The sequence below is a fragment of the Sparus aurata genome, chromosome 15 (genome assembly GCF_900880675.1).
Source record: "Sparus aurata chromosome 15, fSpaAur1.1, whole genome shotgun sequence".
NCBI lineage: Eukaryota > Metazoa > Chordata > Actinopteri > Spariformes > Sparidae > Sparus > Sparus aurata.
The window spans coordinates 15,070,400-15,140,528 of record NC_044201.1 but is presented as its reverse complement, the minus strand read 5'-3'; the positions used below and the strand labels follow the sequence as shown (position 1 = coordinate 15,140,528).

General features: G+C 40.4%; 5 protein-coding genes across 25 annotated transcripts in view; 1 reads left to right on the top strand and 4 right to left on the bottom strand.

Annotated features, from left to right (window-relative positions):
* The window catches only part of herc4 (HECT and RLD domain containing E3 ubiquitin protein ligase 4), a 12,523-nt gene extending 1,647 nt beyond the window's left edge, over positions 1-10,876 (bottom strand). The window contains exons 1-21 of one of the 4 annotated variants that reach the window (XM_030441769.1): positions 10,686-10,876; positions 9,447-9,718; positions 9,191-9,350; positions 8,884-8,960; positions 8,561-8,782; positions 8,391-8,482; positions 7,604-7,734; positions 7,273-7,427; positions 6,199-6,275; positions 5,486-5,610; positions 5,273-5,332; positions 4,910-5,021; positions 4,496-4,685; positions 4,212-4,384; positions 3,995-4,114; positions 3,804-3,902; positions 2,893-3,060; positions 2,138-2,281; positions 1,741-1,907; positions 1,464-1,530; positions 364-446 (exon numbers count right to left, since the gene is read on the bottom strand). In XM_030441769.1, coding sequence (XP_030297629.1) covers positions 364-446; positions 1,464-1,530; positions 1,741-1,907; positions 2,138-2,281; positions 2,893-3,060; positions 3,804-3,902; positions 3,995-4,114; positions 4,212-4,384; positions 4,496-4,685; positions 4,910-5,021; positions 5,273-5,332; positions 5,486-5,610; positions 6,199-6,275; positions 7,273-7,427; positions 7,604-7,734; positions 8,391-8,482; positions 8,561-8,782; positions 8,884-8,960; positions 9,191-9,350; positions 9,447-9,672 — 2,648 coding nt within the window. In that variant the 5' untranslated portion in view covers positions 9,673-9,718; positions 10,686-10,876. Of the gene's footprint in view, positions 1-363; positions 447-1,463; positions 1,531-1,689; positions 1,908-2,137; positions 2,282-2,892; positions 3,061-3,803; positions 3,903-3,994; positions 4,115-4,211; positions 4,385-4,495; positions 4,686-4,909; positions 5,022-5,272; positions 5,333-5,485; positions 5,611-6,198; positions 6,276-7,272; positions 7,428-7,603; positions 7,735-8,390; positions 8,483-8,560; positions 8,783-8,883; positions 8,961-9,190; positions 9,351-9,446; positions 10,040-10,685 lie in introns of those variants that run through there. The other 3 variants (XM_030441770.1, XR_003986926.1, XR_003986927.1) reach the window with 3 other exon arrangements.
* Positions 10,877-14,987: 4,111 nt separating this feature from the next.
* On the bottom strand, positions 14,988-17,791 carry LOC115596572 (androgen-dependent TFPI-regulating protein). Its single transcript, XM_030441771.1, has 6 exons — positions 17,424-17,791; positions 17,211-17,336; positions 17,012-17,113; positions 15,824-15,939; positions 15,214-15,365; positions 14,988-15,105 (listed from the first exon to the last, which is right to left on the bottom strand). The coding sequence occupies exons 1-6, from the start codon at positions 17,574-17,576 to the stop codon at positions 15,068-15,070; spliced, it is 687 nt and encodes a 228-aa protein (XP_030297631.1). The 5' UTR covers positions 17,577-17,791; the 3' UTR covers positions 14,988-15,067.
* A 2,192-nt stretch (positions 17,792-19,983) lies between these two features.
* fam83ha (family with sequence similarity 83 member Ha) lies at positions 19,984-31,685 on the bottom strand. Of its 3 annotated transcripts, none has more exons than XM_030442298.1 (6): positions 31,511-31,685; positions 27,484-27,954; positions 27,233-27,397; positions 25,815-25,939; positions 21,277-25,159; positions 19,984-21,179 (listed from the first exon to the last, which is right to left on the bottom strand). In XM_030442298.1, exons 1-6 carry the CDS (start codon positions 31,559-31,561, stop codon positions 21,168-21,170), a joined length of 4,707 nt encoding a protein of 1,568 aa, XP_030298158.1. In that variant the 5' UTR covers positions 31,562-31,685; the 3' UTR covers positions 19,984-21,167. The 3 variants fall into 3 exon arrangements, with proteins under 3 accessions (XP_030298158.1, XP_030298160.1, XP_030298159.1); XM_030442300.1 differs by having other exon boundaries at positions 31,506-31,625; XM_030442299.1 differs by lacking the exon at positions 31,511-31,685 and adding an exon at positions 29,240-29,677.
* A 5,909-nt stretch (positions 31,686-37,594) lies between these two features.
* On the top strand, positions 37,595-43,997 carry mlh1 (mutL homolog 1, colon cancer, nonpolyposis type 2 (E. coli)). The gene is made up of 19 exons (XM_030440979.1): positions 37,595-37,869; positions 38,134-38,224; positions 38,813-38,911; positions 39,012-39,085; positions 39,208-39,280; positions 39,369-39,460; positions 39,576-39,618; positions 39,724-39,812; positions 39,926-40,038; positions 40,125-40,218; positions 40,307-40,460; positions 41,167-41,498; positions 42,433-42,569; positions 42,763-42,871; positions 42,958-43,021; positions 43,098-43,262; positions 43,385-43,477; positions 43,565-43,675; positions 43,760-43,997. Exons 1-19 carry the CDS (start codon positions 37,763-37,765, stop codon positions 43,913-43,915), a joined length of 2,196 nt encoding a protein of 731 aa, XP_030296839.1. The 5' UTR covers positions 37,595-37,762; the 3' UTR covers positions 43,916-43,997.
* A 568-nt stretch (positions 43,998-44,565) lies between these two features.
* Positions 44,566-68,086, bottom strand: lrrfip2 (leucine rich repeat (in FLII) interacting protein 2). Of its 16 annotated transcripts, XM_030441753.1 has the most exons (27): positions 67,872-68,086; positions 66,452-66,600; positions 60,104-60,190; positions 59,638-59,697; positions 58,903-58,962; positions 58,721-58,759; positions 58,452-58,514; positions 57,359-57,406; positions 57,174-57,236; positions 56,142-56,231; positions 55,538-55,594; positions 55,097-55,150; positions 54,902-54,958; positions 54,126-54,197; positions 53,707-53,820; positions 53,224-53,265; positions 52,287-52,418; positions 51,768-51,839; positions 50,758-50,928; positions 50,539-50,631; positions 50,061-50,153; positions 48,182-48,283; positions 46,821-46,953; positions 46,351-46,521; positions 46,171-46,250; positions 45,458-45,562; positions 44,566-45,377 (listed from the first exon to the last, which is right to left on the bottom strand). In XM_030441753.1, the coding sequence occupies exons 2-27, from the start codon at positions 66,539-66,541 to the stop codon at positions 45,267-45,269; spliced, it is 2,259 nt and encodes a 752-aa protein (XP_030297613.1). In that variant the 5' UTR covers positions 66,542-66,600; positions 67,872-68,086; the 3' UTR covers positions 44,566-45,266. The 16 variants fall into 16 exon arrangements, with proteins under 16 accessions (XP_030297613.1, XP_030297617.1, XP_030297614.1 ...); XM_030441757.1 differs by lacking the exon at positions 51,768-51,839 and having other exon boundaries at positions 44,883-45,377; positions 67,872-68,083; XM_030441754.1 differs by lacking the exon at positions 57,359-57,406 and having other exon boundaries at positions 44,883-45,377; positions 67,872-68,082.
* Positions 68,087-70,129: the final 2,043 nt, after the last annotated feature.

Genomic DNA, 70,129 nt, shown 5'->3' with positions numbered 1-70,129 from the left:
AAAAGGGAAATCATTAAAAGTAAATTTTTGATAAAATTTTTATCAACATGTTGATGTAAAATAAAGCAGGGGACTGATGCAGCAATATGACCAGATTTAAAGAGCAAGAGTTTTTTAAGCTTGAGTTTCATTGGTTAAAGATTTGGAACATTTAAGAAGAGAGACATAACTAAAAACAATCTTAAGGGAAAGTTTGACATTCTGGAAAACAGAGAGATTTCTGAAAAAGCTGAAATTTATACACTAAAGTCATTGAAAGGATTAAGCAAATGACAGAATGTTTTAGTAGCTCCAGTTACATATTTACCATATAAACATGCCAACATCTGCTATTTGTTGAAAGGAAGACCAAGAAAATGTTACCTGTTTGATTTATTGACATTGATGTCTTCGCCATTAGGTACTAGTTCCAAGACCTCTGTGGCACCGTAGTTTTCCTCCGTGATCTGAAAATATAGTGTTTAGATTTTGTAAGGGTGCTCCGATCAGGTCATTGATCATTGATCACTAATTGCTGAAAGCAGAAGTGGTCGATCACCAATCAAAAGGATGTTACTTTACTTTAGTGTTATCTTTACTTGTTATTAGTAGCATAATCAAAACTGTTATTGTATTTGTTTTGATCAACTCAAAGAAATAGGTTGAAAACAAAATGATCATCTATGAACTGTAAAAATCAGAATTGATATGGAATAAATGGGATACAGAATCTAGTAAAGCAGAATTTGGGGAAAATTCTGGGTCTCAGTCTTAGACCTGCTGTGTTTTTAGCTCTGCTGTGAGCTATTAGGTCAGTTAGCTCCCATAGCAAAACAGACCATAGGATTGTGTTGCTCACCAGCTGCTAACAGCTAACAAGCTCTCCTCCCACTAATTTCAATAAGGATCTGCAGTGCCCTCTTGGTTAAATCAGCACTACATATTTGTGAGGTTTTGCCAGCTAGCTGTTTGTGACTGAGGAAGAACATTGGACTTGGACCACAGGAATATTCAGAAACTTCATATTTTTGTTAGGTCTGATGCTGAGTAGTCAGCCGATGATAGCATCTAGAGCTGACACAGTGCTGTGGAGAGGGATAACTATAGTTGCGCTCTGCTGTAGTCAACTAAGTCAGTAGTAGCCTCTTGAGCTTGTCATTTACTAAGCAATAGGCTGTTCATCCCTTTCCATCCCCCACATTGTCTGTTGTGCCTGACAACATCTGAGGCGGTCGCTCTCAAGCTCTGCAATACACCGTGGAATTTCAGCAGCGCTTACAGAAACTGTCTCATGTGTTTCTCTGATTTGCTCCTCTGATTTAGCTTTACAGAGACCACTGATCCAACTACTTAGAGTGAATATCAGCTGACAACGGTTGGTGCATGATCAAGTGGAGCACCCTGAAGATTTTGCGAATATGTACCCCAACTATTTATTTCACACTTGATGCACCACAGAGAGTTTCATTTGACAATCATCTTACTGTGAAGTTCAAGCAGAAGGTTTCCTCAAGGTCATCTTCTGTGTAGTCCAGTAACATCTGCAGACTCCTAGTTTAAGAGGAGACAGAAACAGACACATTTTATGCTATTATTTTCTTATCAAGTTAAACACTTACATTATCTTTCAATTAGCACTTTGGTATTACAACTGCAGCAATTAAAGATTACATTTTGGATGCAGTTAAGAAAATACCATGGCAAACTGACATTCATAAACATGATAAATGGGAACCTCAGATGACTGTTCCTTGATCTGACCTTCCCACATCTGGCATTAGCTCTTTCAGGTCATCTAGTGTCGGTTTCCTCTTCAGAAGCTTCTTGTAAAGGGCCACAGGGAAGTGGAGCTCCACTATAGTGAGATTGTAGATGGCCAGACCACAGATGACCCCGATGAGGTTGAACAAGTCAATGTCCTCAAAGGTCTGCAAGTGACAGTCAAGGATTGTCATCAAACATTTTATAGAACGCAGGCCCAACATGTCAAATATTTTAATTTATGTGGAATCAAACAATAACAGATGGACATAAAGAATGTGTGCCTGTACTGCATGTGTCCCTTTAATAACTGGCCATAACATTTCTCCAGGTTCTGAACAGGATATATACACATTTATTTAATTAATTTATCAAATATTTAACTACAAACAAGTACCTTGTTTGAAAACCAGATGAGTCTGGACTCCTCGTAGTAACGGAACATCCCATACTTTGGATCCAGAAGCTCTTTCATGATCAGGAGGAAGAACTCCTTTCTCACACCTCCTGCATCGACGGCCTCTTCTCCCACGAAAATCACCTGCCACCAATGTGTCACACATTAGAATGACAGCAATGCCTTTTATGTCTAAATATAAATGGAAACACAGATTTGTAAATAAACTGCGTGACGAACACTTGAAGCTACACATTTGATAATTCCACTTATCTATGACAGATAATTCACTACTGAATTGATGGCATAAGCCCTTTAATTACTTTTACTTTTAATATAAACCTACATTTATAGATGTTAAGTCACTTTAGGCATTAGAAACAAGCAATGAACACAACATGGAAATACTATCTAATATCAAATATTATCACATATAATGTTGACAGGGCAAATGTCTATGAGAGTTCAATAATGACTCTTTTTAGCTGTTTTGGTTTCAACCAACTCCTAAAGGCAATATCTGTCACGTCAGCAGCTAAGTGCTCCGCTGTGTGTGTTCACCAGCAAGCTGTTCATTTTCTTTGTGCTGGATGGTGCTAGGCAAAGTCTTTTTGCTGGAAACATCTGCCTGCTGCAATGAGACTGCAGAACTGAGGGTAACTACAAGTTACAGGGAAATATGAGCAACATCTTTGATATGGACGTGTCCTGTGATTCATTATCAATATAAAAATACTAATTATAACAGCTTTTACCTTGAGCGGTTTCTTGTAGTCAACATTCTTAGACTTCCTGAGGACTTCCATGGTGTCTCCGACAATATTTTCCCTCCTAACGATGAGGATGAGGCACGGGTTGACCGATTCCACTGCTGGCATGAACATGGAGCTGAAGTTTTGCATCTGTGCCTGGTCCACTGCCATCTATAAATATAACAGGAGAATGATGAACCAGGCACACACGGAATCTGTGGCCTCAGACTTTTTGAGATTTTCCGCAGATTTTGAACAAGTAGAGCTGCTCAAAAAACAAACTGTCTTAAATGAATATTGTCTTTTACTTTCCAAGTAAACAGTCTGCTTTTTGATGGATTAAAGGGACAGCGATCAGGTAAAACTGAGGTGTCAAATTACAGTAGCGTTAGGCTGATGTGCTAGCTCGCTGTCCATCTCTCACCAGTCTGTCTGTCTTGTTAACCTAGCTTAGCATTGTGTTCATTGGTCTGTGTTTTATTTGCCTCTTCAAGCCCAGTATTCTGTGACTTAAAACTGGCAAACACTGTACCAGAACATACATTCATATGTACGTGCATGAAATTAAGCATTTTCCAGGAGTGATTTGGGCGGGGACCAGCCCAGACGATATACAGACACTATAGCACTCCTGGATGGCGGACATCATTTTAAAACAAGAATATGATAATCTAGTTTTTTAGTCATGGTTAAGATACAATTATGGGTTAATGCACAATGGAAAGTAAAAGATTGATCAACATCGCATATTTTCTACAGTTTCTTATTATGTTCACATTATTTATGATACAACCAAATGGATGCATTTCACTTTAAAATGCAAAATCTTCTTCTGGGTGAGCATGTCCCAGGACCCACGAGGAAGGTCCGAGGACCACCCACCAGTCTCACAGAACCCTGCAGGAAACACTGACCTGCATCTGTATGACTGCATCAGTCTGAAGGAGTGTTGTTTTCGCTTGTGCATCAAACACAAAGGGATACCTGCACAGAGTCACGACGCCATCATGACCCTGAGGATACAGAGGCATAAACAAATGGTTCATACCGAGGCCTAAACATAGACAATGTTACAACATGAAACTGACATCAACAGTACACTCACCATTGGGTACATCTGCCTCTGAATCCATGTGACGTAGTCATTTCTGATGTCTATCAACTCGTCCAACTCATGGATGTAGAATTTATCATACTGAATGATGTGTCCTGCTCTCTCACTTACCTGATACAACAGGAAAATGGATGTCATCAACAGTTCTTCATGGTACTGTATGATATACAGTACACAAATCCACATATTTAAAAAAAAAATGTCTCACTGTGTGCAGGATCTCCAGGAATCGGAGGGACGTGTCCAGGAAACAGGTGAAAATTCTCTGCTCTTCTGAGGGAATTCCCACTTTGTGCATCCGAAGCAGATACACCACCACTTCCTTGTACAACTCGACCAGCCGCTGGAAGACTCTGGGCTCAAACGTAGCCCACCAGTTTCCTGACGCAAATACAACATCAAACATTTTGTGAAAGCAGGGTTAGGGTCATTGTCAGAGATATTGTTGCATCATGTGTAGCCTGAGGCATAACGAAACATTCTTCATCCTACCTAGCACCTTCAGTGGAGCCTCTTTCAAGCTGATGACTGATTTGGCAAATGGGATAGCGATGGTGACATAATTATTTCGGTCACTGAGAAGAGGGCATTCTGGAAGAGTGAGGTAGAGTCTCAGGGCTTCAATGTCTGGTGGAGAGTTGCTTAGTCTGGGAAGTAGATGTTTCTCCAGACTGGCAGCAATCTGAGGCAGACAGAAGAAAGACACTGTGATTAAACAATGATAAAGCAGTGTAACGAGAACACACTCATGCTGCTGGCATGGTTTTAATAGGACTGGGTTAAAAAAAAAGGAAAAAAAAGAAAAGATTCATATTTCTTAACAACACACCCACAGGCACTGCACACACACACGTTGTGATTGTGATGCCATCACTGTTGACAAGAATGTGAGGAATATTGAGTAACCTGCTGAGTGATCTCAGGGTGATCTTGTTGGACCACTCTGTGAAACAGGAGGCGAGCCATGTTCATATCCACCCCTGAACATTTGCTGCTGGTACTGTAGTGATCTGGATGACTGTGTAAAAGAAATTGACAGTGATTTACAGTAAATACACTTGCACAATGTAACATTCCAAAAACTTAAACAATGAATTGCAAAGAAATCAAATTAGCAGACCCCAACCTGGGAGTAGTTTTGAAAACCTCCAAGTTGATAAATAAAGTTCTAAGAATTTGTTAATTTTTTTTTATATCAGTTGTAAATACAGTGTGAATGCGAGGGAACAAAATTAAAATAACAACGGACTTAATCTTGAATGTAATTACCTCGTTGACAGGAATGATCCATTGAGGCAGCTTGCTGAGGAGAACACGAGGTCAATCTCACTAAAGGAATCATAAAAGGCAAGTAATAAGTATGACTACATTTGACATCTTCAAAGAGCTTCAAATTATGACACCTTGTGATTACAATGAACCAAACTAGCAATAACACAATTAACATGTTGTCAGCCAAGGTTCTTGAAGAAAGGACCTTACTTGGAGATTTCTAGTGGGAGTCTTCCTGGCGAGTAACTCAACCATTGTTGTATGATGTTCTCACTTAAGGTGCAAATCTTTCTGTGGGAATTGTTTATCTTTATGTTGTGTATGTTCTGGAGTTTCTACAACAAAAAAGAATGAAAAGTTATGAGGAAGGATCCAGTGGAAAGCACAACTTGTGTAAACTAAAGACAAGTAGAGGACAAAGCAGAGAAATCAGTTTTAAATGTGCAAAGTGGTGTTCACTTTGATTAAGTAGCATCTTAAAAAATGTCAGGTCATATGTGTTCGAAACAAAAAAGAAGAAATCGTTGGATCGAGGCAATTAAATTACTAAGAAGTGGTGCGTTCCTGGCCCAAAGACAAACAGTGTTTTACAAGAGAGAGAACAAGCAAAACATTTTGCTTTAATGTAATGTAAAAAAGTTAGAAAACATTTATACACATGGCAACATCATTAAAAACAAAATGTGTTGACTGTGCAGGATCGGGTGAAGCAGTCTTCCCTCCCCTATGTGACACAGCTATGCCATCTTAAAATTTCCAATTATAACTGTTAAAAAAAAAGCGCCATACAGCTGTCTGTCAAAAATAAGGAGATAACAAATCATTTCATAACAAGTTGCGAGAAAAAGGGGCTTACAATTGATCAAAAACGCTTAAACATCTCTATGAAACCTCAGTGAATCCCTTTATTTATGGAAACTTACTTCGGCAGTGACATAGTGTGCAAAGCTCTGGTCTCCTCCAGCATGAATCCTCGTGACACAACAGCTCTGCTCCAAGTCTGCAGTGAAATGTAATGGCAGCAAGAAATACATGTATGGATAAATAAAGATGTTGGAATGACCTAAGTGTACATAGATGTATAACATGTCAGGGACAGTTCACCGCACAATCAAAAATACATGTTTTTGCTCTTACCTGTAGAGCTATAAATCCATCTAGATTGTTTTTGTGCGAGTTGCTCAGTTTTTGATATCGGTCGAAAAGATGTCTGTGTTCACTTCAATTTAAATGACTCAGCTCGGTGAACTGCCGCTCAGCTTGTGGTTCTCAAAACACCAATTGTAAAACTCAAGAGCAATGTGTCTTTCAGGAAATCATGACCCAGTTACTCAAAATACCAACAGACCTTGTTGTAAGCAGTTTAACGGAGGAACTACTTTTCTCCCGTCCTACTGTAAAGAAAGAAGTGAGCATCCACTCATGGACGAGAGGCAAGCTAACAAAGCTGATTAAGCTAGCCAACATTAAAGCTCAGCTGATGGCATTAATGTTTAAATCCTGTGCCTTAGTGCACACAAGCCTTGGCAGTTATAGTTCAGTAGAAAGAAAATACAAGAAACTGCTCACAGCAGGGTCTGTGGGTTATCTCAGTAAGTGGGTCATGATTTCTGGAAAGGGACATTGTCATCAAGTTCTTTTAAATGTATTTTTAAATAGCTTTGAGCAAGACAAGCCAAATACCATTTGTTCCATTATTTTCCAGAAAAGGCAGACATCTCTATGGCCGATATCTCCAAAACTCACGCAAAACAAGTACGTTGGATAAATAGCTCCACAGGTGAGAGGAAAAAATATATATTTCCACTGAGAATCAACATTCAACCCTGTAGCTTTTTGCAACTTTTCACATTCAACCAAACCAGGAATAAAACAATAAAATGTTTGTCTTCTATCCATCCAATGAAAAAAAGACCAACCTGCCCCAATGAGATACTCCGTTTCTGCAATAAGATCTTGATACGTTTTTTATTACATCCATTATCAACTTGTCTTACCTGAATCTGTTGGAGCAATTAAGGCTACGAAGTGGCCTTTGACCGGGGCAGGGCTTTTTCTGTTGCAAGTGGAGCGAGTACCAAGCTGCCCGTTACCACCAAGCCCAAAAGAGTACATCTTTCCAGAGGAGGGTGTGAAAGCCAACGTGTGCTGCCTTGTAATTGCAAAAATATTTTGTTTTATGACATCTTAATAATATTCAACTAAGCCTGTTTATCTTTTAGACTGCTCATTTAATATGACAGTGTGTGCATTGCTGCCAATACAGAAAAAATGTGATATGTCATCCATGTTTGAGATAAAACTTAAATATAGAAAAGTACATTTTACCTTCCACATGAAATCTGTGCAACTACATTTCCCATGAGCTCAAACACTTTCCTGGGGTTGATTTCATGGTTTGTAGAGTAATGTCCAAGTTGTCCGTATCCTCCTGCTCCAAATGTAAACACTCCTCCTTCCTGTAAAATCAGCAACACCTGTTGTTCTTATGTTTTCATGGACAAGAGCACTGGAAGGCCAGTTATCCACTTATTTATTAATAGGAAACAACCAGCCCTGTCACAGGTATATTTTCACCTGCAAGTCTGAAACTGGGGTCTATGTCTACAACATAAAACCACAACTGAAACCATTTTCAGCTATCTAATACTCCCAACCCACTACATTTATTTGATAACTTTAGTAAAAAGTTACTTTGTAGATTCAGATTATTCAGTGCTAATAGGCTATGACTTGTGATGTGAACACTGACACACTGTGCTGGGCATTATAATGCCATAGAAAGTTTAAGAATGCAACTTCTGATATAATCGTCATTAATTTGCCACAATCTTCACTCTCAAATCAGTGGTTTCAATATTTTAGTTAAACTGTGATTGTTTCAAAATGTTAAGCCCGGAAGAGTTAAATGTAAAAATCAACTTGAGTCTTTGTGACCCCAGATCTCAGCAATTAGGCTTGCCAATAAAAAAAAATATGAATGGTAGTTAATTGTGGTACAAAAAACAATTAATTCACCACCACTAATCACACCACTTTGGGAAACCACAGATTCAACTCAAGGTCTTACAAATTACACTGTAGATTTATCAAATTATGAAAAAGTATAACTTAACTTGGTTAGTGCTGCTGTGTGATCTTCTCCACAGGAGATGTATATCACTCTCTGCGATCTAAGGGACTTCAGCAGGGCTGGGAAACACCGATCTGCAAAAGACCTTCTCTCAATTAGTCAGAGTTAAGGGATTAAATGCTCACAAGTACTTCAGCGTTTTGACCACCCACCATTGGTGTCATTGAGACCCAGCTGACCAAACTTGTTGCGCCCCCAGCCAAACACAGCTCCTGAGAGGGTGAGGGCAAAGCTGTGGGCGCCACCTGCAGATATCTGGGCAAATGGAATGCCCTGCAGAGACTGAATGATTTGGGGTGTGGAAATACTTTGTCCGTTTATTCCCAGCCCAAGTTGTCCATATCGATTCTGGCCCCAGGAGAAGACTTGGCCTCCTAAGAAAGGAAATAGGCATCAGATGTAATGTCTTCATGTGAGGGAAACATAATAAGATGAATGAATAAATGTGGACTATGTGGGTACAAACTATCCTCACCTCTTGAAAGTGCATGGGAGTGCCAATACCCGCAGGCTACCTGAGCAATTTGTACATCTGACAAACTCTTGATGTTTCTGGCATTTTCACGGTGAGAAGGAAATTACAATTATTTTTGTTCAATTAAGTTTCAATCAACAATTTAATTCAGAATGTTTCTTTGATACTTAGACAATAAACATGCAGATCGTTAGATGTTTTAATTATGTGCATTTTTACATAAGAAAGCATGGGGAACATAATTTATTATGCAGAGCAAACAAGAGAGGTGCCACACAAATCAGTATCAAAACCCTGCTGTATTTACCTAGGCACACGAACACATTCTTCAAAGTTATTTAGGCCCAGTTGCCCATCTGAGCCCAGACCCCATGAGAAAATCTGCCCTTTGTCATTCAGGGCGAGCGTGTGGGACTGTCCACATGACACTGCCACTATGATCTGTGCATCCAGAGCCACAACCTGTTCTGATAGAAGACAAAGAGAATTGTTTGTGGAGATGACTGATTTTTTTATGTGTTATCATAAAACACAATAGACACACACACAAGAATATCACCAACCTGGTTTCTTTCTGGACTTCTCATGTCCCAGCTGCCCCAGGTCATTGCAACCACAGGTGTATACCGTCCCATCCTCCAGCAGGAAGGCTGTGTGTCTGTGGCCACACCCCACATCGCACACTTGCTTCCCGTGAAAGAATTCACATTTCCGAGGCTCAACCACGATCTCTTCATCAATCCCACCCAAACCTAGCTGTCCGTAGGAAGCATTTCCCCAGCACAGCATTGTAACTCACCCCCTTTGGCTATACACGCCAGCAGGATCTCCGTCTCTGTGAAAACGAAAGAGACACCTCGGTTAATCCAACCTCACGGAGCCCATAGTTTTGGTTGCTAGATAACACTTCAGCTGGCAACACCTAGCAAGGTAGCCAAATAACGTCATGGCTAAATAACATTACCAGCGCCACATAAGATAGACGCGTACGTGTGCTTAGCCCTAGTTATTATATTTATGATTTAATAATATATTTATAACCTAATAAAAAATACAACGAGCTCGTGGCTGGCAAGGTAGCATGTAAACAGATTAGCCAAGTGAGCTACAGTTAAATTAACGGTGTTAGATGAAATGCTTCGCGAGCTAAAATCAGCAAACGACTTCCGTTTAGGGCGTATGGAACTTCAAAGTAAAGCAAACGTCGTAATATGTTTAAATTAATGTATTGTATGGTCACCCACATTTGATTGACATGTACGAGCTCAAAAGAATGTCTGGTGTCATAAAGGTAACAACTGCGACATTTCTTCTAAGATTTATATGAATTATTGTAAACGGAAGTACATTGTTGATCTGACCGGAGGACGCCGGATAAAGATAGGTGGCTTGACTCTTGACGTTACTCTACCATGATGATTAAAAGCGAGGCAGAGCAGTCATGACTGACGCCACTTGGCCAAGTTAATTTGCCATTCCTCAGTAGTTAATGATTTTAGCAATGAAGGTTAAAGGAATAACGTAAGCGAAGGGAACATTTTTTAGAAATGCGTTCGACACGTGGCGACATTAATATAGCATGGCTTTGCTGAAACACCGCTGTTATGTTAGCAAGCTAACGTTAGTCACAACATAACACAGTCAGCTAACAGTCTGTGTACTAAGGTGACTGTATGGCTAACGTGAAGTGTGTCAACTTAAAGATCTGTTCTCTTTTTTATGTCACATTTTTCGTAAGCAATTACCAAGTTACAAACATGTCTAAGTCTGCTATAACGTTAAAGCCAAATAGCAGATCTTACCAAACCCGCCAGTTCTGACAGTGCTGCTGCCTTCCAGTGTTTTTGCTTGCTAGCTCTGCTGAGTGTCAAAAATGAACATGCCAGCACATTTCAGTATTTAATATCGACAGCCAGCTCCCAGCTAGTTGTAAGAAATCCTACCCAGTCGCAATACCTCTGTCAACAACTGCTGGAAAGCCGACAAGTCAGCCGTACTACACTCTGAATGTCCGGTTTTTCCTTTAGAAATAAAACATTTTTGTAATTGACTCTCAAACAAACAGCGCAACTGTGCAATTATACTTTACCTATACACCGAGAGTAATGTCTGAAACATGTGAACGCCTTATTTATACCGTCTCGTGTAACTGTAGCAAAGCTTAAGCGTGAAAGTGATGGCTTTTAATATTTGAACAAATTCTCATTTAACCGGAAGTAATGTCGCATTTCCGTTAACTTCATTGGTGGAGAAATGTCGCGATGCATCAGCAATGTTCTAGATGGAGCACACGCGCATGCGCTGTCATGCAACTGTTTATGTAGTACATGCATACTATACACACACACCTTATGTATAATCTGTCGAGTTCAAACACACACAAATATATATAAATGTATACCATAAACAAGACTAAGAATGGGCTATACAATATTCTCCTTCTACAATATGACAGGAGCACTATGCAGTGTAGAAAAAATTTAAACTCAGAATTGTAATATTTAATTAGAGTTAATTATACAAACTTAGATATCTATCATTCCATAACTGAATAAATAAGCTGTTCTCTTTCTAAGGAAAATAAGGTCCTCAAAACACTGTTTGAAGCTATGAAGGTGGCAGTGTCCACCATGTGTTAATATCAAACAAATTTAATTTTACAAAGTTAAACAGTATGAAATTGTGTTGTTCTTTGAGGTCAGTTTGTTTATTCAGTTTATTCACTCATAAAAAAAAAGCTTGTTGATTTATTTAGTTTGTTCAGGCATGAACAATCAGTCAATGAAGATCTTTTTGTTCTAAAATGTCGTCCCAGAAACAACATAGTCCACCTTTGATATGATCTAAATTATAATACTTGTTTTCAGTCTGTGAAAATGTTTACATTTTGAAATTGAAGGGAATACTAGAAGGAAGTTGGCTTTTAAAAAGAAATCTCTACGTTTCCACCTGACATGTGGTAAATAAAGTAAGGTGGTCTATGAAACATTTGGCTCCCTCTGGTGGAAGATATACACAAATAAAATTACTCACTCACCAATGCATTTATTTTTATGAAAAAAGATTAAGGGCATGGCATAGTAGTGTTTACTCACATTGCAGATGAACTGTTCTAACTTTGCTAACAAGCAATGTAAAGAATAATGTGTTTGTACCATAGGACAACAATAAAACAACCTTTTCTCCTCTCTAGTGGGGGTGGTTCATAAATCTAATGCTGTAGATAAGTGCTTGGTGGAAGAAGGTAGTCCTATCATGGTAGCAATATATGCAGTAATATGGACAAAAATGTCATTTACAAGTAAAAGTCATTGAAATCCTCCTGAAGTATACAATCAAAATGTTTCACCTAAATGCTGAAATGTGGCCCCTAAGAATGTCATTGAATATATAATTTGATTGTTTAACAAGGTATTAAAGTACAATATATTACCGATGCATTAACGTGAAAGCAGTATTTGAATACTCTAGTAGTTGAATTTCAATCCTTTGTATACTGTTGGGTAGATTTATATGTTTAAAGTCTGTTTAAAAGACTCATTGCATTTTGTGTGAAAAAAACAACTCAAATGTACCCCCCAACTGTGCTTAAGTACTGTACATGGGAAAATTTACTTAGTTACATTCAAGCCCTGGTGTTTCAAAACACGTGCCAATTAAATTGTTGGGCATACGCCACCATACGAAGTGCTTCAGCGCTGCCATTTTGATGAGTAAATAAGTAAAATAAAATCTATCATGACACAGATTTGGTTGAAGGACACAGCAGTAGGTTATGGCTTTAAATTAGGAATGGTTAAAGCAGAACCAGATGTTTGCCAACTCCATGAGTACACATTCAAAGTATGTTAGGTGTACATGTAATTCAAAGGACACTCTTCAAAGTGTTTCTTAACACTGCATTACAGTATGAAATCATACGTCACTGTCATAACTCTTCTCCTTCATTGCTATTAGCGGGTGACAGGGGCATGCGTCCTAAACTGGAAACTGTGTCGACACCAAAGGTAATGAAAGCCCTCGTTCCACCACAACAGCCCATTTTACGCACACGTTTACGTAACAACACATGATGTCTGACGATTAACATCTTTCAGGTGTAGTTTCTCCTGAAATGCAGTGAATCCTGTAGAGCTGGTTCTTCATGGGTGTTAATCCCTTGTGACTCTCACTGTGGACCGATGTCTCAGAGCGTGAGGATGTTATTTCACTGACAGTCGGTCACAAATCAGGGCGCATTCAGGACATAACCAAGAGAAATACTCATGTTGCAACTTCTGGGAGTAAGTAAAAACCTCTTTATACATTATTTATGTCTCTAACAGCTGAGAGTTGCATCAGTGTGAATTAATCAGAGTTTTTGTTGGGAGACTAATATTAACTGGCGTTTTCTTTTAACTTGCACAGATTGTTGTTGGCCTCCTCTTCATCATAATGTGCTTTTCAAAAGGACTCAAAGAGGTAAGCAAACATTTGCCCTGTTTTCTTTTGCATGATGAAATGTTTTTGGTTCTAGTATGTAATTAAGATGACCTGCAAGACACGAATCAACCCTTAAAAGACAGAAACCAACTGAAGCAGCTCTGCAACTGCTAGAGGAAGTGACCAGTGTACCATGAAGGAAATAAAGTGTGATTCTCTGTAACGATGGTTATCTTTGACAGGAATATAAACCTCAAAAATCCCAGCCTGAATCATCTTCTGCCAACAGCAAGAAGGTGAGTAATCATCCAAAGTTAAATGCTGTCGCTATTTATGATGATTGAGATTTAACTTTAACCTCTTCAGCAGAAGGATCTGAGTGAAGAAGATGTGCACTTATTGGCCAGGATCCTTTCAGTTGGATTGGTGGATGCAGATCCAAACTATCTCCACCACCTCAAAGGCTACAGAGACCTGCATGGTGGATGAGCTCCACTTTAAAGAAATCATCCCACAAATTGGAATTAATTGACAAAACATAGTTGTCCTGGATATATCGATGGATTTGTGATGAAATCAAATCAAGACTCTTCCGCATTGTGTTTTGGATTACCACAAGTCAAGTTGTTCTCCCAATCCCTCCAGATGTTCCATGATTAATGGGAAAATGTGCACTTTATTCAGGTCAAAGATGACACTGCTAATGAATTAGGGGCAATGGTGCTTTATTTGGATCATTTAACTGGTGCATCCTGACTGCTTCATTTATTGCTAGATTGTATCAGTTGATATCTGTGAAAAAGTGAAAAAAGAATCTCTGATATATGCCTATTACGTTCAACATCGACCTGTTTTTAATATGGGTGATGCATAAGATGAAAATATAGAGGATTAGTTGTTGTTGCTGTCATGCTAGCTTTATTAGGGATGCTTCGATGTCTGAATTACTTTACTGAAGTGTTGTGCAATGTTAAAGGGGCTCTGTGGAACATCCGTGTTGTGCAGGATGCCTTTGTTTATGTTGGCGAACTCCATTTCTGAACATCCTTTGTACTGTCATGGAAAATCCAACACAAGTCCTTCACAAAGAAATCCACAGTCCGACCGAGAGAGATGGGGAAGGTTTAATTTTTCACGTCACATTACAATCTGCTCACATATGGCCAATAAAAATGTGACTAGTACATGTAAACTGCTACAGACTGTGACACAGAGCCCCTTTAAACGCCCCTTGTTAAAATGTAAAGCCAGTCTTCCCCTAAAGGCCTACAACAGGAAGCCGTGCTACACAATTTAAATGTCGAAGCCAGTTTCGGTAGCTTCAGAGACCAGTTAGCCCCTTTAAAGTGAGACTGTAGCTTTTTCTTGACAGTGGATACTGAATTGGGATAATACTAAGTAGATTTTAGCTAAATGCTAAACAGTTTTAACTGCTAAAATGCTGAGCTAAAGTAACAGCAAATAAATGGAGAAGAATCACACAGTCATCGTGAAGTGAATCAGCAACATTTAGCCTGTCTAAAGTTTGCTAACTTTAGCCCACATTAGTCACCATGAGTACTGGTCATACCAGACAGACAAAGTTTGTAGCAGCAAGTGCTTGAGGGTGTTTAATCGAAGAATGGTGTGTGTTATCGCTTAGAAATACAATTTTTCACCTCCAGCAGAAAGCATGTGTTATCGCTTCTACCAAAAGTTACATACTCTTGCATTCAGGGATAGCTGTTTGAACATTTCTATGTGCCACAGACAACGAATTTGGCTACTTTGCTTTGGTTGTCATTCTGGGTCTGCCCTTACCTGCAGGAGACAAAAGAGAGAGAGAGAGACAGACAAAGAGAGAGATTAGTGACAAATAAACATGTAATCTTTTGTTTGTCTCCAGTGGTAAATGTGCTTGTCTCTTACTCCAGACATGGCTGTTGAGTTTGTCTCCGAGCAAGTAGAGCAATGTCAGCACTGACATGTTGAAAAAGAAGAAGCCCATGAGACCACTGGTGCTGAAGTGCCCAAGAAGGGGATACACCCAAATCCCAACAGACAAGTACACCCATATAATCCTGCAGAACATGTTTAGAGAGAACGAAAATAAACTTCAGTGTATCTGTCAGATCATCTTGCATCGTCTTATCTCAATGATCTAGTATGGCGTGTGCAAGTATTCACTGCAGCAGAGTAATAAATCTGCTCAACATATTTATGGTGTGTACCATCAGACACATGAGGATCTGTAGGTAGATACTCTATGTGAGCCAGAACTGTTGAAGGTACAAAGAAAGCTTTTCAGCCCTCAAGCTGTTTGCATTATGAACTGATAAATGCTGCAGCGCTGGACTAGTCTAGACTAGTTACATCAGGAACATGGACGCATTTATACACTTCTGTGCCTCTCGCCACATAACTCAAGAAGGGCTACATTGTTCTGAACTGCTTTGATATTTGTGCATCAACTATGTGCCTATTAAAGTTGGGAAATGCCTTGTAATGGTTCTACTGTGTGTGCTGACTCAACACTTACCCGCATAAGTAAGACAGACCCACAACTCCTAATGCTGCCAGCGCATGTTTAGTCTGAGGGTAGGTGTGAGGCTGCACCAGCAACTCTCCAAGTAAAACAGGAAGGACAAATGTGTGCTGTGGAGACAGTGTAGAATAACTTATCATGTGTGATGGTTTATTGCAGGAGAATCTGGATTATTTATATTTTGAGTCAAGCTTTATATCAAGTTCCTCATAATAAGCATTAGTTAATAGTTAGGCCCTTTTAAGTCATTATCAAGTGATAATATTATTGTTTATCATCTTCAATAATTTATAATACTAAGGATCTATGAACTCAAATATTGATAATGGATTTCACATCAATAGCTGAAAAGCAACTAATACTCTGAGTAGAGTTTGAGAAGTACATGTTTTGGTTGGCTAACACCAGCAGTTTTACATGTACTTGAGTAATATTCAAATAATGTATCTGTAATCATATTTGAGGACAGATATTCAGTACTCTTTCCACCAACGTTCCCTTATCATTGCTCTGTGGCAGAGTTGTGATGGAGGCCACAGCACTTGGATAGAAGCTGTTTCTCACTCTATTTGTCTTGGATGCATAATGAGTAAAAAAAAAAGAAAAAAAAGTCTGTATTAATCTCAATGAACCAACAAAAAAGCTCAAGGTTTAGCGATGACATTATAGATAAATTGGTTAAACTCAACAAATGTGTTTGTAATGCTGTTATAAACAATTATAACATATAATTAGATCTTAATTATATCTTAATGTGAATAAAGTTATGATATGTTACATTTCTGTTTCAAAATGTCTCAAAACAACTAGCTTCGACCTTTATTTTCTTGTTTGTTGAGTTGTGTGATTATATTATCACAAATGTTTCTAAATAGCCCTTTTTATTTGGTCGCCTGTCACAAGAGGGAAACTAAAATATCTATAGTTTCCTTGAGCAGTCAGAGAATGAGGAAGAAAGTCTGTAGACGACACCATGGGTCAGAATATCGGGGTGAGCCACCAGCTCTCTGTCTTTTGTTTTGCTTTGATTGAGAGACCAATTATTATTATTATTAACACCTATACAGTCTTATTAATGTTAATAAACATATGATATTGACTTATAAGGGCAATTCAACTCACGCTCATTAAAGGGTTATTCAATATTTAGGAAAGTAATAGCTGAAATGCTTATAAACAGACCATAGCATGGTTCATCCAGGGGGGGAAGAAGGTGTCAATGGTAGCTGGGTAGACTAGTTCTCTGTCATAGGCAAAGATCGTCCAGAAAAGTAGAACAACAAACTAGACAAAATGTATAGGACATAGATTAATGTGTAACACATTTCTTATTATATGATTTTAAAACAATGTCAGATTTAAAAAAAAAAGTGTTTCTCACCATGCCCACAGGGAAGGCAAAGACAGAGAAGAGAAGGTCTTTACATCTATTCAGAATGCTCTCAGACTTCTTCCAAGGCTGCAGATCATTCACTGTGGCCAGTCCAAAGAATGTCATTTGTAGTAGCTGAAATATTAAAGGCAACATTATTATTTCCTTTTTCATAGATACTATTGGATATTTTGCTAATATAATATTCGGAAATTGACTTACCAAATTCAAAAACGTGAGGTACTTCCAAGGTCCTCCGTAAATAAAGATTCCTGGTGGTAGCTCCTCTCCATCCTTAGCAGCCAGAGTCTTAACAGTGAAAGCGTACCAGCTGAATGCTGTGATGTGGTACACTCTTCTCAGGGTTGAAGTCATTGTACTGTAAATGTATAGTGATCCTCAACAAACAACAAAAAATTAAATAAAACTAGCAAAAATGTCAGTTCAGAGTGTGAGTTTTCCCTTTGGACTCTGATGTACTTTAGGCAGTGAGGGTGGGTTCCCGAAGGATTAGTGTAATTCAGCGGGAGCTTATCAAAATCAGTGAGCAGTGGATGTAAAGCGACATCCACAGACAAGAGGCCCACTGTTTCTTATAAAGCACTGGAGTCTTTCTTTCATAACTGACGTGCCTTAGCATGTGACAATTTATTCGCAGCGAGAGCTTAATCGGTTTCATAGCGTTTTGCAATAGAAGTTAAGAAAGAGTAAATCAGGTTATGTATGTCACGTGCAAAATAGTTGATTCTCTGTTGTCATGAAGTGTTGTGAAACCCTGAGTTTGTCAATAAACTACACACCTAATCCCAGCCAGCATCAGGTATGCTGTTACGTATTTGACCCTGACTTCTAGGAGGTCAGAGGAGGGTCAGAAATGTGCGTGGTCAAAATCTTTGAAATGATATGATGAGTCATAGTTTGTTCTCCAGTTTACAAAAATTTGATCAAAAGGTAGAAATACACCAGGGTGCCACATGTAGCCAAACAAGACTAGGAGGCTGAAGCAACCTAGCAGCCTTTTGAAACTGTAATGCTCATTTCACATCAGCTGTACGACGGATGAAAACAAAGATGGTACTGGTAGCAGGCTGAAAAGAATGGGGTTTTTCATTTTTTTGTGTGTGTTCTCGACAGCATGACCATGTTCAGGGATTTGCATGGTGGGAGTAACTGACACTGTTGACCTGAGGGTGGTGCTAGAGTTAACGTCATTGTGGTGAGACACTCATGACACTTTTGGGATGTCATGTGAAGGCTTGTGAATAACAGGGTTAGTACACCATCATTTTCTATGTTGTGTTTCAGTCAGTGTTTCAGAAATAACATGCTGTGCGTTATACAACTATTTGTTATTCCATTCGTCAATGCACTTTCTATTTTTTATATTTAAACAATACAGCAGCACCTTATCAAATGTTAAAAACAAAAACATATATTGAGACTGTTAAGTCATTAAATTAATTTCTAAAATTAACTATGGCCCTTTAAATTGCGAATGTAGTTTCATGTTTAAACGTCCAGTTCTTAAGGAAGTCTATCTATCTTGGGCAACATGTCATGGTGGTATCAGATTATGACTTTTTAGATAAAGATGCGTCAGTGATGACACCGCACAAAAAAGAGAAGACATTAAAGGTCCTTTTTGTGAGGAAATTGATTTTTAAATCTCATTCCCAACTCGTCAAATACTGACATTTTGAGATTGTAGGTCGGGTTGGACTATCCCAAAGTGTCTCTATTTGAGTAGTGAATGAGAAAAATCTACTTCCTCAAGAAACCTGACCTGTAATTTTGTCTCTTTTTGTTCTGTATCGTCGTCGATGTATCTGTTTGTACGATAACATAGAAAACGCAGTTGTCTGACAACAACAGTCAGTCATAATTTGATACCATCATGACATGTTGGCCAAGATGTTACGAAGATAGAGATAGAGATTCTACAAGATGTACTAACTGCAATCAACTACAAGTACAACACAGAATCTATGTATGTAAAATGGCTCATTATTATAGTAATACATAAACAACACCCAGTGTCATAGATCATCTCCTTAAAGGAACATGTAGAAATTGGCATTTTCTGAGATTTGGTAAGCCCCACAATTTCTGACCACTGTCATAAATACAAATCTCAGGTCTCTAACAATTTGTCAGACGTGATGTAGGTGCTACAACTAAAACTACAAACTAAACTTACAACATCATAACAATGTCATGTGCTGAAAACTTGTATGTTGACATGAACATGTATGCAACGCTGTGATCTGACCCTCTCACTGAAGTTACATAGTGCAGAAACAAGTGATAGGGAGCGGAGTGGCTGAGGCAGAGACACCAAATAATTTTACAGTTACACAATGTTGCTTCAAGCAGAAGAAGAGAACATTTTCACCCATTCACATTGGGAAACTTTAGGGAGGGTTGGACTTACAAAGAATAGGGCTTTTCAGAAACATTTTGAGCAAATTTTGAAAAAGCACATGTGTAAGTAATAAAATGAAAGATGGCTGAGTTTCTTTTAGCTTCTTCAGTTTCAGGTTCCAGGTATTTTGCATGTTGGCTCACTGTCACCCTTTCATGGTTGACTGTTTTAAAAGATTGATGTTGTCAGTGACACCTGTGATTTTTCCTGTTGTGACAAATCAAAAATGTGTAGTGAATGCCAAAACATGATCTATGTAAATTTACCACATTTGCGTAATGTAATTATCTGTGAATCAGTAAAAACCTTTTCTCAGAAACTTCCTTCTGCAGTGCCAGGCGCAAAAAAAAAAAAAAGACATAACATTTTAAAGAAGTTTTATTTAAAAATGCCAAGTGTTTGTTGTCCATTGTAAAACTTTGAGAGCACAGTTCCACATACTGTTTCCATTCAAAAATTCCATGTTTCTCTGTACGTGTATGACAATTTGTGATTTAAAAAGGCACATTTCAGAGACAATTATAGGGTTGGTTTCAGAAATTAAAGGTTTTGGTTCCAGCATATTTTCTCACATACCCCTGGTGGAATCTAGTCTTACAGGTAGCAACAGTGAAACATCTAAAAAGCAAACACCTCATGTTTGTTTCACAAATCTTCTAAATACAATAAAAATCATTTGGCTGGTGTGGGTTAAATGGGTGTATCGACCCTTTAAGGTAACAGCTTGAAAATCAGACCAACGACCCCTCTGGATAATGTTCAAATGAAAAAAAAAATCTGACATGCTATCTGGTGTAAAATGATTTACACATTAATATTTTTTCAAAAACATCATGTTTAAGCTGCAATGCTGTTTCAATCAAGGCTTGTTCAACATTTCCCAAGTTTGATTTAGATATCAAAGAATTAAAGTTAAAACTTATTTACAAAAGAACAATTACAATCCTGTGTGGATATGACCAATGTACCCACTTGTTTCACAAACAAATGTAAATATAAACATCTTTGTTTAACATGATCGTGAAATATTACAATATAAACTATAAACTACAGTATCTTACAGTTTTACAACCCACTTTAGATTATCTTATCTTTTACAGCTTAACATCACATTTTGACTTAAAACCAGCTAACATTAATGTAATGGCTGTCAGTGCTGTATTAAAGGCAAGGACAGACCTAATTGTAGAAACAACCTGTTGCACACATTGCACTCTACCCATCCAGTCAGTAAAAATATATTTGATCACACACATACAGTCTCAGTCCTTGTAGTTTTCACACAGTAAAAACCCCTTTGTTGGTCGTGGCACATTGAATTTGTACATCAGGGTTTGTATTCATTTGTATTTCAAGTTATTTTACCCTTTAAGATCCAATGCCACTGATACACGCATCCCCTTGTCTTCGCATGATGTGAAATCAAATTTCCCTTAAATGTATTTGGTGAGAAATTGTCTTCGTCGCCATTTCAGCTTTTCATCTGCTTCTCCGTACACATACTGTATTCACTGTTCATCCTCTCTTCTTTCTTTGGATCCCAATTAAGGTCCCATCTGTGAAAGTGACAAACACCAAATTATTTAGTACAGGGGAAACAAAAAGTACTTTTATACAGGTAATAGTAACAATGGTGTTGCAATGCATTCATACCTCAAATCGACTGTAAACTTTCCTCTCCTTCCTCATGCTCTGAATCCTCTCGAGCAGCTTGTCGCGCTCCTGATTTGACTTGACTTGTTGCCCTCTACTGATCGACCTCATCCCTCTTTCTTTCTCCCTTTTGGCATTTTTGTCAGCTTCGTCTTCCTTTTCGTCATCGGTGACAGGAGACTCTTTGGTTGCCTCGGACCTGCTTTGGCTATTAGCAGATATTTGCTCCAGGAGCAGCTTTGTGTCATCTCTGAGGTTGCTGCTCGAGAGCACGTTGGCTGTTGATGACTGGTAGCGAGACTGGCTTGATTTTGGCTGCTTGGACTGCGGTGACGGGGGCACGGCTTCATCTGATGTGATCTCTGGCACCTCAGAGCAGTTATTTTGCTTTACTTGGTCATTTGTTTTCTCATTGCTGTCCGAGTCCTGTGTAGGAGCTTTATCTACCTTATTGGTGGTCTCAGTATCGTGAGTTTTGTTCTCACCAGGTTCAGGCTTTTCAGGCTCTTGGCTTACTTCTTTCTCGCTGTCCTTGCTAATTTCGGCAGGCACAGGGGACTCTAAGGAGTGAGTTTCAGAAGTAACAGATTCAGGCATTTTACATGTCAATTTAGACTCTGTTGAGACTTCTGAGGTGGGCTCAGCCGGACTAGAAGTTGGAGTTTCGTTAGAGTCTGTTGTAACCTTCTCTGGAAGAGAGTTATCATGTGAGGGGCTATGCAATGCAGACAATATTTTTTCAGCCTCAGGGGACAAAACAGATCCAACAGACTCACTTTGAGGAGTAGAACATGACACTGTTTCAGCAGGACAAGGGGCGACAGGTCCAGTCAGGTTAAGTATGGAGGGAGGGGTCACTTGTATTGGTGCATCTTGAGGAGATGCAGTCTTTTCTGACTGTGATGCTTTCGGAGTTAAATCTGGAATCACAGGAGAGCCTGTCTCTGCTGGAGTCTGCTCAGGTGAAGGGTCTGCTGGGGAGGGAGTAGGTTTAATGCTCTCCTTTTGATCAGATCTGCTTTCCACATTAGGTAAACATGACTCAAGGGGTGTGCCATCAGCTTTGGCATCCTGTGATGCTCCAAGAACTGCAGATTCATCTCCAACAACTTGTGGAACAGAGTTGTTTTCCGATTCAGGAACATCTTTTTGGGAACAAGTATCTTTAGATTCTGTCTCTGCAGTAGGCTGTAATGAGGATACCTTTGGCTCTGGACTAGCAGCACATGAAATATCCGTTTCCAAATGTGCAGAGTCAACTGCTGAAGGTTTCTCGGTTGACGTCAGATGGGAAACAGAATCTACATGAGCTTGGGTGGAATCAGATTCTGTTTGGCTGATAGAGGAAGCGGTAGATTGTTGTGATGATTCCTCAACTGATTGGGCAAAGGGGCCGGCAGTTTTCTGTGCATTTGGGGCCAATATGCTGGAAGTTGGGGTTGAGTTTGAGTCTCCTAGGGGAACATTAGAAGATATTGTCTCTGCTGAAGTGGTAAGAGGAGCAGAGCTAGAGGGTGAATGACTTGGACTAATCTGTGAACCACCAGTGTTCTGCTCAGGAAGCAGGGGCACAGACGGGATGCTGGTTTCTAAATGAACGGATTCTTGATTTGGGGCTTTAGAATTCACTGCAGCAGAAGACGGTGGCACTTTCACTGAACTGGAAGTGGGTGAATGTGACTCTTTCGAGGTAGTATCAAGGCTTGGTGGGTTTTTACTTTCATTGATACATTGAGCAAGAGAAGAAACATTAGCAGGAGTAGCACTAGTTGGTGAAGGTGGATGACTTGGGCTAATCTTTCCAACAGCAAGATTTGACAGCTTTGGTTCCGGAGGCACTTCTGGTGCTGGTTGGATGTTTTCAAGCTCTGTCTTCTTGGAAACAGTTGAAACTCTTGTTTGTAAACCCTCAGATGCTGTGGTATCAGCCATCTTTTCTGCAGTTTCTTGTGGTACAGGTTCCTCATTTTTAACAGCAGTAATGTTTTTAAGTTCAGTTGGTGGTTTCATTGGAAGTTTCTCTTTGCTCTTTTCAGCTTCTGCAGCCTTAGCAGCTTTGCGTTTTGCTGCCAGCTCTTTGAAAAACATCAGCCTTGTATCAGGATCACTCATGTCTACATACAATGGATTGGTAAGCAAAGGTTTGGGTGGCTGGATCGGTTGATCTGTTTTGGGCAATTCAGCCTCAGAAGGCTTGGATTCGGGCACTGGCGGTGTAGAATTTGCTTGCTCTTCATCTGGTGCTGATAACTCTTGTACCTTCTGTTTTTCAGACAGATCCTTAGAACTATCAACCTTTGATGAGTCTTTATCGTCTGCTTTAGTGTTCCCATCATCTGGAGTGTCTGTGGCAGAGTTATCAAAAGTAGATGACTTCATGTAACGGCTCCATTCAAAAGGTCCTCTTGCAGCAGACCTCCTTTGTCCCAATGCCTGAGAGACAAAAGGTTGTTTTGCCTGTTCAGCCTCATTTTTGTCACTTTCCTCATCCTGCTGATCTTGGATAGTATTCTGCTGCTCCAGAGAGCTGAATATCAGAGAGGATCTTAACCTCGAGCTCCTCTGTACAGCTGGATTGTATTTCCTACGGAACGATTCCTCCCTATGAAGAGCAGTTTTTGGTTCCTTTTGCTCTGCCTCCTCTGTCTTTTCCCCTTCAGTCGTGGATGATGATTCTGAAGGTGTCGGAGTTGTTTTGGTTTCTGCTGCCACTGCTGTAGGTTCATCAGGCAATTTCTTCTGCTTCTCTCGTGCAGAGGTTTTGGCATAACCTGGCATCTGACTCGCCCTGGGTACTGCAGGGACCTTAAACTCTCTGACATTAGGGATTTTAGGGACTGGTAAATCTATGCCTGGCATTGTTTGATGTATGAGGTTAGAGGGCTCCTCAAAGGCATCTGGTGCGTTCGATGGTTCGAATGGCATGCCTTCATCTTCTGGATTTTCATATGCACTGAGATATGAGCTAATTCTCCAGTCTCTTAGTCCCCGTTTCACCAGAGGATCCTTTCGGTCAGTGTTAGGTTCCAGGAAAAACTGCTTCTGCTCAGATAGATTTGAAGGTGTGGGAGATGTTTGACAGGGGTATGGCTGGCCTAAACTCAATCTTTTCGGGTGAGATGAACCAAAAGGTACATCTGCTGCAGGTGGTAATTTGTCTGAGCCCTGGTCAAAGTCTACATTTCTGGTGGTTGATAAATAGTTAAGCACAGGGTCAAAGTCAGGCAGTTCCATTTCTTGTGGTAAACCAGGTTCAGAATATTGATCTGCTGACTGATAGTCTTGGTTCCAGAACTTGTCATAAGCATTGTAATCTGGTTCATTTCCTGGTCTAGGTCCTGGTCCTGGATAAGGCAGCTGCCCCCTGTGGAACAGCCTTCCCTGGTTCTCCACCTCTGGCATTCCTTGTTGCTGCAGGAATGGATGAGAATATTTACCAGGAACACCTTCGGCATAACTGTGACGTTTGAAGGCAGGATTCTCCATCATCCTGGAAGGGCCCTGATCAAAAAACGGATCCATGCGTGTTTGCTGGGATGGAAACCTGCTGTACATATCCGCAGGGTTTTGCATTGGTTCCTTTCTTTTAAGGGGCTTAATCCTCCAATCGACATCCATACGTTCATCATAGGGATGTCTCGCCCAGTCCTCCAGATGAGCCGGGTCCGGTTTCCGTGGCTCTCTGTACAGTGAAGTTCTTTCACTTGGGTATTGCCTCTTTTGTAAAAGGCTATAGTCTCCCACTGGATCATGCGCATTTTCAATCACCAGCGGTTTGGACTGAGCAAACAGAATTCGAAACTCTTCATCAAAGGTTGATACAAGCTGTCCAAGGAAAAGGTGTGCCATACAGCGGTTGAGCTTCTCAAAAGACCACATAAAGCTGGACAAAGACATGACAACACATATTATTATCGCTGCAAACAGATGCAAACTAAATACATTCATATAAACTTTCACTTCAAACGACAGTTATCCGCTGGATCACCTGACTGGCACCAGAGGTAACTCTGACAGTCTCTGAAATGTTTGATTTATTTCTAGTTATTTTCTTTTTCAGAGAACCTTTATTGATTTGTTCAGGATAAGAGGTTTACTCTGAACAGATTTGAGAAACTTAACTTATGGTACATTTATTGAACTCTGAAATCTTTATTTTTGATGAATACTATCTGAACTTGCCTAACCTCTAAAAAGCCCCAGGGATAAAGTCAAGTTGTTAATGTAAAATACTCCCTTCTTTTGAAAGAGGAATTCAATAAAATGTAAATGACAGTTGTAATGGCATAAATCCAATAATCGGTTCATCTTTACAAATCATATGCATAATTCTAACAATGGCATAGTTCCCAGTGCTGGCCTTGTTTTGTAAAACAAACTTAATTGAATTGAATCGGGACCTTAAATTGAAAAGTCAAACTGAATCAGGAGTTTGAAGAATCATGACAACAATTATAAAATCATACTGTACATGAATAACTTAAACGCTTGTGTGATATGTGTCATGGGATGGCTTTTTCAGTTTTAAATAAGCTCACCTGTAGTTTCCACTCAGCACAGCCCTGCAGTCTGTCAATAAGAAGCGATCCATCATCTGACCTTGGAAGGATTTCCCTGACCGGCAGTGATAAGTGATGCCAGACACTGTTCTCACACGTAAAAACTGCAAGATACACAGCAAATCACCTGCAAATGAATATTAAGCTAAAGTAGCCCATAGAGTGTTTTAACTGACTGCAATCCAAGCTAGGTGGCAGCATTGCGTTAGCACTAACACTTTGAAAATTAGGAGATAGAAAATGGCTGAATTTCAAGTTCCCTTTTACAGTAATATGCAGTAACTGAGATTTCTTTCAGTGGGAAAATACTATTTAGTCAGGAAATAATGCACATTAATTAACATTAAATATGCCAGATAAGTTCATATAGATTATTATCCACTTAGCGGCAATATAACAATAAACATGACAGACAGAGCTGAACATTATAAAGGATGACATAGAATAATGTTATAGGCACAAACAAGAGGCATAAAGCAAACATACAGTAAATGTAAACATGCAACATTCAGCATATGATGCAAATGACAAACAAGATAACACCACACTGTCACACACACAAAACTTTAGGCTTTAGGCTTCCCATGAAACATCATGGGAGGCCGAAAAGCTTGATAATATTGCGTATGATTTGTAACATGTAAGATTCACAATGCTTGACAAAGCAAGATAAACATATATTAAATATCTTGTTTACTGTTGTTCATTCAATAACATTCTAATAACAGTAACTAATACACTAATACAAAAAAAGGGGAAGTGCATGCCAGCCACGTGATGTTCAGGAAAAAAAGGCTATTTCATTTATTTATTTGTATGATGGAGTCACCCGTAGCAACAGCTGTGTCGTGCCAACTGTACTTTTCCTCACAGGTTCTGTCAACATGGACGGAGCAGCTGTCAAAGGATAAGTTTATTCTATGTGTATGTCCAACTAATAATGAAAAAAAGACAAAAACACTGTCTCTCAGCACTTTGTGGCTCTAAGCCCAAAGCCAATTTGTTTCTACTGGAAATGTAAATCTTTAAAATGAGCCACAAATATATACCTCGGGACATGTGAGGTACTAACAGCAGGGCAGCAACAAATGTTCAATTTCATTATCGATTGATCTGCAGATTATTTTCATGATTACGCAGCGAAAGACTCTTAGTTTACTGTCATTAATGACAAATAAAAGCAGAAAATCTTCACATTTAAGAAGCTGAAGCCAGCAAAATGTGTGTAATTTTGTTTGAAAAAAGGAAAATGTTAACTTATTTACTACCATCTACTACTACTACTACTTCTACTAGTAGTAGTAGTTTTAGGTTGTTGATTGCATTAAAAGTTATAACACAGCTTTATTACAGTACCTAAGCCAAAATGTATCATTTTAAAAGGAATACCAACTCACCTGAATGATTTGTAGATTGACTCTGCAGTTGGACACCATGTTGATGAAGTGATGTGCATTTTGTTCGTCTAGGAGGATGTAGACAGCCACATTCCTCATGGCAGCATTGAGAATATCATGAAAAATGTCAACATCGGTAAACATGTCCATCGCTATAGCAATCACCTGCAGAGACAAAAGATACAACACCATCAAAGTCAAAACAACACATCAGAGAGTGACACATCACATACAGAAAGCGAAAGAAATACCTGCTGAGCATTCTTGATAAGTCGTCGGGCCTGCTCCTTGATACTCGGCATGTCAGGCTCAGGGGGGTTGACCAGAGTGGTGACCTCCGTGGGCCCAATCAAGTGATGCATTTGAGGCCAGCCGAGGTCCAAACCTGGGGCATCCAGGTCAGAGTGAATTGGCCAGTAAGTGTCGGAGGAGCCATCTCCGCCAATATCCAGAAAGCGTTGTTCAGGGTGGTTGCTCAGCTGAGGGACCTGAATTAAGTCTTGAATATACTGAATCTCAGATGAGGACAGGAAGTCCACCACATCTGCTTTTTGGAGGAACTGATAGTATCCATCCAAGTCCTCCTCAACCAGTGCATCAATAGCCAGGCGGTACTCTTCCCGATAGTGGGGAGGGAGGTAGTTGGGGTCCAGGGGGTTATCCCCAGAAGAGGAACACTGAGAGCGACGTGCCATACTGTAGTCTAAAGAGATGTCTATAGTCTAAAGAGATGAAGGGGCAAAAGGAAACATGAAGAATTGAATGTACACAGTATGAATACTTTTTACAATACACATCTGTTGTGGAGTCATGAAGAAGCACAACAAGAATACCAGCTAGATAGCTGTGAACATCTGAACAGTTCAGTTTTCAAGTAAAAATAGCCAAGATTCACTTAATCCAGGTTTGCAAATGTGAATTCTAGGCCTTATTTAGGGTTACAACAGTATGAGATTTTCACGGTACAATAAGCATGACCAAAAGTATCACGGTTTCTCAGCATTGCTCAATTGTTATGTCCATTTTAAGGATTATATTTTAAGTAGATAAATATGTGAATAAAAACAAACAAAATGAGATAGTGCCATTCCAAGTTACTGACTGTTTAATTTTGACTTGAAACATCACAAACTGGCACGGTTCGTGCACGGCCCAGGACAGGAGGGCCACCCTGAACATCATTAGCACCCATGTGGAAGAAGATACAGAAGTAACAGCTGTCGCACAACCAAAACTACAGAGCAGGTTCTTTCCTGAGGCTGTGGCGAGTTGTTTATTTATCCAACCTGATTATTGATGGTTAACACATCGGCATAACTTTTTGTTTTGTGTGTGTGTGTGTGTGTGTGTGTGTGTGTGTGTAGCTCACGGAATGAACAACAGACACTACATGAATCTTGAATTCAATATGTGGTGTTGCATGCATTTGCCATATTGTGATCTATAAAAAAGGACCTCATCAATATAACACTTTTTCCTACCATGTCACCGTGTCCTACACTATACTGACCCCAAAACCTTGAATCAAAGAGTTTCAACCCCTCCTGCTCGGATCTTCAGATCAGATACAAGAGCTGCGGCCCTCTCCACAGCTATGACACTGTCCTTATACAGCAGCACTATGAATGAGGGGAGATGAAAGCTAACCACAGGATAGATGGGTTATGGGTGTGGCTTCTCCCTCTGGCTAAAAACCCCTAAGTCTCCATTTGCAAGTTCATATGAAACCTCATCTAAGAGAAAACATCACAGCCCAACACAAAACACCCAAAAAATAGAAGAAAAAAACACAGACACACAGACTTGTGAGAAAAAAATAACCCATTAAGTCACCGTTAAATGCTGAAAGTCCAACCCCAGACTTCATCCACTCACAGACTCATATCTCCACTGAAACCGACCAAAAACTTCACTGTAGTGTGAGCCAGCCATATGTTAAACTTCACGTAGTAAAGACATATAATAAAACCATACAGGTCAAAGCGTGATATAGTAAACTGAACTCACCCCGCTGAAGTTCACTCGTTAAACTTGCCGTCGGTTAAACTTTAATCCCGTCATCGCTCCTTGCTCACCATGTTTTCTCTCTCCACAGCTGTGTCCTGCTCCTCGTCCAGGTGGGACTCGTCGAGAGTGTTTCTGTTACATTGCTTTTCCCCCGTAACCCAGCTAAACCAGTTTATTGTCATGCTCGAGGCATGTTGGCGAGAATGTCAGACACGGAGCACACAAGAGCGGCGAAAAAAAAAGTGCTGTCGACTTCACTTCACTCCGCCCCGCCTCGACTGGACTGGCTCCAGCTCCTCTGTTGGCTCACTTCTCTCTCTCTGTATCTATCTGTGTGTCCATGCTTGTCCTCACACAGCTGTACTCTGCACACATGTTATCTGCCCACTGCTATCTGATAGGACCAAACTGCTTAGTGGCTCTTGGCAACTTACTTGTGTAATGTCAGCAAAAAAAAAAAAAGGAAAAAAAAGAAAAAAAAAAGAAAAGAAAATATTTGAGTGGAGTTATTCTCTTATAAACTGACCCAAAGGATGACATATTCTGATGGGGGCACCTGATAAAGGCTTTGGCAGCTGTGCCTAAGCTTAAAGGGGCAATATGTAAACCAAAGATTTAGTTTAAACTGTGCAACAAAAGGTGCCAACGCAACAGTTTTGATATTTTTATCTAATATGTTGTTGTTGCCTATGTTATTGTGTCTACAGACATTAGCATGCTAACCAGCTAGCCTATCACCATCCAAACCTCCTACCAGTAAACATCAACACTCCCCCTTGATCTCCGCCCCCCCATCAGGCCAGACTGCCAGATGCACAGCTAACTGAGCTAACTGGCTAACAGTAGCTACAGTTAGTGGTTGCTCTGGTGGCCAATTCTAACATATTGCACCTTAGATAATAAAGAATTTACCGCTGTCTGAAATAACAATTTGCAAATGTGATCATAATCAACATGAAAGATAACACATTTCCGTGTTTACTGCAGTTCAGTATGTGGTTTGTCCATGTGGTGTTGCCGTACTTTGCTGTAGACATAAATGCTGTTTCAGGTGATTTTACACGTTTGAAAACATAATATCGAATACTGTATAGTTCTCCCAGTTGATCCCCCTAAATACTTTAGACTGGATCTTTGATGGAGCCACTACTTAAAACCTACCAACAGGATTTGCACACCTTGCCCCAAAGGCTCCAAATAACTGACTGCCAATAACTTTGCAGTAGTTTTATTAACTGCACAGTTGTTTCATAATATGTACACAAGTCCTACCAGCACTAGACATTAATACTCCCTTCATCCCTGAGCTCCAAGTCCAAACAGCTAGCTGCACAGCTAACTGAGCTAACTAGTTAATGGCAGCAACAGTTTGCAACCAATACCAATAACTTTGCGATAGTTCTATTAATTGCACATTTGTTTTATAGTATGCACACAAAAAAAATACAATGGAACAATATAAACAAAAAATAAGGTGACTATTAAAGGCCTTTATAATTTCAGTTTATATATCTGCTCACATGCTAAAACCAATCACTAACCTCTGCACATACTAAAAATGCTGGTGTTTGGTCTTGACCCATGGTTCATTTTTGCCCAGCTGCCCTCCAGGAAATGAATCCAGTCCTTCTTAAAAGATGACTTACAGAAAACTATTCCGAAAAAAGAGTGGTGCTCCAATTACTGGCGTTAAGAAACACTCCAAGTTGACTTGTAAGTGTGAAACAGGCAGCACGTTACCTCTTGAACTGTATGAATCACTTCAATTTAACTTATTTCATTTTTAACACACAGTCATTAACCGATGACACCTTCAGACTCCCATTAATCATTGGAGGACATATGTGATTACATGGAGCCCTGGCTAGACAGAAATGAGCAGATTACAGGTATAATCAGTGTCTAGGTAACAGGACAGCACTTTAGTGCGCCACTTGTTTGACTGGATGGTAACAAAGAGAACCTCTTAATTTGTTAACCTCAAACCTCATAATGTGACAAAGATATTAACAGACAATGGAGGCACGGGGTGAGGATGATTATTATAAAGACTACGCTGCCATCCTTTGATGAGGGTGCAGTCTAATAACACAAACACAAGCGAGTGGAGCGGCAGGAGGCAGCCAGTACAAAAGCCTCAATGCCGGCGCTGAAAGCTTCCTCTGCTTCCATGGTCCCATCCACATTGTTTTGTTGCTTTTCATGGTTCATTAACAATCTCTCATGCACCATTTACAATAATGGCCACGGACTGAAATGATATTACCTCACCAGACAGGCTGTGATGTAGCTTTCCTCTGTGGTTTCAGTGAGAGTGCTCATGTGGAAACCTCGCTTTAAATCTGGCTGAAGGTCATCTGTATTTCCAAGATAGGACCTTGTGGAACATGTTTTGTTAAACCCTGAAAGGAGAGAGCAGGAGAGAGAGAGAGAGAGAGAGAGAGAGAGACAGAGAGAGAGAGAGAGAGAGAGAGAGAGAGAGAGAGAGAGACCGAATCCAGTGATTTCCCTTTAAAGGCTGTTCCCCAGTAAAACCTAAAATAGCCTCTTCAGGATGAAATCTGTTGTACTTAAAGTAGAGGAAGTGATGCAACGTAGCTGCTCAAGTGAAGACTTGAAGACAATCCCTCATTGTTTCCTTCAGGCACCACCCAAGGCACACAGAAGAGCAATTGGAATAGATACATCAAAATTACCATGTATAGATAGTCGTTAAACTACATACCAAACGGCAGTGCTCACCATGGCGCTCTTTTGTCGCCTGTAGCTCTCAGAAAAACAGACATCTGGTGTTCTGCCCCTTGGTTTTGTGACTGACAGCTTTGATTACGAAAGCTGAACTTGGTCAAACACTGACTCAGAGCTGGAGCCCTCCCCTTCATACAACATCTCCAGGAATGTATGAATCAAACACACAAAGTGTAACTGATATGATTTATGTGATAACACCATATCCCTCAAAATGAACCGCTATTGTGAAAGTTGGGCAAAGATGCAGTATCTCTTGTGGTACAAACTCAATAAACAACAGATTAGATAAGATATACTTACAACCATATCCACAGGGAGGTTTACTGAAAGTCTTATGAAATACAGTTCATAATTTATTTGCCTGTTGGGCTTAATTGTACTCACCTGGGGTCAGAATTAAGACATTGTAATGTAAACAGTACATTATATCAAACTGAGGGCTGTGCTTCCAGTATGCCACACACACTGTGATAAAGACCATGATCCTGTGGAGTAACTGTCAACATCTTTCACATCAGGGCAGATGTGACAGATGCCAACGTGAAAGTCTTTGGACAATTTCAAAGGAGGACAGGAAACACAAGGATAACTATATGACATCAGAGCAATGGCTGACCGCAAAATGCTTTGGTGATGAATCTGAAGCATAACTTCAATTGTAAGGAAGGGTCAGACTGGTGTGGACATGTTTTTTTTTTTTAATTTGGGCAAACATGTCTTCACAGGTAGCAAAAAAAGATGGTTTTCAGCCTAGTGGTATGACTCCAGGGAAGGAAATGTCTGTCTGAAATTGTGACATCCCTAGTCCTCAGAGGAAGGATCTTACTGTGATGGTACACTGACTATTCCCCTAGCACCACTATGAGGAGGACATTTGTGGTTCCCTGACTTTACATCTTGCAGCATCATCAGGTCAAATTTGTATTTTGTCCCCTTCTTCTTTGGTTACTTACGTAACTAGTGACATTTCCATCTGCCTCGTCTATACTGCACAACTAGGAGCATGCTAACAGGCTAACCTAAGACGATGAACATGGAAAATCTGGTCAACGGCCCAGAACATCACTGGAACCCATCTACAGAGCATCAGTGACATGAAGTGAGGTGTCTGCACGGAGCTCAATGGATACAAACAAACACCCACCCAGCCAGTTCACAGACTGTTCACCCTGCTGCCATCTGGCAAAAGATGTAGAAGAATCTGCTGCTGCACCACCAGAATACAAACCCTTGTATTTTCAAAAAGTTTGCAATGTCTGCCGTGTATAATTGCACTGATAGGCTGAAATCAGTTTAGTGATGTATTTTGGGAAGGCGGTGTGCAATGACACAAAATGAAAACAATTCATGATTGGGCTACGATACGTTAACGCTAAAGTAACAAGTCTGTTTTGAAGAGATATAGAATAAGATAAATAAATATTCAAGTGAAAAAACGAAACCTGAATAAATCAACTTCTGATTATATTATACACTAATGAAAACATAATTAAATCCTAAATTGTACACACTGGACCTTTAAAGTTCTGAAGCACAGCCACTTTTTTGCGCAAGTAGGAAAGTCTGTGTTTATCTTTTGTTTACAGCATGTCTCAAGGCTTTTGAGCGCCGATAAGAAGAGAGCAGGAGGGGGAAGAGGATGGGAGAACAAAGGGAAAGGGAAGAGCTGCAGCAGCTGCACAATCCATTTCTGGATGCATCACTTGATAGAGCGAACAGGAAGTCTTAGCAGTTCTCAAGGAGGTGAGACTGTACTCGCCTACAGAGATAATGAAGGCAGAACTAAGAGGATGATGAATTAGCATTAGTCACGACCCTGACCCATTATAGGTACACTAATAAAGTGCATAGTTTACCAGTGATTCAGTTGAGATGATAAAACTCTTAGATGTGATTTAAACCTGGAGGAGAACTCATCTAATTTGATTTTCTATCAGTAGTGACTATATAACAAACCAGCCTTATCATTGGAGGAAAAACAAGTTCCTCTATATTCGTCACTTGGAGGGTCCGTGGCAAATTCCACAGATGGTTGCATTCTCACAACATTTTGTGTCTCTAAGAGATACTGTATACTTTTTAGCCACCCTATCATGGGACTTGATGGCAGTTATCACTCCACAGCTGAACCACAGGAGGCTGTGGGGGGGGGGGGGGGGGGGGGGGGGTCACGCCAAAGATCAACACCTCCCTGGTGGAGAAAGGAGCAGACATAAACACACAGGTGAGATAAAACCACAGCAGTGGAAACAAGAGGCTCTTGACGGTGTGGAATGTATTGACACAAGGCAGCATGGAGCTGAGGAATGGTTTCAAGTTTAAGGACAGGTAACTCTGTTTAAGACGTGTTTGTAGGTCACAGCCGAGGGCTGCGTCTTGTTGCACACAGTGGATGGACAACACAGTAACAGGTGTGCATTTGTATCTGATTTGACTGTCATTTTGCTTGTTGACAGTGCTTGTGTATTCAGGAGTGCACTCTGCAACATCTGTAGAAATTATACTCTCTATATTTAGAATCCTCTGCAAACACCAGTGTTTTTATCTGTTCAGAGTGCCTACAGGTTTTATATGTGTGTGCAGGCTTGTGTGTAGCTGTCATTGCGTGTGGCAGGTCGCAGCAGGCGTGGCAGTGGCTGCTCTTTGAAACAGTTGTGATCAGTTGCAGTACAAAAGGAGACAGAAAAATGCTCCGAGAAGAATAGGAGCAGAAGAAAAAATTAGGGCCTTGTCTGACCCATGAGACATGCAACCAGTTTTGACTCCACCCAAAATCCTGGTTGGCTCAAGCATTCCATAAGACGTTGTTTACAGTTTCATCCATTCACAGAATAAATTTACACAGATTACAATGACACCATAATTGCTGCCTGGCAGTAGAAAGGATGAAGAGCAGGAAGCAGCAACTTGACATTTTGCAAGGCTTTTTCAGCCCATCAGGTTTTTTTTACTTGTCTGATTGCTTTCCAGTTCTATTGTATTGTGTCCGGTGGCACATCCTGCAGCTACAGCACATACTGGAATGTCCTGCATTGAGTCAGGGACACACGTCTCAGGACAGACATCACATCCCCCTCAATACATCTGATGCAAAGACAGCACAATGGCCAGCGTTTCCCATCGGCCTAAAGGGAGAGGTGGAGAGCGTGATCGGTGCCAGAGTGCTATAGCACACATCTGGATTTAATGAAAGCATAGTTAATATAGGAAAATGTGCTTGACATCATCGTGATGTCACTCCTGACTTTTTCGGGTGGGCTGTGGTGCAGCTGGGGCGACGTAGCTGAATAAGCAGATCACAAAGTATGCACAAAGCAGGACAGGGAGTAAGAACATTTCTGCCTCTTGTGTGTCAGATCCAAGGTGGCTTCCTTTCATACTTCCAGTGACCTTTCAGGTTGTGCGGTTTGCTTTTGTCTGCGTGTGGTTAGCCAGTTCGTGGCACTGAAGTCGTGTTGGCACAGGCTCAACAAGCAGCACACAACAAGCTGCTGAACTACTAAACCGTGCCAATTTAGCTCTCAGGGCTGCCTGTTAGAGGAGCCTAACTTTGTTTAGAATGCGATATAAGTTACACAGAAACACACAATTTAAAGAGATTTCTCTGTTCCGATGATAAGAAGTTAGAGGTATGAGGTCACTGCACAAATGTCAGACGTTTTTAAGTTGAAATAAAATTCTATATTGTTCGAATGCTGCATTTAATCCATATTTGGCTGCAGATATCCTTTTCTGGTGGAGTCAGGCTCTAATATCTCTCAGCTGCAAAGAACTACATAATCTACAGGTACAGGGAGAGAAGCTTTCCAAAGATTAGAGAACACTTTTTTTCCCCCTCATTATACATGTCTCTACAAATCTATCTCTCTGTGCAATGTCTAATGAACGACTGTGGAATCAAATCAAAACACAAATATGAAAATTAAAAATGTTGTTTTAGATATAGAGTGAACGAAACTCAGCCCAGATTTAGTTTTCACCATGTGTCCACAGTTTATTTGTTTTGTTCATGCAGGTATTTAGAATCGTGTGTTCTTCAGGCAACTCTCATAGGTTCAGGTTGGACTGCATTGAGGAGCTTGCTTATGACATCCAAACAGCGCCACTCCCCGGATGGCCTACTCACAGCATTTTATTCTGTTGAGGTCATACTGCCTGAGGCCAAAGTTTAGCAGCCTAGCAACACAATTTTGGCGCCTACTGTAACAATCGCAGATCATATCATCATCATCACAATCATCATGAAATAACTCTGGGAAACTTTCTGTTTTGGCAGATTTTGGACCAACACAGTTTTGCTGACAGAAAATCCCCCAAAGACATGTGGCTCTATGAGGAATGCAGGCAGACACTTGTGGTCTGGCCAACTACGTGCAAACTTGAAGACTATAGTGAATCCTGAACAAGTTAATGTGCCGAGGAAGCCAATGCATCAAAACGGTATTACCATATAACTAATAATATTTCGTTTTTCATGTCAAAAGATACATTTTTTGTAATCATTTTTCAGCTCAGGGAAAATAGTAAACAATGCAGATTTGTGTTAATGGGTTACAGTTTCTGGAAGAAATTATGTTGTGCTACTGTTGTGATAATTAAAAGACCTGGAATGTTATACATTCCACTTTTCAATAGCTCACTTTCAAAAGAGACAGTAAAACATTGATAAAAACCAGACAGTTTTGTGTGGCAAACATAGCTGTCAGGACAAGTATTGATCTGTAATTGATTGTGACGTTTGACCTTTTTGCAGAAAAAGCAGAAGATTCCTTCCCCAGGTGGACAATTGACCCTGTATTGTTACTTTGCATTGTGGCCCTAGAGGCCGCCTTAAAGTGGTAAGCTACATTCCAGAGGTGGACATGCCAGAGACTAACACACAATTCACTTAAAAACAGTTCAAAGGGGCTTTAATGAAAACAGATGTTTACATTGTAGAAGCACATGTGAAATAAAAACAACAACTAACATAGAATAGAGGTAGGCTCTATACAGTATATAGGTGGAGATAAGTTTAAAAAAAATAGACATGGGAAAGGGAAAACTCAACACTGTAGTTTTTGTTAAATGTATAAGCTTATCAGTGTTTTAGTGTATCACCAATCAAAGAGATCCAGGAGAAAGAAACTTCAGTTTTTTTTATTTTATTCCATTGTCTTTTTGAGAAGAGTTCGCTATAATGTGGTAACAAAATACTGTAAACATAATCTTATCATTAAGCCGTTGTTTTGGGGCGCTCTGCATATTTCGAAGCTACAAATGAGCCAATATGTCCACCAACGAAGAAGACTTTCAGCGAATGACGTCCTCCTCCTAACCGACGCAGGCCCCGCCCCCACATTTTCGCCCCGCGCAGTCTCATCGAAGATTGTGTATTGTGAAAAAGATGACTCACTTGATTGCGGAAAAAAAGACTAGCCGAAACTACGCTCTTTTAAAAACAGCTCCGCGGTCAAAATGATAAACTTCGATTGATTGTAGTTTGTTTGTTGGGAAGTCAAGCAGTGGATCATATCAATAACGCCCACACAGCGATTACTGGGAATGTTGAGCGGAAGGTATCATAACTTTCGCTCTGATCTGATATTTTGAGGGAGAGTGAGACCTCATCATTTTCTTTAAGCTCTCTCTGGTCGCATGCATGCTTAGTTTCTCCATGTTGTGATGCCGCATTCGACCCTAACTATATATACTATTTGCAATACACATGTATATCCATAGCTAAAGCTCGTAGTTAAATTAGTCTGAAACAAAGTCAGTCGCTCTGCAGACATGGCAGGAGTTATCCGGAGGCTCGACGAGACTGTTGTCAACCGCATTGCTGCAGGAGAAGTTATCCAGCGTCCTGCCAACGGCGTCAAGGAACTGATTGAAAACTGGTAACTTGACGAGCTACATGATAAAGTTATGTCTCCTGTAATGACAGCTATTGTTAGTTATGTGATAAGTGACTTCAAAAACTACCAGTGGGAGCAGTAAAGGTGACATTTTACAGCGGGTGCCATCATTGTTTACGTTACGTTTGTGGCAAAGCTGCCAAGCAACAGCTGTCATAGTCACAGTCCTGTGATACTGTGCCGTGACTGCATCATTCCACCTGTGATGTAATGTGGCTGTTTAATAACTATGATAATGTGTTGCAGTCTGGATGCCAAGTCCACCAACATCCAGGTGACGGTGAAAGACGGCGGACTGAAGCTCATTCAGATTCAGGACAACGGCACTGGCATCAGGGTGAGTGACAGGGGGAAGACCCGCCCCTTTAACAGTGTCTTCTCCAAACTTAAGCCCATGCCATGAAATCCTAAATGTTACCCTTGGGAAAGATGTTGTCTGTGCCCTGCCTGGCAGTCTCAAAAAGTGTGGTCCTATCTAGATTAAGGGTTTTTGTCTCTCTCTATATTTCCACGCCAGTACATTTATTTGATAACCTGTGTTTCTAGTTGCCCATTGTAGAATCTTAATGCAGTTTATTCACTGCATGACAGTGATCGTGTTTTGGGCTAGACACTGAGTGACACCACAGAGCGATGACTACAGACAGAGAGAGGATACTGTATCATGGCCAAAATGGCAACATTTTAAAATGCATTTTATTTTATTTGCATTCATTCAGTGCCGATATTCAGCATTTTCCCAATTATCAATAGCGTTTGCATCCGGAATCAGATCCAAATATCAATATTTGTATTTTTGTGTCCTAAAACAAAGATTTTGATGATTAGAAAAATGCTAAACTTTGGCTCTGTCCAGAGACGTTTTCGCTGTCAATAAATTCCTTAATTTTTTCTGACCAAGCTGTCTTTTTATTTTCTGGGGCAGAAAGAAGATATGGAAATTGTTTGTGAAAGATTTACCACCAGCAAACTCCAGACCTTTGAAGACCTCTCAGCTATTGCAACCTATGGATTCAGAGGAGAAGTGAGCAGCGCTGCTAACTCTTAGCTCTGTCTTCGTTTCAAAAATTGAAATGCTCTTTGTTGCTCATTGCATTTTTGTTTGTCTGTGTTCTTGTTCTCGGGCCCTTGCGAGTATCAGCCATGTTGCACATGTGACCATTACAACTAAGACAGCCGATGCCAAGTGTGCCTACAGGTGTGCTAACATTTTCAAACATGCTCCACTCAACTGCTCTCTCACCTCCATGATTGATAAGGAGTAATCAGGATAGCAGAGCTGTTGTGATGCATTGATTCTCTTATTCTGTTACTGTGCAGAGCAAACTACAGCGATGGCAAACTTAAAGGTCCTCCCAAACCGTGTGCTGGCAACCAGGGAACACAGATTCTTGTGAGTTCTTGGAGCACATCAACTTTCGCTGAATGGAGTTTATAGATGCACAGAAACAACTGTAATAGTTTCCTCTCCCTCTGTGCAGGTGGAGGACCTCTTTTATAATGTGTCCACCAGGAGGAAAGCTTTGAAGAGCCCCAGTGATGAGTACTCCAGGATTGTAGAGGTGGTCAGCAGGTCTGTCATCTTGACTTTCACTGCTTGTGTCTCGTGATTTCTGCTCTTTTGATGATCGTCCTGTGTTTGGATAACATCTTATCTGTACTCACATGTTAAAAATCGTATTTTGAAGGTACGCCATTCACAATTCAGGAAAAAGTTTTTCTGTCAAAAAGGTGAGATATGATTTCTTTTTTTTAAGTTTCTTGAGGAAGAAAAAACCAGTCAGAAAAAATGCATGCAAATCATTTTTCACTGTTGTTTATGGTCTGTTTTTGCAGCAAGGAGAGACTGTGGCAGATGTGAGGACTCTGCCCAACGCATCTGTAGTGGATAACATTCGAGGAGTCTTTGGCAATGCAGTCAGCAGGTATTAATCAAACAAGAAAGAAAAACACCAATGCTTTCATGTTCTCTGCAGCTATGTGACCTGTTATCACCTTAGTGCTGACAGGCATGACTGACTGTGCGGTATTTTCCCAGGGAGCTGATCGAAGTTGGCTGCGAGGATCAGAAGCTCGCTTATAAGATGAAAGGCTACATCTCTAACGCAAATTACTCAGTCAAGAAATGCATCCTGATACTCTTCATCAACCGTGCGTATCCCAGAAATGTAGTGGTGAAGATGATAAAATCTTTTTAGCGCCGTGCTGAATGGAGATTGTGTCCTGTGATTTTTTAGATCGTCTGGTGGAGTCGAGTGCTTTGAAAAAAGCAATCGAGACTGTTTATGCTGCATACCTTCCCAAGAACACACACCCTTTCCTCTACCTCAGGTGACCAAACGTGCATTTGTCTGTTTTTTACTGGTTCTATTCAGGTTAAATCAATTTGATTCTCACTGCTGCTCTCTAATCACCACAGCTTAGAGATCGCGCCGCACAACGTTGACGTCAATGTCCATCCCACAAAACACGAGGTACATTTCTTGCACGAAGACAGCGTCATCGAGAGCATTCAGAAGCACATCGAGAGCAAACTTCTTGGTTCCAACTCGTCACGCACATATTTCACTCAGGTATGATGCGACTGGATCACTATGTGGTCAATAGATCTCTAATTTAAAGCTACGACAAGGAACTTTAGTTTTTTTCTTGATTCTGGCAGCCCCTGTGGAGGGCATTAAAGACAGTAAACTTTGTTGATGTGCCATGCCACTCGACTACGGAGCAGCTTCTTCTCTCAGGCTGTGTGACTCCTCAGTTCATCCTCAGCAACGTGCCATGAAAATAGTATTATTGTTAAGATTTATCTGAGCTGGACAGGTCAGAATCTGAACCTGTGACAGGCTTTAACTAGGAGCTCAGATGAGGTGCATGCTAATGCTTTAGCCTAGCAACTACAGTAAAGATTTCCGGCTTGAGAGAAGGTTTAAGTAAATTAATTTTCAAATCAATTTTAGATCTCAGGGCTTCAGTATAGTTGGATTATGCAGGACTAGTTGTTTGGAGCCTTTTCATTTTTTTGGCTGTAGTAATTGTAGTCACTAGAACCTTCAGCTGTTCAGGAGAATGCTGCAACAGTTTTACTGTGAAGCTCCAGAAATGTTTTGTGGACTACAAAACTCCAAACTTTCCATCAGCATGGGGGTGAGGAGAAAAGAACTTTTCACTTTTAGTATTTGTTTGGTGAGCAGTTCCTTTAAATCTCTGTAGCCGCTAAAGTATGCTTTGCCTTGAAGTTACTACTTCAGGTGTGCTGACACAGACTGTGTGATTTCTCAGACGCTGCTGCCAGGCCTGTCAGTCTCAGGTGGCGGCGAGGTCAAGTCCTCCAACGCCGCAGCAGAGTCCAGTGACCGAGTCTACGCACATCAAATGGTGAGGACCGACTGTCGGGCACAGAAGCTGGATGCCTTCCTCCAGCCAAAAGAGAAACTGCCTCCTGCTGATCCTGAACCTGCTGGTCCCAGCAGAAGGGAGACTATGACCAAAACCATCCTGCCCGACAGTATAGAGATGGATGAGATGAATGATGTGGACATGCTGGGTGCCCTGGCTGAGCAGGAAGCAGAGGTGGCAAAAGGCAATGAAGACGATGCTAATGGTGTTCAAAGGTGACTGTCTTTCACAATTGAATCATGCCAGTACAAAACGGGATGGGTGAGTCAGTCAGTAGCATCATGATTAATCCAGGCACAGTTTTTGCAAGTCAGATCAGGATCGGCCTCGAATGAAGTGTCAGAAAACATTTGCCCACAGCAGATATGTTGAGAAACAGAGCAGGAAGTAGAGGCAAACATGTATCATCACAGCGAATGACATCATCCCCCACTGAGCCAATCAGAGACAATTGTTGCCTTGTGTTTACCAAGAACTGAATTCGCTTGTTATAGTAGTTTGTTTGGTTAAAAGACTTAAAGGATTGTGTGGGTTAATTAGTCTTTGATAACTTGAAAAACTGATCTCTTCTAAAAGCTTAGCCGATCAGTTTTCTTTACTTCTATTTTTCATGCAAGGTGCTTACACTTACAGAATGATCCCTCCTGTAAGCTGGTAGAACAGCAGCGAAAGAGAGAGTGAATGTTGGAGTTAAATTCATCAGATGGCCAGAAACATGGCTGTAAATGAATGCTAATTTCGCTCTGCTTTATGTAAAAGGATCATATGTCACGGTTATGGTCATGACGTTGTGGATTTTCTCTGCCCCCATGTGGCTGAAAATGTAACTACACATTAAATTTGATGTGTTGCACAGCAGCCTGCTGCCGTATTTTATGATCTCTGTCAGATGAGCATGACAGCCTACATATTTACTTTTCATTCAGCTAACGACATGCTACAATGCTACATATGTAAATGTCATATTGAGCTGTCATTAAGGAACGCAGTAACAAAGTTCTATCCTCTGCATCCTTGCTCATAGCCCCTCCCACAAGCCCTCGCTCTTCTTGAGATGCATTTAGGAACCACTGCGAGTGATCGTCTTTAGGATACAAATGTCAGTGGAGTGTAAATGAGATGTATGACAGTCGTGTGTCTGTGTGCCAGAAAGCGACCCAGGAAAGAGCAGCAGCAGGACGAGGGAGAGGAGGACCTGACAGCTGCGGCCACGCCCAAGAGACGAGCCATAAAGCTGAACAGCATCAAAGAGCTGAGAGCTGAGATCACTGAGATTACACACAAAGGTTAACAAAACATGTTGCATGTGTGGTTTTTCCCAAGAAATGCTACTCTGTTTGTTTTTCTCCCATGCCTCCTAATTTCCCACTGATTTGACTTTCGGCTCCAGGCCACAACTCGCCTCGTTTTTAGAACATCATGCATCCACGACTTGTTGAAACAGTTTTCCTCTATTGAGCGTGCAGGTGTTTTCTCCAGGTCTTCAAGAAATGCTGCAGAACCACTCATTTGTGGGCTGCGTCAACCCCCAGTGGACTCTTATCCAACATCATACCAAGCTGTACCTGCTGAACAGCACCAGCCTCAGGTCAGCAGCACAGCAAACACACACTGTTGAGTCCAGCTGTTTAACCTGCTGTTTTAGGTCTCATTTTTCGCCCGTTTGTGTCACAGCCAGGAGCTTTTCTACCAAATACTGATCTACGACTTTGGAAACTTTGGTGTCCTGAGACTGTCGGTAAGTAAAGTGGAGGTCGTGTGTTTAGAGTATGCTGTATATGTTCTGATTTTCATGGCTGATCTTGTGAATTCAGACACCAGCTCCACTTTATGATCTGGCCATGTTGGCTCTGGAGTCTGACGGGAGCGGCTGGACAGAAGAGGATGGGCCGAAAGAAGGCCTGGCTCAGTACATAGTGGATTTCCTGAAAAACAAAGCGGAGATGCTGGAAGACTACTTCTCCATGGAGATCGACCAGGTTAGTCAGAACAGGGTGGTGGATGTGATTGAAAGTTAACTTTTTCTACCAATGGCTCTCATCTGGATTTAGCGGAACATGAGTATGGTATTACTCCTGCTATAATGCCTTGTGTTTCCTAGGATGGAAATCTAACAGGGCTGCCATTGCTGCTTGATAATTACACCCCAGTCATGGAGGGTCTCCCCCTGTTCATCCTGCGGCTGGCCACTGAGGTAAATGTCTTGTCAGTCTCTCATATATGAGGAGATTCTGGAAGCACAAACTGCATCTAATAGATTCTGCTTGGTGGTGCTGTGCAGGTGAACTGGGACGATGAAAAGGAGTGCTTCAGAGACTTCAGCAGGGAGTGCAGCATGTTCTACTCCATCAGGAAGCAGTACATCCTGGAGGCCGAGCCGGGAGAGGAGCAGGTACGAAAGAACACCAGAGTTGCATTTTAGCTTCCTTTGCTCTACAACAAAGAACTGAACTGACAAGTGTGACGTGTGTTTCAGGATGCCGAGGCGAACTTGTGGCGTTGGAAAGTTGAGCACATCATCTTCAAAGCGTTCCGAACGCTCTTCAGTCCTCCGAAGAGCTTCAGCGAGGACGGCACTGTGCTGCAGATCGCCAACTTGCCTGATCTTTATAAAGTGTTTGAGAGGTGCTGAAACTGACTGAAAACACACATGCTGCTCTTTTATACTCGATGTAACTTTTTTGTTGTAAATAAATACTTTGTATGAAACAAAACTTAAGATGTTTTTCTTTAAAAAAAAAAAAAATTCCATTATGTAAAAAAACTGTCACAGGAAATCCTTTTCCCGAATAGACTATTTCAACGTGCCAAGCCTTCACATGGTTTTCTAAAAGTAAGACTTGGGACAGGCAGCCAGGAAAAATAGAATCTGGTCATGAGTCCCACAACGACAACTAAAACATACCAGCACATGGGCTTGACTTTATTACAGCCTGTCAGTCAGAGATACATATGCAGTGTGGTGGGATCAGAGCTCAGTGTGAAGGAAATTAACACCACCACCAATGTCTCCAAATACCTTATGGACGATTAGAAGTTTGTAACACCATGATTGAATGACCAAACCTGCAAATCTGAATTTCCATGATTCAGGGCCAAGCATTTAAATGTGCCTCTATATTTATTCCAGTCACAGAGAAACTAAAAAAAGGTGAACTCTGGATTTGTAACTACCAAGGCAACAAATGAACAATAAACACACCAATTTCTTTTAGACAGTACCGATTTAAAAAAAAGTAGAAAATCCCCAAACTCTGTCCATACAAACGCTGGTCGACACAGTTCTGTAAATTACACATTTATTTTCAAGAAATCTTTAAATATTTGAAAAATTTCAATGAAACCGCAGCAGACACAATTGGTTTTACATATTGTCAAATGACTGCACCTTTTTAAATACATCATTCTGTACCTGTTAAAACAATTAATGTCTCAATGAGCGGTGCAGACCCCTCCAGTCTCCTAGTGTGAAAAGGCACTTCACTGTGTGAGGGGGGAGGAAGCTGGGAAGGTGCGGGCCTGGAGCAGCCGTGAGGGTTGAATAGTTTAAAAGCAACATTATACTCATTCATGCAACTTATCAAAAACAAAAAAAACAAAACAAAGTACAGCCAAGCACCCAGTCAGAGAGAAATAAAATCTTGTGGATAACATGATGTAGTACAAAGCTCTGAAAAATTAAGTAGTGACTTGAGAAATTTCCTCAGATGTATCTCCCAGCAACTTTAGTTTTATTAGTTCAGTTTCTGAGTCATTCCTCCAAAAACACCTGCGGCTTGCCAGACAAAACCGCTTCCTGTTTAAAATACAGACACAGTAGAGCTTTTTGCCTGTGCTACAAGGTCTTTTTTTTAAAGTGTTTTTGGTTAGCTACAAATCTTAAAGTGTTACAGCTAAAAAGGGAAATGTGCTCCAGATGCAATATGGCAGTCGAGAGGTCTGAGGTGCGAGTTTAAGGGCTTCCGTGGTGACGCTGCCTTGCCTCACTGCTGCGACAGAAGGGCGTTCCTGTTGGCCTTCATCTTCTCAAGGCGCTTTACTAGGTGGTTGTTGGTCATCTCCATCTCCTCTATCTTATCAAGAGCTGTGCGCAGCTGTGGGGGAACAGAGGGGAGCACGTTACGCTTAGCCCGCTGAGGTTTTCACATAATAAAATGCATTTCCGCGTCTTTACCTCTCTTTGAAGTTTCCGTTTTTCGGCCTTGAGTTCGTCTTCTACCTTCTCCGCGTTGTCTGCTGACGCCTTGTACCTGGACACTTGCCCTTCAAGTCTGTTGATCTGGACAAAGGACACAAAAGGGTGCATTTGGTGACTTAGTGCCCTCAAATTTACAGTCTAATAGAATATTTCTATAAATAAATGATAAATATATCACATTGTGAACATTAACGTAGCAGCAAACAATTATTTGCCATGTACAGGTATAGTTGCTGTGATCTGAGCTTCTCTGTTCTTAGTTTTGGTAGCCTGGAAGGCTGCTCATACATGGTAGTGCATATGAGTCTGTCCTCATCGGTTTTCAACATGGTGGCCTGGTAAGAAACTTCTTTATAATACAGCTAATCAGAACACTAAAATGAGCTTCTACAGAAACACAGCCACCAAATTTTGATTCATATTTGATCACAGTGTCTAGTTTGACAGATTTGGGTTTGGTGAAGTCCATGAAGCAAAACACAAACTGGCAGTTGTCTGGTGAAAAACTTTCTCGCATAAAAGCTGAAAAATACACTAAAATATGTCTCTGTAAACATTTTAAGGCTTTGGGTTTGTCTTGGTCTGACACACTGGTGCTCTACTGCAATATCTAGTGTAAGTGGATGTCATATTTAACCTTAAATGATAACTTTTCCATAGTTTGACAAGATGTTTCTTTTGTTACTTACATTTTGTTCCATTGTTCCCATTTCCTGCTCTGCCTTAGAAAGCTTGAATTTGTATTCACTAATCTGTCTGTTGGCATCTCCTACAGAGAAAAACAGAAACCAGTTAGTTTGAACAGACATGAAGTTTAAGAAAAGATCATTTCATGTTGGAGCAGCAACATAATCATGAGGTCAACTTACTCTGCATCTCAATAAAGTGTAGGTCTGTACCGTTCTCCATCCTCTCCCCGTCTGTGTACGCACTGTCCATCTTTGAGTGTTTCTGTCTCTCCTCCTCCAACTGATTCTTCAGCTTCCTGATCTGAGCCAACAGCTCATCTTTCTCCTCTGCCAACTTTCGTAGCCTGACATCTACAAGACAGAAGGAAAATAAATTAAAGTGATATCATACCAGATGTGCAAAGGAGCTTTGTGTGTTACACTAGCAGGAGGGATTCTCTCCTGCGACTGCTGCTTGGACAAACTAAATTGTGTGCAGCAGGTTTACAAGTGTCTGTTCTTGTAAATAGAAACCTCATCAGATAAGTTCATTAAGTGTCCATGTAAACAGTCCATTTACAGTCTTCAATCACAATCCATTCTTTAAGCGGAGTATATTTTCTGCTCCGTACCAGTTCTGTTCTGTGGTACAGCAATAACACCCGACTCACCCAGCGGGCCCTCTCCTGCTGACTCCAGCAACTGGGCGGCCTCCTGGGAGACCACAGTGATCCCTGAGGGCTGAGGCTCATGGTTGACATCTCCGTTTGGTGTGCCGTCTGGGATGATCACCAGCCCATGTTTCTGAGGTGGGAAAAGACACGTTACTTCCGACTGGCTCCACTTGAGCAGAGGATGTACTGATGTCACTTCATTCACAAAGCCAACCCCATCGCCACCATTGAATAAACAGATTAACAAATTACATGAATGGATGAAACTTTGATACGAAAACAGTTAAGTCCAATGGTTTTGATAAATTAATTAGTCGAACGGTATGTCAAGTTATTCTTTTGCATATGGTAGCCCACACATGCTTGTTAAGAAGGACCTCAATTAGCCTACACATAAAAAAAATTAAGTTATTTCCAAAATGTTGACGATAAAAAATGTAAATGTAGGGATGGTGAAGGCTTTCTAATTCCTGGTGTTGTGTCAGAAAAATAAGTGTGACAATCTGAAAATATGTAAATATTCTCTTCATATTTCTGCATTTGCAAGGTTAATATCATGCGTAAGCAACTCTGTTCCTGATACACATGTATATATGCAGTTTGCCGCTCAACACTGGGGGCACTAACGCTGCATTAAAAAAAAAAACTTGAAGGCACAAACTAAAGTCCTTTTGTCCCTCTCTAAAGCAGGATGTGTCAGGGGTAACATTTCACAATAACAATCATTAGCAAGGATATAAAATAAATCTATAGTTAATCAAACTTATGTTAACAGTTATTTCACTGTTATCAAACAATGAAATGCTTTTTAAACCATTTATTAAGTTATGATGAAGCTGCATGTTAAAAAACCCTTTACAATTACATAAGAAACAAAAAAAGTTGTTAACAGTGAATTAAACCATTTAGGTTTAATTATATATGAATTGACTATTTATTGAGGATGGTTATCCTAAAGTGCAACCGTCTTGTTTTGAGAGAACCATGTCCGCATTACTTCACAATACACAATAGTAGCTGACTATAGCTAATAGCTATGACTAATAGCTGACTGTTGTGCATTTGTCACTGGAAAGTTACCATGGTGACGTCTATGTCCAGTGACATTAATTGCATATCCACTACAAACAACAAATCCACCAGTAATTTGATATCATATGCTGAAGTCATGGTCGAGTTCTGAGTAGCATGCACAAAATGAGCTATGCAAAACCAGCAACTAATGAAAATAAAATGGAAAGAAAAACCAAGAGGCAGAAGTGAGACGGCAATTACTAGTTTCAACCACAAGCTAAACTAGTTTTGGACCAGCAACTCATCCTCTATTCTTTTTCTTGCGGGACTTCAGGAAGACCTACCTCTCCAGCCTTGGCCTTCCCCTTGATGTCAGCGAGCTCATCTCTGAGCTCATCTCTCTCATTCCTAATGCAATCAAAGTACTCTTTCTGCCTCTCTAGGGCCTGGCCACACACATAAGAGAAGACAAGAGAGAGGAGAAGAGGCAAAGGAGAAGTTGGATAGACTCTAGTGACAGACATGCAACACCACATGCTACAGCAAGACATCCTCCACACACAAACATGCACTTGAGCGCACATCATGGCAACAAACATAAAAACAAACAATGCACACAGGAGAGGAGAAGGCTACATGCTACAGAAGATGTTACTGGGAGAAGTTAAGAGGTGTTGTACATATAGATGGGTATTGTTAAGAGTACCGGATCAATAAACAAGATCAGTAAGAGTGGTAGTACAGTAAAAATCTTATCGGTTCTTTTATTTAATTTTCTTTGTTTTTAAGAAACAAAAACACAACAAAACAAGATTATTAACCTACCTTTATTTTCTTGTACTGTACCCTGATTGTAGAATATATGTATACATCCTTTATCTAACCGAGTCTTATTGGTAATCAAATCTCTTTTGGTGTATGAAATCTTTAATTCATGAATTTATGAATGACCCAAATTTATAGGTATGCTCTCCTGATTAGATGCTGAAAAAATGCAACACAGTAGGTTGGAAAATCAGATAACCTGTTTATTTCATACACTTGTTGTAGGCTAGTAACTTAGCGCCTAACTTACACTTTTAAAATGTTATTGATAGCAAGTAATGTTAGCTACAAGGCTTCATCATCGGTCTGAACTGAGTGTCCAGGGGATGTTCTGAGCGCCCCCACGGTTTCAGATTATAATTACTTTTAATCATTAACCTGTACTTGTATTATTTAATAAACACTGTGTGGGCTATAGCCTGATAGCATACATAACATACATGAGGTAGATGTGGCAATGACAGATGAAAACTACGAGTTAGGCAGTCGAAATCTTTTATTTTTCTCTGCTGGTGGCTAGATGTTTGGAAAGATATGCGTGTGTGTCGACCCTTACGTGCACTTGTAGCAATATTAACATTGCCTGCATCGACTTAAGTAACAGGACCTTTGAGCATATATTTCTCTCTGTGATTGTCACTAAGTGCAGGGTGTCTGTGTCTCTGTAAGTATCTGCGTTTCGAGAGACAGGCAGAGCACCTGCCCCTACCCCTCATATACATCATTATTGAGGAAGAGGATTCACCCCAGACACATCTGAAGAACCGAACTTCGTAACAAACTGAAGTACTATCTTTTGTCTTTCATTGTTGAAGAGTGTTATGTTTTTTTTTCCTATGGGATCTACATATTTGATAAATAGTATTTGAACTAATCCTCACCCACAAAAAGCTACCAAGATAAAGTTCAGCTGTTGTTGTAAAATATCCCTAACTTTCTCAGAAGAATTTGAAAACAAATGAAAAAATTTAAGTCGAAAATCAAACTGAATTGTGTTCTCAGGGTTAAAATCGATTCAGGGAGTTGGAAAACCGTGACACCCCAACAAATGAACTAAACCACAGCAGGAACCATGCATGTCATGCTAGAATATATGGATTTCTCTTACATGGCAATCCAAAGCAAAAAAATATTTTTATTTCACACGCTGTCCACTGCAGGCTTCAAAACAGAGCCAGCACATTTGCATTGTTAGCTGAGGTTATGGGATCCAAAAGGAAAAACCCCGTTATTCAGACATGCAAAAATTCAAACTGTGATGGGACCAGGTATGTGCTAATGCCTAAGGGTCTCCATCATGCAGAGACAGCATGAGAGGCAAAAGAGGTACACAGACACAATGTTTGACCATCTACTGCCTCTCACGTTCTGTCAGAGCACTTGCGTGGGACCTCCTACCCCAATCTTTCTGTCCTTCCAGTTTATCGTTTCCTGCAGGTCAAACACCTCCCTGGTGAGGGCGTCTAACTTAGTCTGCATTTGCTGGCTCTCCTAGAGCACCAAGATGACACAGTATAGGATAAGAAAAGAAGAGGAAAATTTGAATGGAAAAAAGACAACGTGTAAATGCACATAAATACATACGGATAAAAAAACAAGACAGAAACAGGTGCAACGGGCTGCGAAGAGACTCATTTGAGGAGATAACAATGAGAAAGGAATGAATGACAGTGTTCATAGTCAGATAGAATGATGAAACAGAGCAATAGAGTGGGAGAGGACCTAGAGGCAGGCCAGAGCCAATCAATCCTTATCAAATTGCTGTGGAACAGAGCTGCTGTTGCAGCCTGCACAGAGGCACTAACACCTTCCAAGGTGTTGACAGAATAGCAGGCTAGCAGAAATAGTTTGATTTTCCAATGCAGGGCAGCCTTACCTCTATAAGCTCATCTCTCTGGCGGATTCCCTCTTTCAGTTCTTCTTGTTTGTGCTGCAGGACCGTACATGTGTGCTTTTGTCTTTCTAATTCCTGAAAGCACAGGCAGAATGTTTTAGCCACAACCCTTCAGTGTAAATGTTTTTTAAATCAATTTCTGGAGGGCACTTTAAATGATGGTGAGCTTCAAAACTTTCATTTGAGTGCCAGATGTTTCACCTTTGACTTATCTTCCAGCTCCCTCTTCATCTCAGCCATTTGTTCCTCCATCTCCTCCACGACGTCCTTTAGTGTGTCCACCTGATAGATGAGGTTGGCTTTGTCGTTGTCCAGCTGTGCGTTCGATACCATGGCTTTCTTATACTTCTCCTCCACCTCTACAAGTGACTCCTGAAGGGGTCGGGAGCATGTTAATAAACTGAATGAGGTGATTTAAAGCACAGAACACGTACATGCACCAGGTGGACTCTCGCATAAAATGAACTATTTTTTGTAGCACATTCAACACACTGCCAAACTACTTCACATATTCTATCATGTCTAAATATCATATTAAGTAAAGTCATAATTCCGTGCAAAGTCATTTGGGACTTTATGTGATGAGCAGGTGGTGACATTGATCACACAATAATTGGAATGCGTTGAATCACTTTCAGGAGTGAAACAAAGCGATGGTAAGAAAAGAGGATCTGAAACAGAGAACTACAAGTGTACCAGGAAACAAGATGATGTAAAGTAATCTATCTGAAGTGCATCAGCTGCATCCAACTCTACCAAGAACAAGCTGGGAGGTGTGTTAGTAAACTACTTTTATCAATAAAACATACAGTGTCCTTTCAAAGAGTACATGAAGCTGCAGAAGGTGACTGCAATAAGGGCATCTAACAATGTGGCAATTAAACTGAAAGCATGACCGTTATCTGTCAGCAGGTGGAGCATTTTAACTCTTCTTCTTACAACTCTGAGCCCAGCTGAATTGTGGGAGTGTCTTCATTTCAGGCCACAACCAGTGAGTTGGATCAAAACAGGAAGTGAAAGGAAGATCATGCAGACAGGAGGATCATTACGCAAGTCAGACTGGGAGCACGCAGGGCAAAAACACGGCGGTGGTGTTAGGAGCTACAGGAGGGGGGTACAGAGGGATACAAGTGGGTAAGGGGGGGGGTTAGTTACGCCATACTGCTCCAAGAGAACAAGAGAAGGCATGCTACGAGCTCAAGCCCCTCTACCTTCAGCTCTTTAAGCCCTTGCATGTACCGCCCTTCTACATCCTGAATCTGGTCCTTTAGTTCATAGATATCCTGTAGAGCAGATGGAAGGAATGGTTGGGGGTGAATTGGGGCATCAGAGAGGGAGGGGAGTATCAAGGAGAGATAACAAAGCACCCGCGCTGCCATCTCAAAGACAGTCCAAACACATGACCAGCCCACCCAGATATAAGGAGCAGCGTCACAGGACACATCCAGTCCTCCCGTGCACACATGAAGAAATACGGTTAAAGCAGACACTTAGACAGCAGGGAGGGCACAACAGAAGAAACGCTGTGGAGGGGTCATATGCAGAGGGAACAGATGTATACATACTTTACTATGACATACGACATGTGGATGAGAATTTAAGCTCTATGATAATGTGATGATGAACATCTGGAGCTGAAACAAACACAACTTAATTCATATGCTAGTATTTTTGTTCACTTTCTTCAGTCATATGTATAGATGGGTGGCACTGTGGGTTGTACACCTTACCCTTAGTTCACTCAGACTGGTGTCGGGGTCATAGACGCTACCCGTGTCTGTGCTGCCCCGCCGTGATGAGGTGCCGCCCAGCGACGCCAACGTGGCTGCTGAGAGGCCTGGGGTGGCACAGCGGGAGGATGGCTGAGAACAGACAAAGTGCCATAGGAGCTCAGTCAGAAAAAACACAGAAACACAATGCAAGATGCAACACAACTCTGGCATGTTATTCAAAACTGTCATGTGATAGCACCTGGCATCTAAGTGATTCTGCCCATTTCAAATCCTCTTGAGGGAGGAACTGTCACTATAATGTGCTGAAGCACATTTTACTTCTGTTTAACTTGTCAAACTACCTTAAACTCTCCACAGGCTGTGTATAAAAGCCGGATAATGCTTCTGTGCCGATCTGTTGTGGTTACATGGTAGTTGCCTAATGTAGCACTGAAATCAATTTATAGCTCAGTGTGAAATTTTACTTACTGCACTGTCCCACATTACTGTGCAGTCAAATTTCCACTGTCTTAGTCACTATGTGGTAGGAAGCAAAAGTTCTAGTGAACTGAAGAAATAGCTTTGCAAGACCACAAAATATAAATCTGTCTAGTGCCACTGTGGTCTCCACATAATCCTGGTGTATAGTTCTATTCTTGAGGAAATCTGCTTCAGTGGTCCTGACATGTAGCGGCTAAGTTTTAAAACATAGGACCAAAACTTCTTGATGAGAGACTGTTTGGTGCTTGGTGATATTAACAAAATGAAGTTTCTGATAACTGACCATCAGTAATGTGGATATAATGACTAGTATTAAAACAAGTAGAAAAGTAGACAAATTTGGCATGTTCATAAAATATAGTCTCATATCGAGATAATGAGATAATAGATATTTTGCCCTTCACTTGAGCTTGATGACCAAATAGAGTAACATGCAAAATAAAGGCACACTTACCCGACTATAATCTGTATACTGCTTGTCACATTTTTCATCCAGCTGAAAGAAAGAGAAAAAAAATTTAAATAATGGGACACAAACCACTCTGGGAACAAGCGTCCTGTGCGGTCATGCTTGGAGCCGTTTCCTCACCTGTCAATTGGAGAGTTAGTCCAGGAGTTAGTATGAGTCTGGGGTAAGTGCTGCATGTTCACAGATCACCAAGTGTTGACAAGCAAATGAAACACTGAGTGAATCACACATCAACTCCTTTAAAAGAAGAAACATTTCTCTACGTCCATGCTGCTGCAGCACCGCAGCCACAACCACTTCAACTAACCATACTCCACTCTACTAATTTATAAGGCTGTCAATCATAGAAAACAGATTGTGGGATGAGTTCTGAAAACCACATGTTATTTTTAATCATGCACCAGTTGTAAAACAATCCATCCATTGGTGTTCACAGCACACTGAAGGAAACTCAGCTTAGCCACTTACAGCGTCCAGATCTGGAATGCTCAAATCATCGAGGTCAGACACAATGCTGCCCCTTCGGTTGGAGCGGCTGAAATAATCAGCAGCCGACTCACTAATGTCCGAGAAGTCAGACGACTGTTTGCACACAGGATGAAGAGGACAGAAATAGAGGTAGACAAATAAAGAATAGCAGAGGGCCGAAGAGTAAAAATCATCAACAGGGAAAAAGGTCAGAAGGGAAACAATGACAAACACATCCAGAGATCACGCTTTAAGGGTAAAGTATTTAAACTTCATCATGGGTATTAAGATGATAATTTTACACAGCAAATAGAAAAGGGAACCCTTTGAAAGCTTGGATTACTGATCTATTGACAATTGTGGCTATTGCCACAGAACAGCATCAGTGGATTTTGCGTAGCTCAGTCCCTACAGCTCACCACACTGTCCCTGCGGCCTCTGCTGACGCGCTCCTGGGACACGCTGCTGACAGTGTCATCATCTGAGGAAGACTGAGAGAAATACACACATACATATAGATAATGGACATGGTGAAGAGCTTAAGTAATGTACGATGGCTGCATGCCAGAGGCCTTCTCTGAAAACACACACTGCTCGGTCAAACAGCAATTCGTAAACATCCAGTAGCATTCTCCTTATTAAACGAAGGTTAAAAATAACGATTCCTTTCATTGTTGGCTATTCATTTTATAGGTCTATATTAAAGAGATCTGGGGGAACACTTTATAATATCCATCATTAATAAAGGGTACATTTATAATTGATTAATCAATCAAGTTAACAGCAAAATGCTAAAAAATCATTTATCAAGCAACCGTAAAGTATTACAGACATCAGTTGCAACTGTATATTACACAATTGACTAATAAATGGTTTATAAATGATTTCACTGTTTGTACCGTGAAATAACCACTTAAATAACTACCTATAAATTTACCATTTATTAATGAGTCATGCAATTGAAAAACTTTTTTACAAATGCATCAACCGGAGCCAAGTCAGATATGACAACCTTGCAAAAACAGAAAACAGTCTCAAATCACACGCTCTAACATCAATCAATGACGCCGTTCCCTAAAGCAAGCTGTAGCCAGTGTGACGTGGGAGGAGGGAGGTTAGTGCTTGTTAGTAGTGGACATCTGTGTGTGGCATTAGCTGACACCATGCACGGTGGCAGTGGTTTTAAGGTGCTCACCACAGGGCTGCTGCGGGTGGAGCTGGCTCCAGAGGAGTACCAGCTGTATTCAGAGGGCTGTGTATGGGGAGAGGGTGAGGACAGGAAAGGGGATCAACATGAAGACAGACATCAGGCCACAGGCACAATAGTAAGCTGCCGTGGCGGTGACATGTTGAGCTGAAACGCTGTTTAACAAACATTCAGAAGACTTACAGCTTTTGAACTGTAGCCCGAGCCGTAAAGACCGGTGTCTTCGTAAATAGAGGCCTGAGGGCACACGTGGAAGACAATGCAGGACTCAGCAAAACACAAGAGGGAGCATAAATCTTTAACACACAAGCTAAGTAGGCTGAGTAGAATGACTTTCTCTGGGTCATGCAATTAACCGAGACATTCAATATTTCTAACATTAAGCAGCCTATTTGTTTGACTGTTCTACAACAAAAGCTCTGGCCTAACGCAAACTCCTGCCTTATCTAACTGAAGCACAAATGTCTGGCCACAACCAAGTGCTCAAGAGCCTCCAGGAGCTAAATATATGCAGTCGCAGCCACCCTGGGCATCCTATCTGATGTATGCGACCACAAGAGAGGGGGAAGGTCTACTTCTGAAGGCAACTAGAGGCATGCAGAGAGATGATGGCCACAAACTGACCGTGCTGTAGCTGCGAGACAGCCCTGTGCCAATAGTAGAGGACGAGGAAGTGGTGGCCTGTCAGAGGACGGGAGCAGGGAAATGTCAGTTTAGAGGACAGAGGAAGCTGTAACAGGAATGTGAGGTGGAAAGAAACTGAAAAGCTGCAGATAGTGGGAACAGGATGAATGTTTTGCTGACCCTGTTACATTAAGAGCCAAAAAAGTGTTGTGAGGAGAAGTGAGATCAGGTGACACTGTCTCTGGTAAATGTTTCAATCCTGGTGGAGCCCCACCTTTGTCAGTTATCGAGTAATTTACATTCATTCAAATGATCACAAGAACATTTATAAAGTTGAGAGAGATCTCAATCTTTGGATTTCTATGCCCATTGGCTTCACTGGCTACACAACCACGATCCTCTCTTTGCCTTGATGTTTTTATGGCACAAACAATGTTTGTGGCTATAAAATAAGTTTGTTAGGCATATAAATGTCTAATAAACTAGACCATGTAGATAGGAATAAACTTCTTCCACTGGCTCTGGTTTTACTGAGAGTCCTTTAACCACATCAGGCTCTGTCTAAAAGGGTTGCAAGTTGGACAGCACCAACGGGAGGACCAACCCGGGGCTGATAGGAGGAAGTGGAGGGAGGAGGCGGTGCTTTGGTCTTCGTTAGGCTGGTGTAGTTCCTCTGATCATGGTACAGTCCAGTCTGGAAGGGTAGTGACATAATATGACCTCAAATAAACAATATAACAAGTTTAATACTTTAGTGTCAGACTGCTATCAATCAACACATTTGACACGGCTTGGCCAACATCTATGTGAGGCCTCACAAGACACTAGTCAAGGGTAAAGTCGATCAACAATAAATCACCACTGCAAGCCACTCGGATTAGTCTACTGCCGAGTTAACACGGGGCATTTACATTAGTCTTAAGTGATCTGATAACAAGAAGACATCTCTAATTATATGTGTGAATCCATTCACTCGAAAGTAAGTAAAAGGAAGTATTGAGATCCAAACCCTAAGACCACATTAGGAAGGTGGTCTTGGCCACAAATGACCACTCTCTTTTAGCAGAGTGTATGCACAAGTGACCTGGGCCACAGTGAAGGACCATCTACTCAACTGATGTCCTGTGCATTAGTACACATGAAACACACTGTCTTATTTCCATTTGGTTCACTGTAATGTATATTGTGTATTTGGGCTTTCTTACCTGATAGATTAGCAGCAGATGTTTGTGTAAACACTGTCTCTTTACAAGGGCATTTTACCTTCCAACAGCTAACCGCTGTTTGAACACCGTTTCAACTGATTTCATCATTAATACTTAATGTATGAAAGAAGACCTATTGATTGTATATGGGTAAGATTTGACCAATACAGGCAACATACTCGCCCATGGAGGGAGTTCCCTGACTTCCATGACTTAAAGAGACGCATTAATTTGCATTTATAGCGGGAAGTAATAGCTGATTAACTGTAGTCACTTGAAAAATATTCCAGGTGTGACCTGATGTACTTACAGCTCCACTTGTGATCAAATCAAACAAAGCCTATGTTAATACCAGGTGTAAACAGGCTATACACGGCCTCTCCATGCTTGAGGCTGCAGCAATGACACCAACACTAAAGGAGTACACTGACCAGCAGGTCCTTCTTCTTGGATGAAGCCCTTTTATGGCTATGCAGGTCATTGTACACAGAACTCTGTCCAGCCCGTAAAAAGTGAAAAAAACAAAAAACCAACACAAAAAAGAGATTAAAAAAGTTGAGAAGAGGCGAAAAGTGTAGAGGCATTGATACACAAAGTTAATCACATAGGTACATACGGTGGAGCGGGAACTCTTGAGGGTAGAGCTAGTGGAAAGGCCATCAGACTAAAGAGAGAACAGTAGTTACAGGAACTGCAATCAGAAATCTGAGCAGCTGTTAGGTAATCATTAGGTCGGCAGCACACACTTTAAACCATTTATTTATATCTACACCATGCCATGGCCACAGTTAAGGAACAATATAATTTGTCTGTGGCACTCTGCCCATTATGATGAGTCAAGTAAATACGATTCGGAAAAAACAGCCGATCTAACTTAAACTTTTCTGTGCATCAACAAATGCAGAAATGCACTATATATTCATGCTGGACAATCTATTGATAATGCACTTTGAGTTTCCTTGTACACAATGTCTTGTCTTGTCAAGGCAAAAAAGGTCCTTAAAAATCACACAGCAACAGAAGAAATGAATTTCAAAGTGAAACAGATGTCACCAACAGTGGCCTGAATGTTATGTCTCCTTCCAAATGTAATGTCATCTGTCACAGGAAAACCTATTTAAAAAGGGTGCAACTGAAGCACAGTAGACGAAACAGACTGAGGTAAAGACATTCGGTCGCTACGGAGCACATTCATTGTAATATATGTTAGTTCTGCTTAGTACAACAGACTACACACTAAGAACATCAGTTACTTCAGGGTAGACAACTGGTGGTTTATCTGCATTGCGTAGAGATTGGCAAACTTGCTTATTTCTGTTGTCATTTTCAGCCATAACTGTAACGTTTCAGCTGCTTATTTAATGTACTGTGTTGCTTTGCTAGCGTGTTCAATAAACAAAGTTAACCAAGAGTGACATCTAACAACAGTTAGTTTTGGGTAAACTCAGATTCTAATTGTCTGTACTATATGGCCCAAGAGATAAATAAGGTCTCCAATTTAACATTAGTGATGATGTGTTAAAATGAGATGTACACTGTGAAATAATAGTGTAAATGATGCAGGTGTTTTCTACCCAGAGGTTGTTGTAAACCGTCTTTGTCATTGGTTCTGTAAACTCTGGTTACGTGCCAAGAATCCAGTTATTCCATCAGTTGCAGTATTTCACACATAAATATATTTTGCTCTCACACACATGCAAACAACGCACCAAGCCATCTTTTCTACGGGAACTGGATCGACTTCCCAAGTCACGTATTGCTGACGAGGATGACTTCAGATAGAAAAACAAAAACCGACAAAAGCAAACATCAAAAGAAAATTTCTCTTCGTATAGTATGTTATGCTGTGACACAAATACAAGTACTTCGCCCAAATGTCTTAGTGCCCTCCTAACAAGAACAGTGGCCTTCACACATCAGTGTGCCCCTATGAGAGCACAATCTTAATAAAACTGGCAGGGATGCATTATGTACGCACCCTGTAGCTGCGGACTGACATGACATCATCATCCAGCCCCTGTTGATGTGGAAACATGGAGTCACAGCAGAAAAGCAAACGGAGAGGAACATGAGTGATGAGCGATTAACTGCAGGATTAAAGGAGAAAGAAGAAAGGAAATACAGGCTGACGAAGAGGAAGTGTGTTGGAGAGATACAGACCCGGTGATGACGGCTGCTGGACCTACTACTACTAGAGGATCTGGCTTTTTCTGAGTCAGCCTGGAGTAAGGAAGGAAAGTATGTTAAGATTACAGAAAGAAAGTTGAGAGGCTCAATCACAGGGGTGAGTAAGATCACCGCAATACTCAACTGTTGCTATGCAAAGCCCAAACCATGCAAAACAACTGCTGTCATCATGTTTATAACCAAGTAGATGTCATAAACATTTGTAAATGTTATCCTCTTTAAGCACTGCAGTGAAATTAATGATATACAAGAACAGCTAATGAACGGTGCATTTTTGTCTCATCTGTTCTTTTCAAAAGTCAACAAAACGGCACACGATACAAATCTCTGCCATTCTTTACTGTGTCAGCAGACAAACACACATACACCATGCAAAAGTTAGACGTTAACAACCAAAAGCATCCATCATTTTTGAAGTAGCATGAGGTTGGAGGAGTAGAGCTACACATCCAAACCACCTTCTTGCACGCAGACTCACCCACCCTAAATAAAGTCAAAGGCCAACGCTTTCTCTACAAATACACACAGTCACAGATTACGGTGTCTCCAAAGCAAATACACTGCTCAGGCATATTTCCGCAGTGAGGTATGGTGTAGTATGCAAGTCAAGTGCAGCTAAATGGTCAGGGTTGACTGGGGCTCAAGCCCACACAACAGGCTGTTAGTGGAGTGAGAGGCTGCAACCCACTCGCTCGCTCATTCTCCTACCATCCACTGGTGGATCTGACCCCATTTTCTGTTGCTACCACTCGAGGAGTGGTAAGAAAGCTGGACAGAGGGAGGAAATGCCAGGAAATACACATTTCACCAAAAACTGCTGAAACATAAAAACTGGGTGACATTTACAGCAGGAATAGAATTTGGTTTCATCTGTGGACATGCAGCACTTTTAGTTTTCTTTCTGTGGGTATATTTTTGTGTATGACCTGTCAGATTAATCTTAAAAAAATGCTTAAAAGACATAAAGCCAAACAGCTCCTCTGCACCAGTGACTATGACTGCAGCTTGTGAAAATAAGTAAGTTACTGTAGTTAGAGGCAAAACAGGATCAATTTTTATGTTTCAATATACAGTCAATCTGTGCTGAGGGCAGTATTATTACACAAGCTTCATGATGGGTTGAATAATGGTCACGGTGAATCTTTACCAGTCAGTTCCTTTTTGTGTTTTATACCTCTTTCTGTTGCCGCTCAAGCTCCCTCATTCGAATATCCCTTGCCTCCGCCCGAGCCGCCCTCTTTGCAGCCAGCCGCGCCTCCGCCTGTGAAACAAAACATGAACACACTTGTTAGCCATTAATTGTTACTCTTAAAAAGGTGTCTTCTCTGAGGACACGTCCAATGGGTGCAACCAAGGAATAAACACAAGGAAAGGGATAGCTTAAATCAAACACCAATCACATAATACAAGACTTTATTTGGGTGCTAAAGTCATCTGTTTCCTGTGAGGGAAAAGTGACAGTGGAAAACATATGAATGGGTTGATTTCTTTTCTTCACAGCTGGCTGTTGAGGCCTATGAGGTCCAGTTTCTGTCACTAGCTGTAACCGTACTAACCGACCTTTAATTGATGAGGTTGACAATGTTATTTTTCAGTTGTATCATTAAATCAAATAAAAAAATGCAATGCACAGCTGCTTCGATTTATAAGAGATATACACAATCTAGTTTGGCAGACAGTTATGTACAGCATCAGAATAATATGTCATGTCAGTAACCTTTTTATGTTAACAATATATTTTTTTAGTAATAGCTAATAAACAAAACAGAGAATACTAGAAAGAATGCAGTTCACAAAAGGTTATATCAGCAATCATCTGACAACACTTACGTCTACCACACCAAAATCCCCAATATTTTAGGGATTTTGGTATAGCCATCCGATATCTTCCATGTGCTGGTCAGTGTTTATAGCCAATTAGCAACTTGAGACATGAGAGGAGAGCTGGAGTTGAGAGACATTGTATACAACTGGATTATGTTTATTTCCATATACCATATAATCTGGCTGTTAAATAACAAGAAACTGCAGTGCAAAGATGCCAAAGATATATTTGAGGTAGGGCAGAAACAAGGGTAAAAATAATACGAATATTGCAGTTGAGAAATGGTTCGCATTAAACTGGAATAATTATTTCTGCATCAATATTTTTATTTACATTTTTTTATTTCAAATTTGATTTTACTTTATACAAAAAAATTAGCTTCTACCACTGGATATTTCACTAGGCCATACTGGGATTTTGATAATAGTTCCATTACCTGTGTAGTCCTAATTTGATGTCATTTATAAACAGCAACTCAGTCATATATGTTATCTACCTGAGAGCATTAGCAAGTTTATCTTTTAACTGTATAATATCAACTTAGTAAATATTTGGTATCTAATTAACAAATTTAAGGTGCCAAAGATCTCCTTTGACCGTATGAGAAAAAAATAATAAATACTGGCTATCATATTGTTTCATCTCTGCTCCCAATATATCTGTAGCTGTCTCTGTAGTTTTTGAGCCATTGTTATATTATACAGATTTTTAAACTCTGTACATGTTCTTGTGACGCAAAACTCTGTGCCCTGTACAGAGTGAGTGCTTGGGATGCCTCATCACCAACAACATGTGCTAACCATCAGTTTCAGGAGGAGTGATTTAAAGTCCTCATGGGGGACATGCCAATGGCACACAAACAGACTGACAGAGAAGTACAGTGTCAACAGAAGACAAAGTGAGTCACAATAGTGTGGTTCTGCTCAGACCGTAAACATGGAGGTGATTTCACAATATCTAACTAGCTTAACATTATAAAGGAAAAACAAATCAAAGCCAAACTGAGCCCAATAAACTCCTCTGGGGGGCAAAGTGAGGAGAGTCATCACACAATTTGCTCCCAACTTAGTCAGAATATGAACAAGAGCTAATTTTACAGAGTACTTCAACAGAGGGAGCTAATTTAGGTGAGCCATTACAGGAGCCCTGAGGAGTCACTACACAGGTGACTATGCAGATAATCCTTCCATTACGTCCATTATACCAATTACATTCCCTCTCAAACTGAAAATCCCTCTGACAAAGAAAGGCCCATGTGCTCGTGGAGCCTATTCCTTTATCTCCAACTAAAAGACAGTCCATAAATATGTGCGTGGTGTGTACAGTATCTCACTGCAGCCAAACACTGTCAGCATTCCAGCAATTTCTTATCTGCCCTGCCAGAATAGTCAGCCTGTGGGTATGGACTATTTCTGTTTGAATAAAAGCCTAGAGCGAACAAACACTGTTTTATATTAATGCTGAACAACCACCAAAACCCAGGTTCATTTTACCTATACATGTAATGCATGAAAGAAAAAATCTTAAAATGTAATCATAAAGATTTAAAAGCAGAAAAAGTCACTTGTGGATGAAATTCAAGTGAGAAGGAAGGATGGAGGAAGTGCAGCGTATTCAGTTGGACAATCAAGTTTTAGTTTTAACAAAAGTGCAGCAGCCATCGCTGCTGTAAGTGATATATATATCTATATATAGATATATATAGATATATATATTTATTATTATTATTATAATATTTTTATTTATAAGAAAGTGTTAAATTGCTCTATATTCCAACACGTTCACTGTTATAGTTTAGGTGAGTAACCATGTCCCTTTATCCAAATCAGGAGAGCAGCTTTGACTTCCCATGAAAGGCAATGAGAGAAAACCAGGACGCAAAATGACAGAATTTGAGTAAAGTTGGAGTGATGAGTGACATACAGTTATGACTATGTCATAAATATGTGCATTTTTAGTAGCTTATGAAAAAATCTTAAATGTAGTCATCACTGATAAACACAGGTATATCATTAAATGATTTGTAATTATTGTTTGTAATGATATATTTTCTAAACCTGAACCAGAACCCAAGGAGGCTTCGGGTTTCAGGCCATGTGGGACGTTTTCATAACCAATTCCTATGGCAAGGGTCAATAGAGCTGCAATGTTAAATCAATTAGTTGTCAACAATTGAAAAAATCTGCATCACTTTCACCCAAAATTGTCATACAATGAAACATGCACTCTACAAGGTCAAAAAGGAAGTAACGGTGCAAATGTATGCTTAGGGAGAGCTGAGAGAGGCGGCTGGCCCTGTGCTCTGCACCTGTTGAACTGTCTGACAGTATGACCTGCTCTGCACAGCAGCACAGCTGAGCTCTCTGTCTCTGTCCTATCTATAGCCTGGCCTATCCGGCCCCAGCTCTCTGACAGCCATATCACGGGGCTGGGAGGGTAACCTGAGCAGGAGAAGTTCACCATCAAACACACCTCCAGGACTTTGGGCAATCAGAATCCAGCAACCCACCATGAAATCACCTGGAGCACTCCAACACTAAATTGTGGACACTCTGACAATATAATAAAGGCTAATAGCCAGATTAGGCAAGTGACTTACTACTTTTCTCATTTAATGCAACTCTACAAAATAACATTCATTTCTATTTGGGTTTTTTAAATGTTGGTCAGAAATAGAGCAACTTGAAGAAAACTGGGGGGGGGGGGGCATGAATTAGGGCGGAACAATATGGCTAAGTGCAATATCAAAATATGAAAAATGCAAAATGTGACACAATCATTATCATCATATCATATATCATATATCATATCATTATAGATGAAGCACTATGGTGCTACAGAGTTGGTCCAGCCTACAAATCATATTCTCTAGATGCAAGGGAACATCTTCATCATCAATTCATTAAGCTGAAATGCAAAAAATGCCATTCCTTCTAAAATTGTGATTAATACCGCAATCACAATGTATGTCAAAATCATCACAATTTTCAGACCCAGTGTATGTATGTAATGTAGAATTTTAAGCATATTAAGCAACAATCCCTGGCAGTTTAAACAACAAAACTAGGCTTATTACCAAACCACTCCAACAATGCCAGTCAAAATCATCATCAAAAAGCCGACAGCATATTTGGTGGAAATATAGAACACCTCCTAAAAAAACAGTAGATTTGATTAGATACAGAGACTAGTCTGTCTTAAAAATAGGCCTGTACAGTCACTCTAGATGTACTAAACTAGTCTACGTTATGTAAGTGACTAACCTTTGGTTATCTCTTGCAACTTTAAATTACATCACAGTAGTCCTTAAAAAAATGCTCTTTGCTTCGTTCTAACAGAACAAAAAACATGGATTTCAGCAATACAACAAAATACAAAAAGTGTTTTAAAAACGTTGCATTATCAGGGGATGAAATTGGTCATACTGACAGTCCTTGTCTAATAGTTGCTGACAAATTATAATATGCACTTTTATCTCTGTGGCCTGAACAGTCTCCAAACCATTTATGGAAAAAGAAAGTGTGACACTTTCCATTGCAATAATGACTTGTTGCTATAACAAATCAATCAAATGGACTATGAACTATAGCTTCAACACAAAAAAACACACCCCGTGTATACTCAGGAAAGTCAATGATTGCCTTGTTCCAAGTACCATTAGCTCCCTTAGATCCTAATCTGAGGGACGACAGGTATGAGATGATCATCTAATTCTAACACTTGGACTCTGTCAGATTCATAAGCATGTTGCTGGTATTCAAAAGGACTGACTGCCCAGTAATGCAAGAGGCCTCAGAACTGGGCTGGTGACGGTGCAGGCTCAAATTCACAGTCATTCTCGGCAGTGATCCGTGCCAAGCACAGGCAGGCAGGCTGTAACTTTTCTTAATCAGGCAGAGACAACATGAGGCAGAAGCTGCAGTGTTTTGAAAATTTGTTTTGGAGGGAGGTGATGTGCAAAAAGTTAGACATCTGACCCTATGAACTCCCTGCACATTTGATCTAATCTCTGGTTTGCTCCACAAAGAGATTCAGATTTAGGACCTGACTGGGAGGGTCAGATGACTCATGTTTCTATGATCAGCCTGCATGACTATAAAGAGAGCAAATGGAGTCTTGTGCTTAGTGCCCAAGAATGAGGCACTGAACAGTTTTCATACATACAGCACAGATGAAGCATTCTTAAAACTGGCCAAGGCAAATGCTTATGAAAAGCCTCTTTATCCAGTGTTACATTTCTACCTGTAGGACAAAAACAATCACTTGACTTTTCCAGAAGTCTTCACAGAAAATCTGCAGACAACATGGCTATTTCTGGTATGCTAACCAAAGATAAAGGACCTTTAAACTCTGAAAAATTATCATTGTATTTCATGCTGTGGGCCACCCCATTCTGAAAAGAGTCAAAGGAATGACAGCCCTGCTGTGGAACAAAATGGAATAATCCCTGGGCATGTCGTTACAGGCAAGGCAGCTTCTCTCCTTGGCCCGTGTTTTTCCCCCCAAATGAAAACACTACACGTCAAGTCAATCTCCCTGTGGTCCAAACCAGCTGTCTCCACTCGCTTGGGCTGAAACACATGTGGATATTCAGGTTCTGCTGGTTATTTTGAAGCATATGTTTCAGAGGCCCATTTGCTGACACAACTTTGACCACCATGTTTCAAATTAACATAATGTATTGCGTGATAGATATATGTTTCTGTCTGTTGATTTAACACCTGGGAGCTGAGTGGTTAATTTAACAGTCTTAAATTATGGCACATAATCAGCTTAAAAGCTGAATCCTAATATTTTAAAAATGCATTATGAGCTGTTGTCAAAGCAACAAATCCTTAAGTCAAAACTATCAAACTGCGGAACTCCATCTGGACAATAACTCTAAGACATTTCTGATCCTTTTCTTTGTTGTATCGATATTTCACTGCTCTAATGAAAAGAAATCAACAAGGTTCACTGGTGTTTGAAATACACACATGTTGCTCAATTATTTCCACAGTCTTTAGAAAAGGAAAAAAAAAACCTTGACATTTCTGTAAAGATTGGCCAAAAAAAGCATTACTAAAAGAATCTGTGTAAACCTGTGTGGAACAAACAGCAGAATCCAAATTGAACACATTTAGATTTATTTTCTTTTTTCTTTCATCTATTCAGTTTAGTTGTGTCTGAGTCCGTTTCATAAATGATAGGGAACCCCAGTAGACTTGTGTTAGCTTTCTAGAAAGATGAAAGATGATCAAAGCACTCTCTCTGTTTTAAGCACTGGTGAGGACACACCATGGTCTATAGATGCAACTGAAAATAGCCTACATAAAACATTAACATCTTCAGGCTTTGTCAATATAACATTTCATATACGTTTTAGTTTAAAAGGATTCTCTTTCTCATAGTGCCGTGTCAGCCAAACGTATGAGTGCTGATAATGATTTAAATTGTCTAATCACATTCCCTCTATTTTAAAATGCAATGGTGCTTCTGCCCAATTCAACAACATCCGTGATTGACAAATCAATCTTTCGCCTATGTTAAAGGAGCCTATAATCTCAACGAGGATAAACAAGAAAATTTGACCTGGATGAAATCTTATTAGCATTGACTGTACAACACATGTATGGAGAAATGAAGGAGGAACATAGTCTTCATCCATCCCAGTTTGCTTCAAAATGTAAACACGTGTATGATGGGGTATGAAGTTACCTCTCGGGCAATGCTACTCAAGGCTTCATCCTCCGCTGAAAACCGGTCTTTCAGAGGGGCACGCTTTCTCCCAGAGCCTTGTGTCCCCATGTTGTAGCTCCACCGATGATGTGTAAGGCCAGAGAACACACAAAACTGTATGTAAATGCCTAGAGGAAAAGAGACAAAATATATTAATTAAAACACGACTGTAAACAAAGCCAAGTGTTTCAGTAATCTGATTTATGCGTTAGGGTTGTCTCCAGTGTCTCCACAATTTCATTGTGTGAGGTTTCATGCATCCTATTCACATGAACACCACAAAACACTCCCTCATCTCTTACTTCCATTCCTGCAAAGACAGACAGTCACTCATGTATGGGACCTGTAATGGCTTTGGATAAACAGTTGTGGCTGACATGAAACAGCCTTCCTGTGACATACAGGACCACTGCAACCTCAGCATTTGAGCATAATGTGGTCTACAGATTAAATAATATTCAATTATACATGATGATGATCTTAACCCATTGTTTGTTCACTGAGGCTTGCATTAGCAGGTGGTTAATTTGTATTTATCAATATCAACATGATGGCACGTGTCCGAAAGGCATCAACATAATATCAAAGTTAACAGATCACACAGACAAAAGAGCCCTCTCGCTGGCTGGTAAATACAGGGGGGAAAACGCCTAGTTTAGGACCCGGCTGAGTCAGAGGACCCAAACGAGGCATGAGCACTCCTTCACGACGTGTGGTGATAAAACACCCAGTGGATCCTAAATTCAAAATGACCACTCTGACTTATTCGGAAACACTGGCTTGCGATTCAATGAATTCGGACAATCCCTGTTCAACTGACTGGACGGGTTATTATTAGCTAGCGTTAATCAACCTACTTCAGTTAACTTTTTGAAACAACAACGTTAGTTAACGTTGAGCTTACTAGGATATTTTTCCACCCATGAATAAAGCGAACATTACTGTCCCTTAACCGTGCTCATTAGGGAGAAGGGATAGTAACTGCCTTAGCTAGGTTAACTCGCCAAAGTTACGCCAATGTTGTGCCCTGTTAGCGTTAGCTAGCCAGTCATACCAACGTTAACGTTGACTAACGTTAGCCAGCTCACTGGTAAGCTAAATAGGAATGCTAACTAGCATTCCGTGCTCCCAAAATTCAAATTCAAAAGTTACCCTTTCAAATCCTACACCGCTAAAGCTAGCGCTTCATAAAAACGAGAACTATCCGGACATGTCCTTTCCACGGTTATGACCCCCAGCACAGACTAACATCTCTGGGGGCCAAGGCTAGCTGATCAGTTTAGCTGGATAGTTAGCTTGGATAGCCAGTGGGGCTACCCTCGACTCTCCTGAGAGGCAGTCAGGGCAAACTGGCATTGATCCTCCCGTCATATTTCCCACCCCAAGAATATAACGTTACCTTCGCGACACCTTTAAATAAACCGCGATGCTGCCAAGGTCTTGTCCCTTTCCTCCAGCACGTTTAGGTGAGAGCCATTCGGCTTCTCTTCAGAGATTGGTAGTGTTTTTGTCCACACTGACAGCTGTCATCAGTCCGCCTTTCCGCCGCTCTCCGCTGCCCTCCTCATCCAGTTTCCACACACACTGCACTGGTTAGCGACAAAGGTCCCGGATGTTGGGAAAAATTAGGGTGTGATGCTGCCTTCAAGGGGCGTCAGACACATCAAATGTCAACCGTAAAACCGACAACCGACAAGAGAGTGGTTTTCCATCGAGTGATACTTAATAGCTCCTGGACTACATACAAAGCGACTCTCCAGTATTCAGCTTTTAGGGGCTGACAGCATGGAAATTGTTTGAACGAGTAATGACGCAAACAGCTGGGATTTTTGTTGCTATAAATACTCCACTAAAGGCTAATGAACAACTTTTGCTTCATCAACCCATAGTCACCAGGTGGACCACAATCCTCATTGTTAAAATAGTCTAAGACAGTATTTTAAAAATAAGAAATGTAGTGATGTCATTTTAGCAGCCTCTGCGTGACCAGCAGAGGCAGAAGGTGACAAAGTATAAACCAACCACCTATACAGGTAGATTTTTAAACTTCACACTTTTATTTTTCCTTTTTCTTTTTGTTAATTTTTGTTGTATTCATTTGTCCAAATAAGTCAATTGCATAGCTCATTTTGAACTCACCATGGCCTAAGATGTATTTTGTTTTTGAAGAGTAGCTTAATACTACCATAGAAATGAAGCTCATTCTTGACTTTTTTTTTTTTCAACCTTTTTTCCTCATAAACCTGTGTCCAGTTATAAAGCATAGAACAGACAACTAAATTTCCAGTCATTCTTAAACTAAAATATAGAATAGGACACTTTCAGTAGGTTTTTGCCACATAGAGCACGTGATTTTTGCAGAATTTCTAACCGAATGCGATGTAAATATAGTAATTATTTAAATAATCCATCCACACCATGTTCAGATGTTTATGAAGTATTCGTTCTTTGTTTTCTTTGCACTACTTCTATTGCTTCTTTGCACGCACTTGTGCCTTACTTGTATGTAAGACTTTTATGGCGTATACTTTGATTAAGTGGGCATTGATGTTTTTAATACACTGACTGTACACACAGCTACTATCTTTTGACAGGCTATTGTACAGTACAGTCTACAATCTTTCTTTCTTTCTTTCTTTCTTTCTTTCAATCTTTCAATCTTTCTTTCAATCTTTCTTTCAAACTGTCTCCAAATGACAACAGAACCTCATTCATTTACTTTGTTTAGATTTGCAGGACCCTTCTAAGAAGCCACCTTTCTTGTTTCAAGCAGCGTTCTTGGAACCTAATTAAACTCTGAGGACAGTTTGTTTATTCAGTTATTGAAATAGATCATATGCATATTTCTAATGATACTGTATATTACTTTTCTGAGTTTAACTGCACCTTTGATTCATTCTTTACCTTATTGTTTAATTTTTGTTGTACTTCTATTTCTTTGGAGTAACATGATAGCAATGTAAACCAGAGTCACATTACTTTTATGTGCACACAATCTTGGCCAGTAAAGCCAATTCGGATTCAGATTTGGATTCTGAACAACATTACAGTACCACATCGTATTTTTTAATAGGCTGAACATCAAAAAATAGGCCTGGTTAATATTATGTTTTACCACCTGGAATATTATTTAAACCAAAAATATTCTACATTACCAATACATTTGTATAGCATATAAATTAAAAAGGTCATATCTCTAATGTTTTGATTCCAGGGAAGGGTTAAAGCAGGGGTCTTCTGTATCATGTATCAGCTGTTCACATTCTGTCCACAAGAGGGCAGTAGTGGATAATTAATTATTCTTGTGTGCCTGTGTAAAATAACATACTAGTTACATGGAGGGTAGTCAAACCACATGTGAATGGATAAGCTCTCAAAGATTGAATTACACATAAACCATCTCAGTAAAGCAACTAACCCAGTATGGACTGTGGGTTCTGATGATAAGCTTGCAAATATTAATTTTTGTATTTATTGCAATGATGTTGAAACATTTAAAGTAATCTCTTATGTAGTGTATGGGGAGGATTAAGAAATGACTGTCTAACATAGCTAAATACCTACAGCATCTTACATGCGAGGCCTACACATAAGCCACATTTGTGCATGAGTGCAGCGCAGCAGAATCTTTATTTTTCTATTTTGCATCAGAATGAA

Coding starts and splice junctions, on each gene's coding strand:
- fam83ha (XM_030442298.1), bottom strand. CDS start 31,561: ATGAGCACTCTCACTGAAACCACAGAGGAAAGCTACATCACAGCCTGT. Junction 27,398..27,483: donor TTATCAAGAATGCTCAGCAG/GTATTTCTTTCG, acceptor TTGTCTCTGCAG/GTGATTGCTATAGCGATGGA. Junction 25,160..25,814: donor GTGCTGAGTGGAAACTACAG/GTGAGCTTATTT, acceptor GTCTTTGTCCAG/CTTTATGTGGTCTTTTGAGA.
- lrrfip2 (XM_030441753.1), bottom strand. CDS start 66,541: ATGGGGACACAAGGCTCTGGGAGAAAGCGTGCCCCTCTGAAAGACCGG. Junction 50,929..51,767: donor AAGGGCTTAAAGAGCTGAAG/GTAGAGGGGCTT, acceptor CGACCCCTTCAG/GAGTCACTTGTAGAGGTGGA. Junction 50,154..50,538: donor AGAGAGATGAGCTTATAGAG/GTAAGGCTGCCC, acceptor TTGGTGCTCTAG/GAGAGCCAGCAAATGCAGAC.
- LOC115596572 (XM_030441771.1), bottom strand. CDS start 17,576: ATGACTTCAACCCTGAGAAGAGTGTACCACATCACAGCATTCAGCTGG. Junction 15,940..17,011: donor CCTGGATGAACCATGCTATG/GTCTGTTTATAA, acceptor CTGTCTCCACAG/CACACATTTGTCCTTCCTGT. Junction 15,366..15,823: donor GGTCTGTCTTACTTATGCGG/GTAAGTGTTGAG, acceptor CATGTTCTGCAG/GATTATATGGGTGTACTTGT.
- mlh1 (XM_030440979.1), top strand. CDS start 37,763: ATGGCAGGAGTTATCCGGAGGCTCGACGAGACTGTTGTCAACCGCATT. Junction 38,225..38,812: donor ACAACGGCACTGGCATCAGG/GTGAGTGACAGG, acceptor TTTCTGGGGCAG/AAAGAAGATATGGAAATTGT. Junction 40,461..41,166: donor CACGCACATATTTCACTCAG/GTATGATGCGAC, acceptor GTGATTTCTCAG/ACGCTGCTGCCAGGCCTGTC.